The sequence below is a fragment of the Akebia trifoliata genome, chromosome 8 (genome assembly GCF_017979445.1).
Source record: "Akebia trifoliata isolate Shusen 1 chromosome 8, ASM1797944v1, whole genome shotgun sequence".
NCBI classification, from domain to species: Eukaryota; Viridiplantae; Streptophyta; class Magnoliopsida; order Ranunculales; family Lardizabalaceae; genus Akebia; species Akebia trifoliata.
Genome location: NC_141382.1, coordinates 39,475,279 through 39,547,367, shown reverse-complemented (window position 1 = coordinate 39,547,367; position 72,089 = coordinate 39,475,279). Strand labels below are relative to the sequence as shown.

At 33.3% G+C, this 72,089-nt stretch overlaps 5 protein-coding genes across 6 annotated transcripts in view; 3 read left to right on the top strand and 2 right to left on the bottom strand.

Moving 5' to 3' along the window:
• Nucleotides 1–20,132: 20,132 nt before the first annotated feature.
• Nucleotides 20,133–23,077, top strand: LOC147396785 (Tetratricopeptide repeat (TPR)-like superfamily protein). Of its 2 annotated transcripts, XM_086451946.1 has the most exons (2): nucleotides 20,444–20,739; nucleotides 20,816–23,077. In XM_086451946.1, the coding sequence occupies exons 1-2, from the start codon at nucleotides 20,587–20,589 to the stop codon at nucleotides 22,643–22,645; spliced, it is 1,983 nt and encodes a 660-aa protein (XP_086308072.1). In that variant the 5' UTR covers nucleotides 20,444–20,586; the 3' UTR covers nucleotides 22,646–23,077. The 2 variants fall into 2 exon arrangements, with proteins under 2 accessions (XP_086308071.1, XP_086308072.1); XM_086451945.1 differs by having other exon boundaries at nucleotides 20,133–23,077.
• Nucleotides 23,078–23,555: 478 nt separating this feature from the next.
• LOC147396784 (Tetratricopeptide repeat (TPR)-like superfamily protein) lies at nucleotides 23,556–25,883 on the bottom strand. Its single transcript, XM_086451944.1, has one exon. The coding sequence runs from the start codon at nucleotides 25,824–25,826 to the stop codon at nucleotides 23,556–23,558; it is 2,271 nt and encodes a 756-aa protein (XP_086308070.1). The 5' UTR covers nucleotides 25,827–25,883.
• A 6,542-nt stretch (nucleotides 25,884–32,425) lies between these two features.
• On the top strand, nucleotides 32,426–41,226 carry CKL10 (casein kinase I-like 10). Its single transcript, XM_086451943.1, has 14 exons — nucleotides 32,426–33,205; nucleotides 33,328–33,368; nucleotides 34,027–34,096; nucleotides 34,276–34,424; nucleotides 34,525–34,620; nucleotides 36,156–36,226; nucleotides 38,005–38,066; nucleotides 38,198–38,261; nucleotides 38,393–38,477; nucleotides 38,710–38,836; nucleotides 39,073–39,146; nucleotides 39,219–39,273; nucleotides 39,623–39,756; nucleotides 40,637–41,226. The coding sequence occupies exons 1-14, from the start codon at nucleotides 33,130–33,132 to the stop codon at nucleotides 40,922–40,924; spliced, it is 1,392 nt and encodes a 463-aa protein (XP_086308069.1). The 5' UTR covers nucleotides 32,426–33,129; the 3' UTR covers nucleotides 40,925–41,226.
• A 4,997-nt stretch (nucleotides 41,227–46,223) lies between these two features.
• On the bottom strand, nucleotides 46,224–51,183 carry VPS2.3 (vacuolar protein sorting-associated protein 2.3). The gene is made up of 11 exons (XM_086451942.1): nucleotides 50,961–51,183; nucleotides 50,605–50,649; nucleotides 49,112–49,146; nucleotides 48,955–49,005; nucleotides 48,729–48,833; nucleotides 48,549–48,620; nucleotides 48,365–48,436; nucleotides 48,153–48,233; nucleotides 47,640–47,675; nucleotides 47,470–47,525; nucleotides 46,224–46,621 (listed from the first exon to the last, which is right to left on the bottom strand). Exons 1-11 carry the CDS (start codon nucleotides 50,992–50,994, stop codon nucleotides 46,570–46,572), a joined length of 639 nt encoding a protein of 212 aa, XP_086308068.1. The 5' UTR covers nucleotides 50,995–51,183; the 3' UTR covers nucleotides 46,224–46,569.
• Nucleotides 51,184–71,754: 20,571 nt separating this feature from the next.
• The window catches only part of LOC147396781 (serine/threonine protein phosphatase 2A regulatory subunit B''beta-like), a 14,732-nt gene continuing 14,397 nt past the window's right edge, over nucleotides 71,755–72,089 (top strand). The window contains exon 1 of the mRNA XM_086451939.1: nucleotides 71,755–72,089. This exon is cut by the window's right edge and continues 359 nt beyond it. The gene's annotated coding sequence lies outside the window, so the exon portion shown is untranslated.

Sequence of the window (72,089 nt, the reverse complement as noted above, 5' to 3'; positions counted from 1 at the left end):
TCCTTCTCATTTTTTTTTTAATTTCAAAGCATGTAGTTGCCAAAGTGAGCGTAGGCCGACAAGTGAGGATCTTTTGGTTGTATTATAGATTTTGCATTGAGTGTTAGGATTATGTTAGTGTAATGGCATTTTTATAGATCTTGTATAATATTACTTCTTCCAAACTGTGATCTACCTTACGTTGTTAGATGTATATAGTCTTCCGTTGTTGTTCTATTTTTATTTATATATATTCAAGATTTTATATAATTGGTTTATCAACTATTTTAAGTGCCTCGGAATGCTAACATAAATAGAAAAAACCATGTCAAAGTCTTGAGGCACCACCCAATTTTTCTATTAGTATTCCTGGGCACCATTGCTTGGTAGTCATTTGAGGTAGGCTATGACAGTTGTGTCATCATCACATCTGTTGACTTGAAGAAATTCCATTTTGAACCATTGGGTGCACTTTCTGGTGGACTCTTCATTTTTCTTCTTTAGGTTGAGCAATGAACCGATATCATTTTGTTGATTTTTGCTCAAATATATTACATTGAGAAACTCATGTAATGGCTGGAGAAACTATTGATCGACTTCGGAGTGATTCGATGAAACCATGTGTATGATGTTCAATGGTAGCTTGAAGGGAATACTTGGTAGAGAAAAGCATGTCTTCTATTTTAGGGCTATAACTTGTTTGTAATGGTACATGTGCTCCATCGGATTAGTTGACTCATCACAAAGGTTTAACTTTGAAATGGAATATTTTATTGGCATGTCCTATGTTGTGATCATGGTAATGAAAGAAGAGTCTTTCAGATCTTTAATTGCCAGCTGAGCAAGCTATTCTGCTAACTTTCCTTTCCCAACCCCATCAAAATGTTAAGTTCTTCCTCTTACTTTTTTAGTAATAAGTCGAGTTCACCATGATAAATAAACTCTCCAATGTTTTTATTTGCTTCTGTCTGCTCTGAAATTGGATGATTTGTTATTTTTTATTATGATTCTACCTATCATTCTATATTTAGGACCAATTGGTTCAAGTTCCATTCTATGTTGTACTTCTTGATTGAGTGTGTTGTTAGCACCTGAAGGTACTCTACCTCCGGGCCATTGAGTTGAGTTTTCAACCTTGCATTTTATTGGTGTATATTCGACATCATTTCTTGTTGTTATTGCATTTGGTTTTGCACCTTGGAGTTGATCCTATAGAGCCTGAAGAATTTCCATTTGGTTTGTAACTAATTGGAAATACTGGCCATAAGGGAAGGTCATGATGATGAAAAAGATGAAGGGTTTTGTGAGTAGTATTTTCTACGTGTGAGATCTCCTAAGAAAGATGTTTTGTAAGTTTGACTTCAACTAAAAAGATAGCTACATCACCAGGGACTAAGAATCTTCTTAGTTGATAGTGTTGCTTGGGAAAGTAGTCTTCAGACTGATCGTATAGAGTATGTGCATTGTGTGTTGTAACTATCTTTAAAAAAAACATAGAAAATGTTTTCTCAATGAAGGCTTTTGATCAAGGGAAGGGGGTGATAGGGGTTTTTCTTGAGAAAAAGAGTGATGAAAAGGCTTGTGATGTAGGGTAATGAAGGTTTTTTTATTCGTAAGGTTAGTGGATTTTTTTCATTTCCCATGGCTGACATCAAAAGATGTAGAAGATTTGTTAGATTTTCCACTCCTCGAGATTTGTGTAGTATTTGTTTTCTTAATCCTTGAATTTTGTGTTTCAATAAGTGAATTCTTTGGTTTTCTTCTATGAAAAGTGTTCGTCGCGTACGATGTCTCTAAAAAGGAAAATATAAAATTAAAATTAAAAATCTATTTTAGGTTGGCAAGTAGGATCATTCCACTAATGATTGGAGAAAAACTAAATTTTATATAAAAATAATAATTAAATCAACTAAAAAATTTTGAATTGAAAAACATCTGTAGACATCCCATTTTTGCATTCGCCTGATTAATTAACTCGTCAACCCAATTGCAACGATTCCCAATGATGGAAGAATATTTCAATGCTCTATTTTATTATTAGATATGTTTTAGAAATTCAAATGCAGTATTTCAAGCTAACAAATTTTAGAAATCACGCTATGCTAGGAAAATATGACACCAAAAATATAGAAATCATCATTTCCAGACAAAAAAAAGCTTTACGATAAAAATCTCTAAAAATGATCAAATTATCGAAATACCCTTAACATCAAAACATCCCTAGAGCCTACAGTACGCTTAGGAAAATCCTTTCAAATACATAAAACAATAAATTGAAACCAAATAAATCATTTTGCCAATTTTCACCAAATTCGATAAAATTACAAAAATACCCCTCATAGGGTTCATAAATCATTCCATACAAAAAATTTCATAAGTGATACAAACAGATAATCCCATTGAATTTCTTACGAAAAATCGATTCTAAAACATCCTGGAACATCGAAAAACGACATGAAACGCAAAAGTTCTATTTAGGGGTAAAATAATAATTTTTCAATTTTAACAATTTAAAATCTGGAAATTAAAAAATAAAACATTAAAACGTAAAGTGAAACCTTAATAAAATTAATTTAAAAATCTAAACTAAGAAAATTAATCAATCAAGCCCTTAGGTAAAATTGTTGATGGTTGTCCACTTATTTAAGTGGAGCCCCCTTGATATTTATAAAAAGACCCTTCCATCTAGGGGTCCAAATAATTAAAAATATAATTAGGGGGTTCTCCACAAAACTTAAAAAAATATATTATTTCATTGTACGCAAGATTAAAAAACCTAATTTAAAAGATCAAGTCAATCTCATAAGACTTAAGTCAAAACCCTAATTGAAACCCTAATCTAAATAAACCTAGTCAATCTCATAAGACTTAAGTCAAAATCCTAATTCACCTTATCTAAAAAGAGACCTAGTCAAACCTTAATTCTTCCAAAAAAATCTATAAATAGGAGCCTCCACAACCCAATCTGGCAGGTCAAAATAAATCCTAGAAAAAGTGGGTCAAAAAGTCTCCCTAGCCTACCCCAAACCCTGATTTTAGAGTCCTAACTCCCTACTTATCATCTAAATCCTAGGTTTTGTTCCAAAAAATACTTAAAAATACATCAAAAAATTTAAAAAATACTCAGATCTAAGAATGAAGTATTTCATCTTGGAGATCCGAAGCAGATCAAGTAACGAAAACAAAGCGAAGAGTATTTTATAAAGAGTCATTCTACCAATTCTGAGAAAACAAATCGTTGTGATCATCGTATAGGTATATATATATATATTTTTAGGTCTTTTAGCAATGTAATCATTTTTTGAAAAATAGTAGAAATCGACGTTTATAGGGTAGGATTGGTGCCTAACACCTTTTAACTCCGTAACGTGATCCCCGGACCATAGTTTTTTATATTCATAGATTAGTTGTTTTTATCTGTTAGAATCAATGCTCGGTTCTTAGACCGTAATAATTAGGTGGTAACTCCCAAACCTCAAAAATCAAAAGTGGAACCACACACCCCACGGATCGAGGACGCTTTCAGTGGCGACTCCACTAGGGATTATTGAGGATCAGACTTGAAAAATCCAAAGTATGGGAAGCATTGCCAAAACCACCTAGTTTTTTATTTTTTTATTTTTTTACTTTTAGTTGTTTGTTTTTATGTTTATTTTTATTTTTTATCATTCTTCTTGGTTCAATTATTAATCACTTGTTTGGTTTTTGAATATTTTGTTTTGGCACATTTTTTTATGGTTCAATCTAAGGTCATTTTGGGATGACTCTAAAAAATAAAATATTCAAATTGACATATGAATTGATGATGGAATGATGGTGGTTGGGATGAGAGTTATGGTTTTTTTTTTAGAAAATTCTTACATGAATTTTTTTTTTTAGCACATTAATATGTATGGGTGATAAGTTGTGAAAATAAATTATTTGTAAGTGATGTGCTAAGAAATAAAAAAAAATATTTTTTTTAATATTGTTTGGGATGAAGATAGAATTTCAAGAAAAAAATCGTAAAAAATAAAAAAATAAAAAATATTTTTATGCGTGATGTACCGTTAGTAGAAAATGATTTTTTATTTTTCATCTTCTTCTCAAATAAATTATTTGTGAGTGATGCGCTAAGAAATAAAAAAGATTGCCTTTTTTAATGTTGTTTGTGATGAAGAGAGGATTCCAAGAAAAAAAAATTTAAATAAACAAAAAATATTTTTTTTGCGTGGGGTGCCAATAGTGAAAATGTTTTTTCCTATTTCTATCTTCTTCTCCAATGAGAAATAAAATGACGAAAACAACAAAAAATAGAAAGAAAACTAGTATTGTGGCGTTCATCGTTTAAATCATCAATCAAAAAACCCAAAAAATAAATCTCAAATCATCAAAAGAGAATCGAAATCCGAATTAATTACAGAATCGAGGTTCATAGAATCCAAATTCCTGATCGATTCCTTAAAAAATACTTTGTTTGATTCATCTTCGAAGAACAAGAATCAAGATCAGAGGAGAGAACGAAAGAGAGATCGAAAAGAGAAGTGAAAAAGAAAAACTAGAGAATAAAAGGAGACCGGATGTTGACAAATTTCATGTTACTGTTCTTAGAAGGTCGTTTGTTTGTGTGGAGATTTCTTATCTAGGATCTCTTTCTCTCTCCAAACAAATATAGAGAGAGATTGGCCAGTAGATTGATATCTCTCTATCATTTCTTCTACATGAAATGAAGATCTAAGTTTCTTCAATATCGTTATAGAACTCAAATTAGTTTATTTTTCTCTTTGAGATCCTTTACTTCGTTTTATGCCTTTTAGACTAATTTTGTTATTCGTTGGTGCTTCAAGAGTGGGTCCAAGACTCTGAATTTTCATGGAGAGAATTGGGTTTATGGGTTATTTTTGGTTTGTCTTTGATATTTTGTTGAATCCATGATGACTTTTTGAAGAGCTATGCTAGAGAGGATGTGGGTCTGAGAAATGGCAGCAACGTTGGTGGTGCTGCACATGCTGCAACCGAGCCCAAGAAGGAGAGAGAGATTAATGTGTGGATGTATGAGTTGAGTGCTGGCAAAAAATACGGTACAAGAGAAAATGCTTTATAAGGTCTTTGGTTTTGCAAATCATGACTGGGTTACCTTGTCTTCTTCTTTAAATATATATATATATATACACGTATGATGTGTGTGCTAGCTGAAATAAAACAAAAAAATTTTGTTTAAAATGATGTCATTCACAATTTTTTTGTCGTGAATGTCGCTGGCAGCAACATAATTTTTTTTTTAATTCTTTAAAACAAAAAAAATTGGACTTACTGTGTGTAATGGTGTAAAAGAGAGAATTTGTTTTTTCCATTTGTCACACCAATTTTTACCTATTGCACATCAGACTATGATATTGACTAATTATGTTTGTGATTACAAACTATAAATTGGTATGACAATAACAACTCACTTGTTGGGTGAATTTCTTTATTTTAGAATTTTATTTGTTTTAGTTTTTTTTGTTAGTAGTTTCTTTTTATTTTTTATTTTTTATTTTTTTTAAATCTTCACAATCATCATTTTATCATTAATTCAATGTTCTACCTCAATTCAATATTCTTTGAGAATCTCAATTTGTTTAAAGTCACCTAAAGTGATATTTGATTAGACCATAAAAATAAAAATAAAAGAATTGTTTTGGTTCATGCTATACCTGTTTCAATGTTGGATCTGATATGTTGTGATTGCCCATCTAATATGTTATAATCTCTATAGATATATTTTTGATATGTTTGTTTTGATTTTGATCTCGATGCTATGAATTGCGTATACTTTAATTAGTATTAATGTGAGATCCATATTGTGATGGTTTGATTTGGCCCACAGGCCCATTTATTTGAAAAAAAAAAAACGCCTCGGGCATACCCTACCCTATTTTTTAGATACCACTAGCATGTTTATATTGTTGCATTACACGCTTGCATATCCCTTATAGCTAACGTGAGATGCGACGTCATGCATGAAAATCACAACTCCAGTCACGTACCTTTATGGTATATAAAACTTGGGTATCAGTACCATTCGATCAGGTGACACTGAAAGGTATATCGATGCACCCAAACTGGAGTGACCTGAGCCTTTGTCCTATTGTAAGCCACAAAGTCACAAGTCTTGATCACCAACCCTATACTTGTACCTATACGATATATCAAATGTAATCTAAGTTCACCAATTGCACTTCTTGGTCAAAACTAGTGCCTAAGCGAGATCCTGGCCCGATGCACTACGATACTAAGAGGATAGACTACGTCTATTCTAAAAGAGAGGTGATTTAAAAGTGTCCTTTTTCAGCATCGTGTGCCACCTCTCAACTGGGAATTAAACTAGTTGCTTTTGACTTCAGAGATTTAATTTAGAGTCTTAAGTTATCACCTATACAGTATATCAAACCAAGTCACCACGTACCGTCTGATTGAGTATACTCAAGAGGTATATAGGTATACTTGGGCAAGGGTGGCTAAATAAATTGCATTGCACATAGTAAACCTAGAGTCTAGAAATCTCCCTATAGATCACGACTCAAACTTATCGTGGGTGTTCCCAGGTTGCTTTTCGGAAATGGACTTTACATATGTTGAGATCAGAAAGTTACAATTTTGTCCTCAAGAAACTAAACTTTTGTTTAATTTAACTCAAGGCTATCATATTGTTGGGTACACCAACCCAATAAAGAATCTATTTTCATAACGACCCAGTCCATCTCGGTCCAACAATCATGATGGGTCAGACCATTCAAATCAAAATGGTATTCAAACTTTTTACTTAATTTGGGTTTCAATCCATTTTTAAAAAATGCTCTCCAAAAGAAAAATATTTTTCAAATAAAAAATATTTTTCAAATTAAAAATATTTTCCAAAGAAAAAATATTTTTCAGAAAAAAATATTTTCCAAAAGAAAAGAAAATGAAGGAAAAATGACTTATAAAATTTATTTTTTCAAGGAAAAATAATTTACAAAAGATCTATTTTTGCATGGACCTTGAAAATTTTCTAAAATATTATTTTTCTAAACAAAAAATGATTTTTACAAAAAATCTATTTTTTGCATAAACCTTGAAAAATTACTAAAATATATTTTCCTAAAAAGAAAATGACTACAAAAAATAATCAGATTTGTGAAGATTTTTTATTCAATGAAAATATTATTTGTCAATAATTTTCAAGAGTACAACAAAATTATTTTCCTTTTGAATAATCATTACATGAATGAATTGTTTAATGGATTTGGTACACAGAATTCGATAAAACCTTAGGATTCATTAAAATGTTATCAAGGGGGTAACACTAAAATTGACCTTCGATTAGATTTCAAGGTTATCATTGTACTTAAGCTCAATCGTCCATTGTCTAGCTAGGGTTGTAAATCGGTCAATTAGAACAAATGTCAATACCAAGTCAATAATCATAAATGGCCTCAGAATTTCTCAACATTGTCCAGTTGTTCCCTAAAGATCACAATGCCTCAGTCATGCCGGTTGTAAGCAATATCTCGAGTTCGTAGTCTGTAATCAAGCCAGTTGTGGGTACTTGTATTGAGTTTTTATGAGTCATTTGGGTTAGCTCGAGTCCTTTTTTTCTTCAGCAAGGTCATGTCTTCTTTAGATCAAGTTTACTATTTTCCTGTTGAGTCGAGTTAGTTTGTCGAGTCTATAGAGGTGTCTATCACCCCATCTGAATTTGATTAGATAAAAAAAATTTGAATACCTCAAGCGCATTAACGGATTAACTAATAATCTGGCCTCAAGGATAGATTTCTCTCCTGAACAAGAAGATAAGGGTCGGACTTAACCTTTAGTCAAAACACAAAGGTCATTAACCTCGGAATAGAAAATAATTCCTTAAGATATTCAAATAGAAACCATCCTATCCCCTAGAGGAACACGAGGGGATAATGAATTTACTCAGAAATTTCAAAAAACTTGTTCACGTGGTCTGATGAGGATATTTTAGGTGCAAGCTTGGGTGTTGTCTGACATGGAATAGATACTCGTTTGACGAAATGAAAATACCAATGAGGTCAAAGAAGATCTTACAAAATATATTAATGTTGTCCTCACTGCATCTATCACAAGTCAATATGGGGTACATTCAGAACTGATCTCTAATAACAAGTCACACTTCAAAGCAGAGGTTATTACACTGTGTTCAAAGTTCAAAATCACGCATCATAAGTCATCTCCTTACCATCCTCAAACCAATGGAGCAGTTGGAGCAGTCAATAAGAATCTTAAGACAATCATCAGGAAAATGTGTCAATCACATCGGGATTGGCAGAAAAATTACCAGTTGCACTATGAGTATATCGTACTTCAGTACAGTCTTTCACTGGAACTACTTTTTATCGTCTAGTATATGATACAGAAACACTATTGCCAATTGAAAGGGAAATCCCGTATCTCAAGGTCTTGGTGGAGAGTCAATTGCTAAAAACAGACTAGGCCCGTTATTGGGTATGAACAACTGAACTTGGTTGGAGAAAAACAACTTAGAGTTTTGTACCACGTACAAACTTATCAAAGAAGAATCGCTCACAAATTTGACAAGAAGGTTAAAGTTCACCACTTACAAGGATTTAACCATCAGACTTCAAAGAAAATTAAACACTCCTCCTCGATTATAGAAAGAAATCTGAACCCAATTAGAGCGATTAAATTATTAAGGAAATATTACCTGGAAAAGCTGTCAGACTTCAAAACCATGATGGAATTGAACTACCAGAATCAACAAACCTTGACCAGATCAAGTAATACTATATTTAAGGAGGCCATCTTCCGCCGAATCAATTTCCTGTTACCCAGTTCAATATCTCATTTCTCAGTCCTTTGCAACTTTTTAAAAAAATAATTTGTTTTCTTTCTTAGCCCGATCACCCAACCTAGAGGAGGGAAAAAATTTGAATTACATTCTGGTCTGATCCCAAAATTCTAGGGTACGTAGGCAACCTGAGAAGTTACTTCAGGCCCGACCACATCAAAATAAAAATTAAAAAATTTCCTACAAAAATAAAATCTAGAAAGAATTCAAAAAAAATCCAAATAAAAATAAATATCTTCAAAAGGGGGAAGAAAATTCAAAGAAAAAGTTAAAGAATTGCCACACAAAGGGCATTTGGATTTTTGAGCCTCAAAAGTTCTTTTTTTATACCCAGTCCTAAACCTACCCATAAAAGTCCTCTTAAGTACCATGAGAAAATTCAAGGAAAATAGCAAAGCAAGAAGTTCAGAAGGGAAGAAAAGAAAAAAAAAAAAAGCCTGCTAGGTTGAAAACTCAAAAAGGGCGACTTAGGCAAAAATTAAGGCAAGCTCACAAGGTTGAAAATCTGAAAGGACGACTTTAGCAACAATCAGAGCAAAGAAAAAAAGAAAAAAAAAACTCGTTAGATAGAAAACCTGAAAAGGCAATCTAGGCAAAAGCTAGAGCATGCTCACTAGTTTGAAAATCTGAAAGAGCAATCTAAACAAAAGTTAAAACAATAAAGAAAAATAAAAGAAAATCTCCGTTGAGTTAAAAGGTTAAAAAAATGGTCAAAGCCGAAACATCAAAAGTCCGAATGACCAAGTTTCAATACCTAGCTTAAATCAGGCAAAGACTCAGAAGCTACGAGTATTGTCTACGATTGATCTAAAAATTTATACTTCTCCAAGTAAACCAAGAGGGAAAAGGGTGAATTTTATGATGAGTCTCAAAAGGAAATATTTTGTTCTCTTGAGCCTAACTCAAAATCTTCAATCAATATTAAAAATTGGATTTTTATTGCGCTTGTGGTAATTAAACATTTCAAACTTTCATACAAAGGGCACTTCTTTTCTTCTCTGATATGTAGTTTCCCCCTGATACTAGGGGTATTTTTTACAAAATATGTTCAATACAATATTTCCTGTCAAACTAGGTGCATTTTGTTCTCAAACTTGATCTATGTCAATCCTAAATGATAATGGGAACCCCAAATTTAAAGTTCCCCTCTTGATAGCAATTTTTTAAACTGAGGTACAAAAAAATTAAAAAATTCATAAATTTTTTGAAATACCTAAAAGTTCAAACAGAAGCGTTTCTGGTCTCATAATTGGTTTCGCCCAGAGATTAACTCATTACCCTTTCACCTAAAATAGGAGATAAGACCTTAATTCCTTTCCAGATTTATTTAATCTTTCTCAGATTCATCCATTCTTTTCCAGATTTATTCATTCTTTCTTAGATTCATCCATTATTTTCAGATTTATTCATTCTTTCTCAGATTCATCCATTCTTTCCCAGATTTATTCATTATTTCTCAGATTCATCCATTCTTACCCAGACTTATTCTTACTTAGTTGCCACCGAGGGTTATCTCAAATTTTGCTCAGTCATCGTCGAGGGTTATCTCTAATTTTGTTCAGTCACCACCGAGGGTTATCTCTAATTTTGCTCAGTTGCCACCGAAGATTATCTTGGAATTTGCTTAGTTACCGTCGAGGGTTATCTCTGATTTTGCTCAGATGCCGCCAAGGATTTTCTCAAATTTTGCTCAATTGTGGCCGAGGATTATCTCGAATTTTGCTTAGATGCCGCCGAGGGTTATCTCAGATTTTGCTCAGTTGATGCCGAGGGTTTTTCTCTGATTTTGCTCAGATGTCGTTGAGGGTTATCTCTGATTTTGCTCAATTTTGCTAAGATGTCACTAAGGGTTATTTCGGATTTTGCTCAGTTTATACTCAAATTATTTTCAATTTTTGCTTAGACCACATGAGATTTATCTCAAATTTCAAATACACATGTGCGCACATTTGTTCTATTAGTCAGGAAAATTTTTTTAAAATTCAAGGATCTAACGTCGTCAATGAGAGCTTACGCTCGAGGACTTGACATACCTTTAGTTCGAGAAGAGTTTTATTCTCAAGGATCCGAACGCCTCGACGAATTACTAAATCAGACTGTAAAATGAACTGTCACTAGCTTTGACATTCGGATATTGCACTATCTACCAGGTTCAACTCTCTGCCAAAGAAGGGCATCTGTAGACACCCTATTTTTACATTCGCCTGATTAATCAATTTTCAACCTGATTGCGACGATTCCCAATGATAGATGAATATTTCAATACTCTATTTTGTTACTAGATATATTTCAGAAATTCATATGAGGTATCTCAAGCTAATAAATTTTAGAAATCACACTACGCTAGAAAAATAAATCATCATTTTCAGATAAAAAGAAGTTTTATGATAAAAATCTCTTAAAAATGAGCAAATTATCAAAACACCCTTAACATCAAAACATTCATAGAGCCCACAGTATGCTTAGAAAAATCCTTTCGAACACATAAAATAATAAATTGGAACCAAATAAATCATTTCGCCAATTTTCACCAAATTCGATAAAATTATGAAAATGCCCTTCATAGGATTCATAAATCATTTCATACAAAAAATTTCATAAGTGCACAAACCGATAATCCCATTGAATTCCTTATGAAAATCGATTCCAAAACATTCCGGAACATCAAAAAACGACTTAAAACATAAAAGTTCTCTTCAGGGGTAAAATTGTAATTTTTCAATTTTAACAATTTAAAATTTTAAAATCAATAAATAAAATATTAATTAACGTAAAGTGAAATCTTAATAAAACTAATTTAAAAATCTGAACCAAGAAAATTAATTAATCAAGCCCTCAGGCAAAATTGTTGATGGTTGCCCACTTATTTAAAAAATCCTTCCATTTGGGGGTCCAAATAATTAAAGATATAATTAGGAGGTTCTCCACAAAATTTAAAAAATATATTCTTTTATTGTATGCAAGATTAAAAAACTTAATTTAAAAGACCAAGTCAATCTTATAAGACTTAAGTCAAAACCCTAATTGAAACCCTAATCTAAAGAAACCTAGTCAATCTCATAAGACTTAAGTCAAAACCCTAATTCACCTTATCTAAAAGGAGACCTAGTCAAACCCTAATTCTTCCAAAAAAATCTATAAATAGGAGCCTTCACAACCCAATCTGGCAGGTCAAAATAAATCCTAGAAAAAGTAGGTCAAAAAGTCTCCCTAGCCTGCCCCAAACCCTGATTTTGCAGCCCTAACTCCCTACTTATCATCCAAATCCTAAGTTTTGTAGAAAAACTTTCGAAAACTCTCTAATAAATACCTAGAAATCCATCAAAAAATTTAGAAATTACTCAGATCTAAGAAAGAGGCACTTCATCTTGGAGATCTGAAACAGATCGAGTGACGAAAACAAAACGATGAGTATTTTACGATGAGTCATTCTACCAATTTTGAGGAAATAAATCTTTGTGATCATCGTATAGGTATACTTTTTTATTCTATTTATTTTATTTATTTGTTTTAGGTCTTTTAGCAATGTAATCATTTTTTTGAAAATAGTAGAGACCGTCGTTTGCCGGGCATGATTGGTGCCTAACACCTTCCAATCCGATAACGTGATCTCTGGACCATAGTTTCTTTTTTATTCGTAGATTAGTTATTTTTGTCTGTTAGAGTCAATGCTCGGTTCCTAGTTCGTAATAACTAGGTGGTGACTCCCAAATCTTAAAAATAAAAAATGGATCCGCACACCTCGCGGATCGAGGGCGCTTTCAACATCTAAGGAAGCTAGATCCACCAAGAATTATTCATGTAAATCAAATTTTTTCAAGTTCTTTTTTGATAACTCAAATCAAGAAACTAGCAAAGGTTATTGATTCGGAAAGTTTAATAATAAAAAATCTTTATTTTTTATAAATCTAATAATTGGTTAAGATTTTCTTCCTTTCAAAAATTTGATCGTCTAATGATCCTACATCACAACGAGTATCTGATATAATAAGTTCTCTCCAATAGTAACAGATCACACCCAAGATTAGGGATAAGGAAAAATAATAATAGAATTTTAGAAACAAGATTTATTGAAGAGAAATCTTTTAAGAACTTTGACAAACATGCAAGAACTTCAAAATAAAAACTAAAATTAATTAAACATCTTGGCTTCATCAATCTCCCTAAATTGAAAGATTAGCCAAGACTCACTCTAGAAAATTAATAAACAAATAAATGAAAAATAATTTATCTTTTACTGATGTCTAAAACAATTCTGTAGATATACGACTTCAAAACCTTTGGGGGGGTTTTGAGTTCATCTACAAGGGTTTAGGAGTTGCTATCATTCGATAAAAATGTGAATGGATACTATAGGAAAATATTTTTTTTAAATCTGTTTTTTAGATTTCGAAAATACCAAAGGGAATTATTTACTTAAAGATATATGGTAAAGAGGTTTGGTTGGGGGACAAGTAAGGTGTTAGGCACCTTGTCCCACCCATCTTAAGATGGTTACCAATATACGACCATAGGTGAAGATTAGAAACTCTTTTTGGATTTTGAAAATACTAAGAAAACTATATAAAAAAAAAACTAGGGAAAATTAACTATAATTTTTTTTGAAAAATGAACAAATCAATGTGATGAGCAAGCCCCTACTAAAAGTAAGTGCTTACTGAAATTTTTTATGAGCTTAGGACTTTGAAGGAAACCCACATGGATCTCATCATTTGGAGTCTCAAAGCTTCAACACAAGTATACGTGTTCTTTAAGGAGACTTTATTTATTGATTTGATCTTTTGGTAAGGTTCAAGATTTGAACCACACTATGTAGGAATCAAAATTGCATGCATGAGATTTTGTCCATTTTTTTATTCTTTTTATTATCTCTAAAGGTTGAATATAGGTCCATGAAGACCTCGTAGCAATTTTAGAAGTGAATGTATGCAAAGTGTATGCATGTGATGGACTTATCAAGAGAAAATTACCTCTAAGGAAGGTTTACTATATAACTATATTGCTATCAAAGGAAGCAAGAGAAGACAATTATTTAATAATTGAAATTGTAAAGAATTGAAAGCATCTATACTATAGAAATTAAATTGCATAAGATTGAATGAAACTAAAACAATCCTAATCTAATGCTCTCAAAGAGCTTATTGAAAACTTATTTGGGAAGATTACCTCAAAGAGAGATTACTCTCTCTCCCAAGCCCCTAGACAAAAGATCTAGGATATTACATTAAAAAGCATAAAATTAACTTGCAAATAGGAAAAGTGCTTAAAATAAAGAAGGGGAGATTAGAAAGGGAGAATGGAGGGTTTAACCACCTTAGTCGTCTTCTTTTTTTGTTCTTAATTTATTATTTTTAGGACTTTTAGAGAGGTTTTGAGAGAATATGAAGCTTTAGAGAGGTTTGAGAAAGATTTAGAAAGAATTTTTAATCACCAAATGAGTTCCTCATTTTTGCCTTGAATAAGGGTCCTATTTATAAGAGTTTGGGGGACCCTTGGGGATAAATTTGTCCCAAATCATGAAGTTCTCAATATTTATAACAAAACCTCTATAAAAAATCCAAATGACCTCTACTCTCCTTGGACTTAAAGGTTTTTCACTCACCTAAGGTCACCAATCATGACAATCAAGAAGGTAGAATTGTAAAAGGTCTTAGTTTCTAGAAAATTCTTTGAGAAGGTAGAAAAGTCTTAAGTCTTTAACTTTGGGTCAAATCCTAGATAATTAAGTTAGGTGGAATGTAAATATGGATGAGGATTTTGGGCATTAATGTCATCTAACTCAACTAACTCTCTAACAACCTATGGTTAGTTTAGTCTTTGTTTACAAGCTCTAGAGAATTCTATGGATTGGGCAAAACTGTCAAAATTTCTATAATTTAGTTTAATTACATTGACTCTTATAAGATTGAGGATAGACTTAGGGGGCATAAGTATAAAGTACTTAAATTAGGTTCTAACAACTTGAGGTTATGGTAGTAATTACACTCATGTGAAGACCAAAATGACCAAAGGTCTTTGTTAAAAAAAATGTGAATTTACAAGAAGACCTTGATGGTAGGTTTATTAAGAAATTAAACTATGGGTACAAAGGTAAAATAAAGGCTTTGTTGAGAGAAAAATTAATTAAAATGAGGATCAAAGGGTATTTAACCCTTAACAAATTTGAGTGCACATGGGACTTATAACTGCCTAACAAAACTGGTCTTAAGTGACCAATAGCCAGTGCAAAATTTCATTATGGTCATTGGTCACCTCCATACTATGTAAAATTTCCTTCTAGCCATTGGCAACCTATGGTCTACTAAAAAATTAAGCCTGACCATTGGTTACCTCCATACTATGCAATTTCTTCTTTTGGCCATTGGTAACATATGACTAGGTTAAAAATTAAACTTGGCCACTAGTTACCTCCTTACCAGACCAAAATCACAAATGTAGTTTATCTATTTGCTCCACGTGGAGCTTGCGACCATTTGAATTGACTTGAGTCAAATCCTTTCTCGGAAGGTTTTTGATGTTCTCAAGCTCGATCTAGGCAAAAAATGGGGTGTCTACATACTCTTGAATAAATACTTGTCTTCCAATTTTTAGAAAATAATAACTAAAACCTAAAATAAAAAAGAGAAGAAAAATAGATTAGGAGAGGAGAGAGAAAGATATGAGAGTAAGTCAAGAGAGAACTTAAAAACTTAGAAAATTAATATATCGATAACCAAAACAATTAGAAAGTTACTGTCTTTTTATAGACAAAAATTATGATTGTTTTAACAATGCTTCTTTATTCTTTTTCGTCTGAATTGGATCTTCTATGTGAAGTAAAATTATTTTTCCCTTTCAATTAGAGTTTTAACCCCACTTACCTTGCCTCGTTTTGATAACCGAATCAAAATTACATCCAAAATGGTGAAACATTATAGATTTAGAGTTTTTCACTTGTTACGTGTTATTTACCAATTCAAAGTCCAAATTAACTTTGCTTCGTAGATACGAATATGTTCTCCTCTTAATTAATTTTCTAACCCACTGATCTCTTCTTATTTCGATAAATGAGACAAAAGTTATGGATAAAACGATATGACATGATAGATTTAAAACTTGATTTTGTCAATCCGAAATCATTGAATCTCTTAGATCGTATTTTGACTTTGACTTTTGACTTTACTATTTTCCTCACTCTTTAATTATTCAATTCTCATATATTTTTCTTATAAGAAATTGACATATAATTAAATTCTCGAAATTCATGAAAATACATGCAATTTAGACAGTAAAATATAATTTATGATAAATTAACTATTATGCATCATTTTATGAAGAAATGTAACTCTTGGGTTAAAAAATACGATTAAGTGCTTTATAACATAATGAGAAAATATATTCTTTTAGACACTTACCAATGAGTCTTTATTTTCTAGTCTTCTTTTCTATGTTAGTATTCACCTAATAAGATAATAGTATCAACCAAAAGGCCTCCGACGATTAAGTTAGGACTTGATAAAGTCGTAAAGCAAAAAAAGAAAACAATTAGAACAAGGGATTTTGTGTATTTTATGACTTCTTGTCTGAAAAGTCTCCTTATTTATAGAGTGAACTCTTTAATAGGCTAGTAAACTCAATTATAACAACTCTCCCATATTATCTAGCACTTATGACAATAAAAATCCCATGATGATTTAATGATCATGAAGACCAATTCCTCATGGTTCTTATAATCTAAATGGGGAGTGACCTTAAATGTGTAACTGCTCAAACTCGGTGATTGTTCAATTCTTGAGTTAACTAAGTCAAGTTATGTAGATGTAACCCTTTCGAGCACCATATATATTTTTTCTTGGTGGTGGAACTCTTCCTACTTGAATAATCTTGTGTAATATCTTTACCGTTTAGGTAGCTTTGTACACTATTATTGATTTTATAATCAAGTAAATTAGTTTATTGTAATTGGCTGTGATAGAGAAGAATTGGCTTAAAAGACTAAACCTTTTAAAATAATTAGATATTGAATTACTCAACGTACATAGAGAGGGGTTCTTCCAAAAGACCGAACCTATAGTGAAACCAATTGCCTTGACTAGTAACTTGGCTAATCCCTAAGAACGAAATATCTATGGTACTACAACATAGAAGTCATGGATTTAAAATTTAATCATTTTGAACAAAAATACCATAATAATTAGTATGCTTAAAATGTATCATGAGACCATTTTTAGAAGAAAATTTGGAAGTCAAACTACTCTTTGTTTAACCTTTTCTCATTATAATAAGGTGAATTTTGAACCCCTAAGTCATAGTACCATGTTGTTCTTATCATTGTTTTTGTCATTTCTGTTGTTGTTTATTATTTATTGAAAGTATGGAAAACTTATGGTGACATGAATGCTTGAACATACTGCATTACAAAAATGCAATAGGTGGTATGTGGGAACACATATGTATTATAAAAATTTGGGTTCATATATGAGTTAAACATTTTATTATTACCTTAAAAATTATTTTAAAATTTTAAAAATATGCAATCAAATTTTATATCATATTTTTATCATTTAGGATATCTTTGATTGCATGGAAAGTGACTTTCCATGGAATTTAAAATTCATGAAAAAATAATGGTGGAAAATGAGTAAGATTGCAAACCAAATTCCATTATTTGATTTCATATAACCATGAAAAAAAATCTGAGGAAGAAAAAGAGGAGTAGGAAAGAGAGACCGCTGGGGCTGATGGAGAAAGAGGAAAAAGGAGAATAGAGGGAGTGGGCTAGGGTGGTGGAAGGAGGATGAGAATGAGAAAGAAGAAGAAGAAGAAGAAGAGAGGCAAGGGAAAGGGAAAGGGTTGGGACGGTGGGAGGAGGGGAAAAAAGAAGAAGAGATAGAAAGAGGAGAGGACGATGAGGAAGAGAACAATGGTCAACGACGGAGATGGTGACTACAACAACGGTGACTGAAAGGGTAAATGTGATGGTGGCGGGGAAGAAGAATAAATGAAGTTAGGATTTTGATTTGGGGATGAAAAATAAGAGAGGATTTCATTTTTCTATGGGTATAGGTAGAAAAATGAAATCCAAGTTTTTTGGGACTTTTAGAGGAGGGTGGAAAATCATTTTCCATATAAAAATACTATCAAACACATGGAGAATGATTTTTCACCTTATTTTCCATTGCAATCAAACATGCCCTTAATATATTATAAGGTTTTTTGTGTAGTCCGTTTAACACAAATATTTTTGTAATTTTGGAAAGTTATAACTAATTTGGTTATTCCTAAGAGATCGTGGGATTGAAATTTTATTCCTTCGAAGGAAAATGACCTTAATAAAAATGAGGTTAAATGTAAAGTAAGGGCATTTTTGGTGTAAACAAACACCAATAGTAATGTCATTGATGGATGACGACCTATTGTCCAAATTTTCATAGTGAAAATTTGCAAATGGGAAGTAAGCTATTAAATGCCCCAAAAAAAAAACTTATTTTCTCTTTATTTTTGTTGGGCCTTCTCCATTCTCCTCTTACAACTCTCTTTTTTAGACATAGGTCTCTCAATTTGTTTTTTTTTTTTTTTTTTTTTTTTTTTTTTTTTTTTTTGTTGGTAAGCTGGAGTTGAAGCCACAACCTCAAAGTTATTTTGCAATGTGTCAAACCACTGAACTATGGGTCTAAGCTCATTCTTATTTGCAATGTCTTTCAGGATCCCTTTCTCTCAATATCCCATGCTGCACCCACTCTCTCTCTCTCTCTTTCATTTCTTTGAGAGCATTTTCTCTTGCTTTAATCTTTCGATGGTGTGAGAGCTTTCTCATATATTTTTTCCATTTTTGATCATCTTTTCTCCAACTTTGTTCAATGCTAAAAACTCATGGTGGTGACTTTTTTTTTATTGGTTTGAAGGAGAGATTTTTAATTTTTAAGTTAATTTTTATACGTTGGCAAGGTTTTAATTGTAAGAATGTCTTCTAAGGAAGCTTTCTTCATATTTTCTTTATTGGCTCCTTGTGGGGATGTGGGAAAATGTTTCGAGGGTGTGTTTGATTTCAACAACAGAGAGAGAGAGAGAGAGAGAGAGAGAGAGAGAGAGAGATGAGCTGGGGTGGGGTTGAGGGAGGATGAGGAGAGAAAAAAAAAACAAAGAATAAGATATAAAGAGAGGGGGGGGCAAAAACGGCATTGACGACAACGGTGACAACGTCGATGGTGGTGTGGTGAAAAGAAAGTGTTAGTGTTTTGATTTGAGGGTGAATTTCATTCTCTCATGTGTGATGGGAAATATTCATGGAAAAATGAAATCTAACCTTTGCTAAATTTTTAGATGAAGGTAGAAATTCATTTTCTACGGAAAAATTCAATCAAACTCACGAAAAATCTCATTTTCCAAGCCCAATCAAACACAATCTTTGTAACATAATCTTATTTTATGCAATGGGAATTCTTTATATAAAAAAAAATGTTAACTTCTATAAGTAAATTTTTCTTAATATTTTTGTCAATTTAAGAGGATGTTCTAACTTAATGATTTCAATTAAAGATTGTTCTTTTTTACAATCACATTGTATTCACTCCAAAACCTCATGCTATCAAGATAAAGAGAAAAAACCTTCTAGGGATTAGTATGATTTTTTCTATGGCACCATTTTTCTTAAAAAAATCCTTAGCATCTCAACCATCTATTTTGTGGAAAGGCTCAAATTTTCTTAACAATCCTAAAGGTAGACAAATTGAGAATATTTATATATATCTATATATATATATATATCTATATATATATATATATATATATATATATATATATATATAAAAATAGTTACATGTAAATTTCTAGCTTAAAATTGATTTTCATTTTGAAAAAAATAAATAAATAAATTTAATGGGTGGTTTAGACATACCCCTTATTTTTTCTGAATAGTAGAGATACCCCGTTGTGTTTTAAAACTGGTGACATGCATCCTTGGACCTTAGTCTTTTAAATAGATTAAGGGCAAAAGACTCAAATGCCCTCATTTTTAATCTCTAACAGAAAATCTATATTTTTCTTCTCCTAATTAATCATCTTCAACCTCTTTTTAATAAGTTTTTTAACCCTTGTCATCTATTTTAAAATTGTATCTACTTCAAGTCTTCAACATTCAAATCTTAAGGTATGATAAAAAAAATTTAAGAAGTATAAAATAATAAAATTTTGGATAGAAAAATCAATGATCTTTTACAAAAGAAGGCAAGATAGAAAATGATGGATGAAAATAAGGTTGAATAGATTAAAGTTATCTTGGAGGATGAAAAACTGGAAGATGATTGATTTTGGAGAAGAAAAATCTGGATTTTTGACTAGTGATTAAAGACGAGAGCATTTGAGTATTTTCCCATTGATCTATGTAGAAGAATGAGGGCAAGCGATGCTCTAATATTTAGAAAAATATAGGGGCACGCCAAATCATCGGAAAACTTATGACAAGAGACTGTCTCGATCGAAGGATTAAAATGCACTTTTTTGGGGGTAAGTTTTACTCCTAAAAAAGACGATCTTCATCTTCAATGAAAAATTTTAAAAATAATGAGTTCCAACCCAACGTTACTCAAATCTCTCCTGCAAAACCCATCCACCATCAAATCAAAATCCCAAGCAAAGCATCTCCATGCACAGATCCTCAAAACAGGATCTTCTCCCTCTCTCATGACTACCCTTATCTCCATTTATTCAAATTTAGGACTTCTACATGAATCCATCCTCATCTTCAACACCTTTTCTTCACCTTCAACTCTTGCTTGGAAATCAATCATCAGATGTTACACTTCTCTTGGGTTGTTCTCCAAATCTTTAATCTCTTTCATCCAAATGAGAGCTTCAGGAAAAAAACCAGATCACAATATCTTCCCTTCTGTTATCAAGTCTTGTACTTCCTTGATGGATTTCAAGCTTGGTGGATCGATTCACGGGTGCGTTATTCGTCTTGGTCTGGATTTTGATCTTTATACCGGCAATGCACTTATGAACATGTATTGCAAATTGCAGAGCATTGGTGATGGTGGTGGTGGTAGTGTGAGAGTTCGAACTTCGAGTGCAGACTCGATGTTCGAGAGAATTCCTGAAAGAAAGATGACAACAAGTCTTGATGATGGTTCTTATGGATTGATTGATGAATTCCAGAAATGGGTCGTGGGTATAGATCATAATGCCAATTCTGATCAAATAAATGACGTATCATCTCAAAAAATTATTTCAATCGACCATATCGATATGAGAAGAGCGGACAAAGAGGTTTCTTATATGGAGAATGTGAGAAAAGTGTTTGAGAGAATGCCCAAGAGGGATATTGTATCTTGGAATACTGTAATTGCAGGGAATGCACAGAATGGGATGTATAAAGAAGCTTTAATGATGGTTAGGGAGATGGGGAGTACTGATTTGAAGCCCGATTCCTTCACTTTGTCTAGTGTCCTTCCTATATTTGCTGAATACATTGATGTTTCTAAGGGAAAGGAGGTTCACGGTTACACCATAAGACATGGGTTCGATTCGGATGTTTTCATTGGAAGTAGTTTGATTGATATGTATGCAAAATGCACTAGAGTAGATGATTCGCGTCGAATTTTTTATCTTTTGCCTCAACGTGATGCGATCTCATGGAATTCTGTTATAGCTGGTTGTGTGCAGAATGGGTTGTTTGATGAAGGCTTGAAATTGTTTAGGCAAATGTTGACGGCAAAGATCAAGCCTATGCACGTCACATTTTCAAGTGTCATGCCCGCTTGTGCCCACTTGACAACCCTGCATCTAGGGAAGCAACTTCATGGGTACATAACTAGAATTGGGTTCGACGATAATGTGTTTATTGCTAGCTCGCTTGTGGACATGTATGCCAAATGTGGGAACATCCGCTTTGCTCGGTGTGTCTTTAATAAAATGGATTCACCTGATATGGTGTCATGGACTGCCATGATAATGGGTTATGCTTTGCATGGCCATGCCATTGATGCTCTCTCTTTGTTCCAACAAATGGAGAAAGGAAATGTGAAACCCAATTATGTGGCTTTTGTAGCCATTTTAACCGCTTGTAGTCACTCTGGAATGATATACGAAGCTCAGAAACTTTTTAATTGTATGATCCAAGATTACGGCATTGCTCCTGGTTTGGAGCACTACGCCGCAGTTGCAGACCTTCTTGGTCGAGCGGGAAAGTTGGAGGAAGCCTACAAGTTCATATCTAGCATGCATATCCCACCAACGGGGAGTGTTTGGTCGACATTGTTGGCTGCTTGTAGAGTCCACAAGAATATTGAATTGGCCGAGAAGGTGGCCGAGAAAATTTTTAAGATTGATCCCGAGAACATGGGGGCTTATGTCCTTATGACGAACATATATTCTAGTGCCGGCAAATGGAAAGATGCAGCAAACTTGAGAATAGCTATGAGGGGTAGAGGGATGAGAAAGAAACCAGCTTGTAGTTGGATAGAAGTTAAGAACAAATTACATTTTTTTATGGCGGGAGACAAGTCACACCCATATTACGATAGAATAAACGATGCTTTGAAAGTGTTGTTGGAGCAAATGGAGCGTGAAGGTTATGTTCCCAACACTGATGATGTGCTCCATGATGTTGAAGAAGAGCAAAAGAGATACATATTATGTAGCCATAGTGAGAGGTTGGCCATAGCATTCGGCATCATAAGTACTCCTTCTGGGACAACTATTAGAGTAACAAAGAATCTTCGGGTGTGTGTGGACTGCCATACGGCAACAAAATTTATATCAAAGATTGTTGGTAGGGAGATAGTTGTGAGGGATATTAGCCGATTTCACCATTTCAAGGATGGGAAATGTTCATGTGGGGATTATTGGTGAGTTTGCAAAGTGACATCGTAAGATGATGTTCGAACCCATAGAGTATTAAAGAATCTTTAGGGTTTCTGTGGACTTCCATACATCGACGCAACTTACATCAAAGATCCACATGAGGGATGTTAGCCGATTTCACCATTTCAAGGAAGAGAAATGTTCATTTGGTGACTATTGGTGAGTTAGCAAAGCGGGAAATGTTTCCACAGATGGAAAAGTAAGCATGAAGAGAAGAGAGCATTGTTTTTATGCTCCGATATCTTAGCTCAATTCAATCGGGAAGGATATTGGATCGGATCCCTTTGAAGTCTGACCAAGCTTGACAAGAAACTGAACTTATGAATGATCAGGGAAACCTTTCTCAAAAGCAATATTTTGCTATATCTGAGTGCAGGATATGCAGTTGTAAACCATCTAAGGTCTTGGCATGTTGAGAGAATATATTTTTATTTATTGGAAACAAAGCAAATCTGTAAAATTACAAGATTCAAGAAATTGCTGCTGTATTGCTTAGAAATCTCAGATCTTGACATGTTCTTTATTGGAAACCAAATCTGTAAGGATACAAGATTCAATAAAATTCTGCAGTAATATATTGTTTAACATTTGCAGCTTGCTGTTGGGTCCCCACTCCCCACTGAGAAAGAAATTAACTTCAATTCGGGACTCATTAACAAACATTGTAGTTCACCAAGTTGAATGATGAAATAGGATTCATTTTGCTAACACCAATATTTGGAATTGAAGGCATAAATCAAGACCTCTCCCTGCTCGTCGAGATGTGATTCACATGGTTAGTATAGAGATTATGTTGCCACACCAACTTTTGCTAACACCAACCCAATTCATATGTAAAATCACCAAAGAATTAGCACACATCTTGCGGTGACGTTAGCAAAACTTAACAGAAGTTCTCTTAGTCTTGGTCTGCTCCCATTTCCCAGCACGGCAATGGCTCATCCCTCTCCTCCTCCATGTGACCGATAACATTTGCTAGGCATTCATTTATCATCTCTGCCTTCGGGTGCGATTTATCTTCAACAAAGAATGGATGTATCCTCTTGTCAATCTCAATCCAGCTACAACCGGGGGTTTTCTTCAACCCTAGCTCTCTCATCTTTAATCTAACCTTTCTCACCTCATCCCATCGTCCAACAGAAGCGTACATGTTGGACAAAACCACATAAGAAGACACATCGCCGGGATCCTTCTCGATGAGCAATCTTGCAATTTCCTCTCCCAATTCTAAATCTCTATGCATGTTACATGCAGAAAATAATGTGCTTAACAACCCAACATCTTCTCTTATGGTCGGTACGTTCTGAAGGATACCATAAGCTTCACGCAATCGTCCAGCACGCCCGAGAAGATCTACTAAGCATGAGTAATGCTCCACTGAAGGTTTAATCCCATACTTAGCTCTCATTAGATTGAAATAGTAACACCCTTCGTCAACCAACCCTGCATGACTACAAGCAGATATTACGGCAAGGAAAGTAACCCCATCTGCTTTTGCTTTGGATTTCTCCATTTTATGAAAAATCTCCAAAGCTTCTAAGGCCTGACCATGTGACCCATAAGCTGTGATCATGGAAGTCCACGACACGAAGTCCCTTTCTGGTAACCGATTGAAGACTCGACGTGCTTCATCCACAACACCACATTTTGCATACATGTCTAGGAGAGCAGCCATGACAATCTCATTGGATTCAAGTTTATTCTCAATTATGCATTGATGTATCTCTCTTCCCTTCTCTAGAGCTGTTAATTGTGAACAAGCCGGTAAAACACTACTGAATGTAACCGCGTCTGGTCTCACATTGGTATCTCTCAAGTCATTGAAAATGCTAAGAGCCTCAAAATAACAACCTACCATTACATATCCTGAGATCATCACGTTCCAAGAGACTATGTTTGTCTTGGATATCATTTTGAAGACACGTTCGGCTGAGCCGATACTTCCACATTTGAAGTAAAGATCAATAAGTGAACTATGGATAAAGATATCAGCTTCTATTCGATTTCTAATTATATACCCATGGATGAATTTTCCTTCATGTAGTTTGGCTGATCTAGAAAAAGCTGTTAACAAGCTACTTATAGTGGTCGAAGTGGGTCTCACTCTTTCCTCAATCATCCTCCGAAAGAGCGCCAAACATGGATCACTATCGCCAATTAAACCATACCCGGCGATCATTGAATTCCAAGAGACCACACTTTTTCTTGGGATCTGCTCAAAAACAATTCTAGCCATATCCAAACACCCACATTTCCCATACATGTCCACAAGGGCAGAGCTAACAAACCCATCCAATTCAAACCCGCTCCTCATCAAATCCCCATGAATCTCTTTCCCTCTTTCCAAATCCAAAAGTCTTGCACATGCCGAGAAAACTGTCGTGAAGGTCACCGAATCAGGCTCGAAACCACAACTCCTCATCTCTTCAAACAATTCTAATGCTTTCTCACATTGCCCATCTTGATAGTAGCAAGATATCACAGTATTCCAAGAAGCCACATCTCTGTCAAGCATTTCGTCGAACAGTCGTATCGACAATTCAAATAAATTGCATTTTGCATACATACCCACTAGAGAACTTGTAACAACAACATCAAATCCAAAACCAGATTTCATAACATGGGTATGAATCTTCATTCCTTCTTGTACATTAACCAATCCACCACAAGCCTTTAAAACACTTGGGTAAGTGTAATTATCAGGCTTGAGATAAGGGAAGAGCTTCAACTTCTCATAGAGATGAAGAGCTTCAATGTACATTTGGTTCTTGGTGTAAGAAGCCATGAGGCCATTCCATAGGGAAATGTCTAATGGGTTATCTATGGTTTGGAAAACTAGTTGTGCAGATTCAAATAAATTGCAAGAGAAGTAGAGGTTGATGAGATGTTTGGAAAAGTAGATGTTGTTTTGTAGGCCAAGTGAGATTATCTTTTGGTGGATAAGTTTGCCTTGTTTCAATGACTTTGAAGTGATGCAGGTCTTTAAGAGAGAGAATAGTTTTTGGGTGTCCATCAAAGTATGTGACCTCACACCAAAAAATAACAAGCCCCACACAACTGCCCAAGTTGAAAGAGAGTATAAACTTATGCAATGAGGAATGATCAGGTGGTGCCCTATAGCAGCATATTCTGTTGCTTCAGATGATGTTGTACACAAGGTCAATTCCATGGTGAGAGATGTATACCATGCCGGGGTAAGCCCAATGGGCTCTAATCTTTCTATTTTTTTCATTGCATCTCCTTTGTCTCATGAATAATGTTGCAGTGACCTCAAGATTGGACCTCACATCCCACACTCTGACATGAAAGCTTAGGAATCCTAAATGATTTCCTTGAGATTCGAGTGAAAAAACACCTATGGTTCTTGTGAGGTCCAATCTTGAGTTCCTCCAGCACGACTCTTATTATATTTTCTCATTTGAACTGTTTCTAAATTTGTTTTTAGGATTGGTTATTCGTAGAGACCAATTTGAACCTTCTATTTTACTTTTATTTACCTTAGGAGAGGGAGGGGATGGGATAATTTAAGCAAGGAAAAAACTTCAGAAAAAAGGGACAAAAGTAGTAAAAATTTGATAACACAACAAAGTTGAAAAAATATCACAAAAACAATAAAAATTAGCATCTTTACCATTATTATTATTATTATTAGGTGCACATTGGATCGGACCCAAGTCAAACCATTTCAGATTGGGTTGTTTTGATTTTAACATGCTTCGTTTTAGTTTTGAATTGATTAAAAAAATCAATTGATTCAATTCAATTCTAAGTTCAAGGTTATCATAAAACCGAATCAATATATATAATATATGGAACGGCTCAGATTTGATTTTTAAGTTGCAATCGAACTTACAGCTATGGCCCACGTTTAATTGTTATGTATGTCCTTAATTATAAAGAGAGCTACTATTGCCACACCAATTCTTACATAAATCATTAAAAGATTACATCTAATTGAGGTGGTGTTAATAAAAATTGGTGTGGCAATAATATCTCTCATTACAAAAGCCTCACTCAAATGGTTTTGAAACTCGGTTTCACATCTCATCTCGTCTTGTCTAGGCGCATACCGAGTCGCCTCAGACGAGTTTTTCAATTTAAAAAATTAAAAAAAATTGAATGAGGGATATTAAATGTCCGTTAAAAAAGTGACTTGTGAGTTGGTCTCGTTCAGCCCCACACCGAATTAACTCGGATAAGACATCTCGGTCTCCGACAAGTTTTACAACTCTGATTCAATAAAGGTTTTTTTTTTTTTTTTAATGACTCCATCAAATCTCTCTCACATCTGTTCGGTCTTCTGTCTTTGAAAAACCCTAAAATTCGGATCGAAATTTGTCTTCTCTATATGTGAAAAATCCTAAATCGGATCGAACCAACCTAACGAAGCTCACTCTCGAAATCCTTGTGAGGAACAATCTCTCTCTCTCTCTCTCTCTCTCTCTCTCTCTCTCTCTCTCTTCCATTGAAGGCCTCTCGAACGAGCATGGTTAGAGTTCACTCTACCCCGGGTGCAATTTCAATCAAACTCGCTCAATATCTCGAGGTAACCCTTATCTCTCGGAGTCATCTCTCTCTCTTTCTCTCTCTAAAAGTCTAAACCCTGTCGTCGTTGATGCTTCTATAAACATCGTCTCGATTCTCTCTATCATTTGGGTTCTTTTTGTTTAGTTGGTTTGTTAGAAAAGAAAGGCAACGTCAAACCGAAGAGTACAACCTACCAAGGGACGAAGAAGAGGATCATCCACAGAACTAGAACCTTCTAAAATAATCATAAATAAATTAAAATCCAACCATAAAAGAAAAGAAAATAGAGCTGCTATTTCCAGATCAACTTTTACTAATGCCACACCAATCCTTATGCAAATTACCACACGGTTGGTGTGGCAATAGCAACTCTCTAGACAACCTATCAAACCTATGCCCTTTGATACACGTTGGGTATTGGTGGTAGTGTGTCGTTGGCAGGCGCAGCAGGTTTTGTGTTTTGTGGTTGTTGGAGATGGGCCCACCGTTAGAGAATTAATGTGGCCAATTGGTAATTGTTTCCTTTGGGTTTGTCTTCTCCATTTTTTGGACCACAACAGTTAGAGAATTACTATTCAGAGTTGTTTGAAAATGGTTGTTGTTCTGAATATGATTTTACGTTTGGGACATTGGTGCTGGAGTAGGAGAATCCAACCCAACTAAAGTCAGTTTGGGTTGATTCAGTTTTATGAGGGCAATTGATTTGATTTTGATCTTAAATTTATACAATTGATCGTGATCGATTCGATTTTAATTTTATCTCCAACTCGAACTAAATCGAATCATTTGCACCCCTAATTATCATTAAAAAAAAAAAAATGTTGGATAGATGTTTGTGGACACCAAGATTTAGAAAATCAGTTTTTTCTCTACATATACATTATTAAGGTCATTTTCATTAAAACAAATAATATTACAATCAATCGCACAACTTATGTGATTATATTAATTTTTTAAAATTATAAAAATATATTTTTAAGATGTAATCTTCAAAATTACCTTGCTTAATATTTTATATTATAGATAAAATTTTAGAATACGTTAAATGATAAAATATAATATAAAATTAGATTATTGATTTGAAACTTTTAAAATAATATTTTAAAATAATTACATAAAAAATTATTTTTGAATGCATGCACCCACGTTGCAAAATAAATTTAAGGTCGTCCATACAAATCCAGGTTACGAAAAAGCACAAAAGCTACTCCCTCGTTTTTTGCTAGGCTATTATGACTATTGTCTAGTCCCAATCAAGACTTGAAATTTACACAACTTAAGAGGAATGCCATCCATGTGTAAATAGATATAATAATGCAACACATCAATTGTTTCAAGTATTTAAGAATCATAAGAGGGTTTTACAAAATACGAACCTATCATACTCTTATTGATCATGAAAGTTCTTTTTTTTTACCTTCTTGATAAAAAGGGTATCTGGGCCAGCTTATGTGCATTAACCATGTTCTCCTCCTCAAATAAAACTTGCAAAATAGGATTTTAAGTCTGTAATCCGTGACCACTGATATCAGTAGTCGGTAGGAATTGATAATGAAACTTGAGATGCTTACGAGTGTTGTGATCAACTTTCTAACTCAAAAGTGGTCAAAGAAGATTATCGGTATATATAGTATGACCATTAATTTCTCAGGGGCCACCCATAATGGTACACCCTCATTTACTTGATGCATGTGATGTGCAAATGTTGCATGTGCTTCAGGACTAGTCTTTGGACAAGATCGTAGTCTATGAATTCAGCAAAGCTCATATATGGGCCCAAGCTTACCCAGTTATAACTATTTAAAAATAAAATAAAATAAAAGATGATCACCCAATGTGAGTTGTTTACATTTCTTTTGTTTTTCAATTTTATTATTATAAAAAAAATACTAAATCAGGGCCAAATCTGCATTAAATATAAATAATAATAAAAACAATCTAAATTTCTAAAATTAATTAAAAAGCTCATTGTCCGATGCTTTAGTAAGTCATTGAATAGTCGAGCCTTTTCTGTACTACTTTAAATACAAACACCAAAGATGTCATTCTACCTATTAGGGGCATTTTCATCATTCAAATTCATAAAATAGCATAAAACTTTGGATTGTTTTGCGAGTTACTAAAATGTTGAACAACCCAACGATTTAAAATCATTTTGTGTAACTTAAAAAAAAATGAATTTTTTATATATAATTAATTATAAATCTGACCCTATTTTCATAATTTTCCTATATTAGTATGTGCTCTTCTTTCATAACTTTTTTTTTGAAAACTTTTTTTTTGTAAAAACACAAATATTGGAATCACAACCTTTCTCGATTAATTGCAAATCATTTATAAATGCAAAAATAAATTCTAAATTACTATTGCAAGTGTTTGTTGTCGGGATGCAAATTATTTGCCTAGCAAAAACTTTCCATTAACAAATTTTGATAAATGATTTGCAATGCAAAAATTGTCAAAAACCATTTGCAAAAGCTTTTCAACTCAAGCCCTATTTATTATCCCATCTTTGTTTCCCAATAGTTTTATACGATCAAAGTTAATCAAATGATTACATTCATTGATGATGATGATAATAATAATAGCATCAGCAACTTTTCATATAAAAATTACAAGATCATCAGAACTCTTCAGGTAATTTAGGTATCCTTCTTGATCAAGATATTGTTATTATTATTTTAGTAGCGGAGTATCCCACCTTTTGGTGAGACTAATCTACTTGGGGCTGCACGCACTATCCCACTTTGTCACGTGTTACGACAGTTAAATAGTCATAATTTTGTGGAGGGACAAATAGAGATTTGAAATCACAACATGAGGAGCATACTCAATTGGTTCTTACCATCTCAACTAACCTTCGGTGGATTTGTTATTATTATTATTATTATTTTAAAATTAGCTGAAAGTAACCTAACCTGATTTTTAATCTCCTAACAAAATTCTTTGATAGAGAAATAATGAGTTCATCCACATATTTTTTTTATAAAAATAATAAAATCCAATAAAAATAGATTGCATACCATGCAAGCAATCCACTCCTACCTCTCGAAGGAATCCACCTAGAGAGAGAGAGAGAAGACGTTGGGTGGAATGGAATGGAATGGGTGACCCATGACCACCCACTACACAATTGGCAATTTAGGTCATTTCTTGTTACCAACCAAATTGCCTAAACAATTTAAAGTTATAGCCAATAGTGGCATCTTGTAAGATACAAGCAAAGCAACGTAAAAGGGGACAAAAGGTGTTAGATTTTTAAGCCATCATCAATGCCCTAAAAAATATATATATATTTAAGAGAAAAATTATTATAGTATGCTATAAACATTGGACAAAAAATTGTCTAACCACCAATAAATTTGTACCACATCATGCACCAAGAAAGTGTTTGAAAACCTAAGTAATCAACTTCAATTTTTAAAAAGTAAAATTGAATCCTATTTTCCTTAGATTCATAGATCAATGTGATGTTAATCATTTTGATGTCAAGAAAGCTTTCAAACAACCTTTTCTAATTGAAGAAGTGTACGGTCAACTATAGGATTTTATTCATTTTGAATTTCCAAATTATGATATATAGAGGGTCTCGTTCGGCACCCAACCATTTACCCAACAATTTGCCCAACAAGTTTTGTCCTACATGGCTTAGAAGTTTTGGAATAGGCTGATTTTTGGTGAGGATGATCTTTATGGTGAGGAGATCATCATCACCAAAACTCAGCCTATTCGTTGGGTTCTGAACATTTCCTACATACATATATATAATAAATTTAATTCTTTTCTTGGTATACATATCGTAGGGGTTGGCTCAACCAATGTTTTAAAAATCATACCAGATCAACCAAGTTGGACTAGATTCATTAGCTTATACGGGTCAAGTCAATCAAAAAAATATCCAATTTTATAAAAACTAATTGGGTTCCCTTGGTTCTATTGATTTAACCAATGACTTGACTAGGTTTGTGAAAAGATCGATCTAATTTTTAGACGACTTTTCACGTATATTATAATAATTTAGTAAATATTTGAGATGCCCCTTGTGTTTTGAAATTGTTGATATGCCCCTTAATGTAAGGCCTTCTCTTATACACTAATGGAAAATGATCAAATTTAAAAATATTTTAATTAATGGGCCATATTGGAAAAATAACATTAGAACCCTCTAAAATTCATGCTTAGACCAAATCTTTAAAAAAAAAAAAAATTATTTTGGACTTGATCCATGCTTGGAAAGTGGACAATCCTTAAATTGTTAGATTTCAAATTCAAATCTAAATCCAACATTGAAAAAGTAAATCATTTTTTATTTTTTCAAAGTTACTAATATATTGTATTCTACATCCTATGCCACTGGATTATGTTTTTGAAGTTGAAGTCACTTTACTTTGGATCTGATCGATTTGACCCACCTGTTGGACCACTTCGGACCAATCCGGTCAATCATATGAGTTAATGATCGGTCCAGAACTATAGATCATTTACCTTGGGATACACAAGGAAAAGATTTATGGTTATGCATATGCCAAGGTAAATGATCTATAATTTTGTGATGGGGGGTGTGGGGAGGCGTGTGTCAGAGAGGAGGCATAAAAAAAATCATTTCTCTATTTATATACCATAAAATAAAAACAAAGAATAATTCATGGGGTTGGGTTGCCAGATGGGCGAAACTCGCAAACCCGATCCTAAACATAAAATGGGCTTAGCCCGGCCCTGGTAACTTAATGGGCCTATCCATTGAGAGCCAGGCCAAGCCCGACCCATTAACAGCTTTACGTGGCATACAAAGGAAAGCAGAAAGCAGGATTACAACAGAATTCTTGGGGGGTACAGAATCTACACTCTTCCTTAAAATGGATTAGTCGGCAAACCAGATGAGAGAAGGTAGCGCTTCACCCTTCGTTCTAACTCAAGTGCTAAAGGCATTCTGGTCTGTCATAGCAGGCAAGACTCTCTGTTTCTGCAATTATTATACCATCCATTTCATTTCCACCTCTTCACAGTAATCCTATATTTTCTTCCACGTGTAGGTACTTTAAAGCTCAGCAGACAGAATTACACTAATTTTCCATGATTGGATTTATCTAATTCTTTTTTCTGAATATAGAAAAGGACAGATTAGCTGATCATATAAACTATCAAGTGCAAATGTCTCTGCCTTAGCAGGAACGAAAGCCTGTTCTACCACCCCAGACTATGCGTGAAAAACAATAAAATAATCGAAAAAAGAAAAATCGCCACCAGCTTTTGCTCTATCATGTCTCCCTCTCTTTCTGTCTCTCTTACTTTTAATATCCTTTTTTTCGTTAAAACCTCTGAAATTCTTCTAAAAATCCATCTCTCTTCATCATCAGATCCGCAGATAATCTTTGAATAAATCTCGATTTTTCTATTTTACTGCGAAGTTCTTCGCATCCGAATCGTTTTCTCTATAAAATTATAGATTTTTTCCTGAAGATTTTTTATTAAATATTCCCAATTTTTGTTTTTTGTTTTTTTGTTTTTTGTTTTTTGATTTTATAACTCGATTGACCTCCTTTTGAGCAATGCGGTTTGATATTCTACGGATTAGGGTTCCAGTTCTATGTCGGCTGGTGAAGATTTAGGTTTTTTTTTTGTTATCTATCGATGTAGATTTGAGGAATTGTTCCGTTGGTTGTAGATCGGGGTTTGGTTGATTCGGAGGAGATTTTTAAGGGTCGTGGTTTGACGGAAACATAGATTTACAAGATTGATTCATTTGTGGCGAGATTTGGTGATTCTGAAGATCTTTTAGCTATCTAAGGACTTGATAGAAGCGGTACAAAAGATGGATCGATGAGAAAAAATCGGTTATTTATTTTTGAAGCTGTATTTGGTTGGAATCTGAGAAGGGAATAGAGGTGAAGATATAGCTTTCTTCTCCACGCGATTCAGTTGGTGTTGTTTTACTTGATTAGATCATGGATCATGTTATTGGCGGAAAGTTCAAGCTTGGGCGGAAGATCGGGAGTGGATCTTTTGGTGAGCTTTATCTAGGTATGATGGTGTTTGTTGGTCCTCCATATTTTTACAGATTCTTTTTGTATTTTTTTCTGTGATTTTGTACATGTTTTGTTCTGAAAAGTTCTTATCTTTTGATGTTTTTGATTTTCATTCAGGTGTTAACATTCAAAGTGGAGAAGAGGTGGCCATCAAGCTGGTAATTTATATTTTCTCTTGGATAGATTAAATGTGTTGGAGATTTAGAACTTTAATTTCTTAGGCGCAGTATTTTTTTTTTTTTTTTTGGGTTGTGATTATGTCTATGAAGTCGATAATTTGTGCAAGTACCTGAAATAAGAACGGAAGAAAACTTGAAAATTTGCCTCCGTGTTTCATTGTTGTTCTTGCGTTCATCTGCCTCCATTGTTGTATTTGTATCTTTAGCTATCAATCTCTTCCATGACAGTAAATTCCTTCTATCCTATAATCTCACCTCATAATCCATGGTGGTGTTTTTATTTTGGTGCCATAAGATAGTCAAATACTGAATTTTTTGTTGCCACGCCCTTTTTTATTGTTTGCGATTGATTCCCTCCACGAGATATGTTTGATTTGGCTTCTTTTTTCAAGCAATGAGTCTCAACCTACCTGGTCTTTCCGTATTCATTCTGCAATAATATTTTTTTGTAAATGAGAGATCAAAAAATTACTTTAGTTCTTGAATGAGTTCCGTTTGAGCTTTAACAATGAGCCCATCATTGATTAAGCATTTTGATTTTTATGGTGTTGTGATTGGGGGAAAAAGAGCTATGTTTGCCATCATGATATTTATAATCAATATCTCTATTTTAATTTACTTGCTATTGATTTCTCAGGAAAATGTGAAGACCAAGCACCCTCAGCTTCATTATGAGTCAAAGCTGTATATGCTGCTTCAAGGAGGAAGTAAGTTTCTTTTTTCTACATTCTCTTGTTCTCTTCCTTTGATGATGGTAGATATATTCTAAAGGGAGTTGCACATGTAAAAAGTAATTGCTTTGGTATTTTAAACTTCAATTAAAGCATGATTTTATTTATTTATTTAATTAATCAAGGTGTAACTGATTTGTTCTTTTTATGTGAAGCGGGAATTCCCCACCTGAAGTGGTTTGGGGTTGAGGGCGAGTACAATGTCATGGTTATCGATCTGCTTGGACCAAGTTTGGAAGACTTGTTCAACTACTGCAATAGGAAGTTCACATTGAAAACGGTGCTAATGCTTGCAGATCAATTAGTAAGTATACATGTTTTTGTTGCTTTTATTCTGTTTCCTGAAAAGTTGATTAGTGCTACTTGTATTTTTCTGTAGTAATGTTCTTTCATTGTTTTTTCAGATTAACAGAGTTGAGTACATGCACTCAAGGGGTTTTCTTCACCGTGATATCAAGCCTGATAACTTCTTAATGGGTTTAGGTCGTCGAGCAAATCAGGTAATATGTTTTACATGGTAATCATACTTCCATACCATAAATTATTGTACATTCAGATTTTATGTCTGTGTCCAACTTAATTGGTTATCCTTGAATGGTAATTTTCCTTTTGTTAATCTCCTATAGATTTTGTAAAGGGAATTTGGACCACTTTGTGGTAAGATTAATCATCCATTGATTTTGTGATGAAAAATTTAAACTACTTTTATTCAAAGATTGAGTTTTGAATTCAAGCTATATTTTGGTCAACTGCAAATGTATATATATCTACTGATATGGAAATATTCTACTCTTGGAAATAATAAAATATTGTGGTAATTGGGAAGTTTTTATATACTTTTCATTGAAACTTTAGGAAATTATAAAAAGTAAGAAAGATACTCTTTAAGTTATCATATTGCAATAAGCAACCATGCAGAGTGCAAAAATCAAAATTAGTGTTTTGTTATTCACTAGAGTTGTAATGCATACATGAACGGACATGCATGAGGAGGAACTGAGCGTCGGTAGTTATTCTTGGTCTCTTCCCCTGTCAATTTATTTTATTTTAAGAATTGCTTTAAGGTGATATTGTTTGCATCTATTCGTGTGACCGTGGACATGCATACACAACAATGTTTCCAACTCTTTTCTTACAATGATTGCCTAAAGAGTACTCATCAAATTCAATATGCACTTCAATACTGAAATCTTAACTTTTTAATTGAAAGACTGCCCCCATATATTGGTTGGCGGTTGTGCTCTCCTACACAGATGGGCAGCAATTATCACCTCAACACGAGGTGAGCCACTTTAGAGGAGCCAAGCCGCTAGTAAGCAAACAAGGACTAGGTCAGCCGGCCGTCGATGCCGCATTGCCTATGACAGCATTGCTTATGAAAAAGATATTCTGACCTTCGACTTGTATGTCACTTTGCATTGTCTTTGGTTGAATGATTCTGGCATGGTAAATCGACATGCTTGCACAAGAAAAAGATGGCAGGCATGTTTTATTAAATATGTGATGGTTAAGATGCTAGACAGGCGTGGTAAAATATCAAGGCAACATCAGTCACCAGTGAAGCTTGGTTTCCTCGTTAATGAGTTGCTCATTCAGATTTCTTTACAAGATTAGTTTAGGTGATAACTATACGTATAACTTGAAATTGTCAACCAAAAGTTTCTAAGAGGACCTAATTTGTTGCAGTAATGTCTGATTATTATTGTTTAATGGTGTCAATAGTGAATAATTGTGTTTGCATTTGGCCCTTCCAAAGTCTATTCCTAATTTGACTATTTGTGAGATTGATTCCTATTGTGTTTGTGATTGTTCAAAATTAAAACTAGTATGTGTTTGAAGGTGCCACTTTGCTGAGGTGGTAAAGTCTGTGTGTGTTAATAACACAGACCCGTGGTCAAAACTCCACCTTCACACTAAAATCTATCCCAAAAAAAATGTGGCATTTAGATATTATGGTACATTCTGATCTGAAATGTGATAGAAGTTTCATCAGACATTTTTTACTTAGATTTCTTCTCTATGATTTTCTCCGCAGGTCTATATCATTGACTATGGCCTTGCGAAGAAGTATAGGGATCTTCAAACTCACAAGCACATACCATACAGGTATATCCTTATCTGTGTTCATGTGTACATTCAGAAATCAGTGATCATGGTTACCTGTTTTTCTCAGATCTTTTTCCTGTTATAAAGTCCACATGTGAATACTTTTTTTAATATTTCAGTTAGCCTCGTTTGTCTTTGGTCGAAATTTAACACATGCTAACTTGCAATAATTAATAAGTGCCCATGGGCACATCACTCATGTTTAGCAATATGATAGGTCCTGTGAGGAGATCTACCATACCAAATAATCATCAAATGGGGCAACTTAATCAACCTGATTCAAATGCCTAGATCTCACTATCCAAGGAGTGTTTGTGAGTAGGATCCTGGGAGGTAGTGAAGAAACCATAGCTTTTCATGATAAAAACCCCTTTCCTTATATGACTCAATGTTTGAATAAAAGAAGAATATATTTGAAAGGACTAACATCAGAGGGAGAAACATGATTGTTCTAAAATGAAGATTAAGTTTCTATCTTGGAATGTCAAAGGTTGGGAAAAAAAATCTAGAAGATTAGTTGTGAGAGCTCAGATTAGGTTGAGGAAACCAAACTTGGTGGTCAAGAGGAAACAGAGCTGGGGTCAATTAATGAAAGTATCATTTTTTAGATTTGGGACATTAAAGTCAATGGGACCTAGCTATCAACTTTATCGGAGGGCATCGTGGTGACCTGGGAAAAGTGTTTTAGTATGTCAGAGTGCTTTGTTGGGCCTTCTCTGTTTGGTTGTTTTGCGATTGTGTGGGGAGTGTTTCTTGTGCGCATATGGCCCTTGATTTGTAGAGATAATTTTTTGTATGGAAAGAAGTGAATTAGGTAACTGGATATTGGGATCTCCCTTGTTAAGTTGGGTGTCACTGAGAAGAAAGGGGTTTCTCAAGTGACTAAAAACATGAAAGAGTTGAGGTCTTGTGACCCGTCTTTCCTGCTGGATCTTTCCCTTGGGAGTATGTTCTGTCACACTGTCCAATCATCATGATTCCCTCTCTATAAGCAAGGTGATTCACTTATGTTTCTTGATAATCATTGAACAATGAATATGAAACACTCCTTCCACAGGTGGAGAACCAGAAGTGATCCACCTTTGCTCATCGAGCAAGAATCTTGATGATTGGACCATGTGAAAAAACATACTACAAGGGGAAGATCCAGCAGGAAATATGGTTCACGAAGACCCCAATCTCTTTCATGGTTTTAGTCACTCATTTTTTGACACCCAACACAACAAGGAAGATCTCAATATCCTGTTACATAATTCAATTCTTCCGAAAAATATGTGAATCATTTTCAGACAGTCATACTTATTGCCATTTCTCTATTCATATCCGGCTTTCTGCTATCACCGTTTCTGGACTTATATGCTTCTTCCTGCTATACCAGTCATTAATTTCTTTCTAGCATGCAAGGCTATGGGTGTTGAATTGACATTTTCATGCTCGAAAATTTTGCAAAAGATGTGTAGGAGGTTCTGTAATTGGTTAAACATTCGCAATAGTGATTAGCTAGAAATGGTGAATTCAATTACTGAAATCATATGATATTAAATAGCTGACAAATACCTACAAGTGGGTGATTTGTCTTACATTTTGATAGTTCAGTAGAATGTAATACTCATATATATTAGTTTAAGGGAACTTACTATAGTCGGTATATTTAATTGCACTTCTTTTCCTAAACTTGCTTAGGTTTATCTAACTGTAAATTTTGTTTTCTGATCTTGGTCACATATCATAGATTTTAGAGTACTTGGCTTGAAAACTCATCCGATGTTTTCTTACAGGGAAAACAAGAATCTGACTGGAACGGCGCGCTATGCAAGTGTTAATACCCACCTCGGAGTTGGTGAGTGAAGTGATATATTAGTTATTTGTTGCTAGTAAATAACTTTAATTGGTCTCTATTCTTGGTATCATGAATTCATACATCGTTTACATTATAATCACTCTAATTGGAGTTTTCTTACCAACACACAGAACAAAGCAGGAGAGATGATCTGGAGTCTCTGGGTTATGTGCTTATGTATTTTTTGAGGGGAAGGTTGACTAATTAACTCCATTCTTATTGTTTGTATTTGTGTTTTTTAAACTGATGCTGGATAATTCAGTTTATGGGGCTATTTCTTTTCATTTACATTATTAAATTCAACTTTTATGATTGCTGTGCATCAGCCTTCCATGGCAGGGATTGAAAGCCGGAACAAAAAAGCAGAAGTATGATAAAATCAGTGAAAAGAAGATGTTAACTCCCATAGAGGTATTATCACTCACTATGTGCACTTAGTACTTAGTAGACACATTGATGAACTATGATGATGATTTATTGTTTATAGAATACAATGGTCCAGTTCAGGTCGAGCTGCTCGATCTGGACTCTGGTGCCCAGACGTTGAGCTCATTACCTCTCACAAATTATGCACGTTGGCTTTTTAGTAGCACAATGTTGCAGATTTAATGAATTTATCAGTATTGCTAATATAATCCTGCAGGTGCTTTGCAAATCATATCCATCAGAGTTTATATCGTATTTCCACTATTGTCGATCTCTGCGATTTGATGACAAACCTGATTACTCATATCTGAAGAGGCTTTTCCGTGATCTATTTATTCGAGAAGGTAAAACCACAATACTAATTTATTGTTTCTTTTTAACATTTGATGGTGGGCACATTGGGATTGAACCTGGAAACTCTCTTTCTCATCTCTTATATACTAACCATCGATGATGTTCTTCACAGTGGGTATAATTTTAAATTGTTTGAATGTTATCCATGAGCGATGCTCTAAATTTTTAGTCGAGTCCTATTGAAATTTTATTGCCATACTGGATCTTGACATTATCACTGGTTCAGGTTATCAGTTCGACTATGTTTTCGATTGGACTATATTGAAGTACCCTCAGATTGGTGCCAATTCTAGAGCACGGGTATGTGCTTTTGCTTTATGGTGTTGACTTTTATCCTTTTATGCATGCTTCTTATTCCATGTCCATTTTCAGCTGCCTGGTGGAAAAATAGGTGCAAACCCAGGACCATCTGCAGAAAGGACTTCAGGTCTGTTTTCTTTCTTAATGGAAGTTACAGTTATAAAAGCAATATTTTGAAATTTGATTTGGTGCAAGTCTTAGTTGATTTGAAACCCATTAAATACTAATTTGCAAGTTCAATATCAGAAAACATGATGTTAAGTTTGGACATTCAGTTACACGGTCAAGTTTTCCTTGTATTGGATTGAGAGTTATAGAGACCTAGCTTTTTGGTTTATAAGAAATTTGTGATGTCCCCATAACCCAAATAAAGTCTTTAGTCAGTTGGATCTTAATTTGTAAAATAATGTTTAGATATGTTTGGTTTCCTTTTAATCTTTCAAAGTCTGACTTTGTAATTTACTCGTTTTGTCTAGTGGGACAAGAGATTCGTGATAGATTTTCAGGTGCAGTCGAAGCTTTTGCTAGGAGAAACAGTCCAAGTTCTGGTCTTCATGGTGATCACTCCAAGCACAAGAATTCAGAGGAAGCACCATCATCCAAGGAGGTGGTAAGTAGTTTCCATACAAAACTTGTTACATTTATTTGGTGTTAGCTGCATTCCTTTTATATACATCATGTTAGGAGATAAAGATCAAGTTTCTAAGGGAATGATATAAAAAAATATAAATAGTAATTTTATATGTAAAGAAAAACTATGTAATAATAGATGTTATTGTGAGGATTGCTGTCAGTCTTTCTAACAGTACTAATTTTAAATTAACTTACAGCTTGAAAGGTATGGTATCTTGAAAAATCCGAACTGAAGAAAACTACTCTATGAGAATGACACGTGGATAGTAACCGCTTGTTGCAATAAAGTGACTTGACATTTTCATAATTATAGGCAATTTAAATGGTTTGGGTAGTATCTTTACTACACAGTCCAAACGATATTCTAAACTGCCCTCCAGTAAATTATGAACAGTATTATTGATAGCACAAGGTTTTTCTTGGAAAAAGTGGCAAAAAGCTTCATGGACTCAAAGGTGCATGTGCTTTGTGTAGTATGGATTTGTACTTGTTAGTTCTGGAGTTATTAAAGCCTCAAGGATTTGGGGTCAACAAACTTAGTGTATTTTAGTACTAGCCCTTGTTGCATTTTAACAAAAGTCTTTTTTTTTTTAAATCTGCATAAACCGTACTCTTATATGATACGCTGTCTGTCCAATAAAATATCGTAAAATTTGACTGATGTGCTCTGGCTTGGTCAAGATAGTTTTGGAACAATTTCATCATTGTGCTTTTGTTAGTACATTTTATATTCAAGTCATATATCACGAAAACTGGAGAGAAGCGCATTTGCATGTTTTACTTTGAGCTTGAAATGCCCAATGGTTATGGTTTTACTTACTAGTCTGTTTATTAATATCATTTACTGTGTTTGTCAGCTACCTGACTCTGAAAGAGGCCGCACATCTTCCTCTAGGAATGGCAGCACTTCAAAGAGGGCTATTGCCTCAAGCACCCGACCAAGCTCCTCCTCTTGTGAACCCAGTGAAAGTCGATCAAGCCGACTAGCTTCAGGCACTGGTCGCCTTTCTACTACCCAAAGGATCCAACCTGGGTTTGATTCCAAATCATCATCTCTCACACGTACCACCGGTGCAAGAAGTGCTCGTGATGATCCTCTTCGGAGCTTTGAACTCCTCTCAATTGGTACAGAGAAGAGGAAATGATGGAGAGATCCAAGTGCTCAAGTCAATGGGAAATTCCCTCCTGATGTTTCTGTACTTCAAGCATTTATTATCTTTACCTTTGTATATGCAAACATCATTCCTCTGGTTTTCTTCACAGCTGAAGGTAGCTGATGTTCCTTTTTAGGAAATATTTCAGCCCTAATGTCCAGATGTTTCGGCCATTACAATGTGAGAGAGAAGTTCTCACTGTAGGGAATTGTTAATATGTCTGAGACATTGGTAGTTCATCTAATAACCAACTATTATTCACGTACTTATCATTGAAACCAATATGTTCTTCAGATTTCCCATGTATTTGATATTACATTATCTTCTGCAATCGTGTTGTGCACCTTTACTGAATTAATATAGGGTATCTATTACAGTATTGATGCACCCCAGACATTTGGGATAGAGCAGAGGTGATGTAGACAGAATGATAATCCATTATAGTATCAAGCATGTGTTGACAATGGGGGTTGTTGGTCGTTGTCCATACCTTGATAGCTTTTACGTGTTTGACTGATAATAACACCATTATTCCCCTTTTAATAGAAATTAGACCATTGTTTGAGTACTGTGTTTATTGTTATATGATGTACTTAGAGCTCGACTCTTGGTCACCCATACCTCACATTAGGTAGTTTCGACCACTTTGAACCGTCCTGCAATAAGCATAGGACTGAGCTGCTACTCTGTCGACAATCAAGCTAAAGATTTGGAGTCATGAAACAAATCTTGTTCCTCCGGTCTATTCTCTTTAGAGTCTTTTTTTAAGTGTTTTTATTATTGAAAGTGTGTAATTTATAGTCTTTTTTAAGTGTGCTCATATATGTTTTGCTGAATTCAATTCATGAGCTTTTTGGGCCCTTTCTGTTGATTCTTATAGAACCTTCAACGACTTGTATGATTGCATTCTTTGCTGATTTATATAGGAATTGATGTGGCATTAGTAAAAGTTGGTGCGGTAATAGTATCTCAAAAATATCCCTATTGTTCTTTTACAGCTTAGCTTCTCCGATCTTTGGTGCGTGTAAAGAAATGGTCTCATTGTTGTTAGATATCGGGCATGTTGGACGGATCATTTGTCAAAGTGAGGGTCTTAATACTTTTGCACAAACGTCGAGTCCTGTTATAGGTTCGTTCTATTATGCCTTCTAAGGTAGTTTGTTGCAAAATACGTATGGTCCAGATGCATGGATCCTATTTTGGCACTCTTATCAGATCTTGGACAGCTTAGTATTTGGTTTTCTTCTCATTTTTGTAGTACCGTTAACTTAAATTGGGATTGCAATCGGTAGTAGTCTTTGTTCCTTACAGAAACTATTTTTTGATAAGTATAATATATTAATGAAAAAAGGAAAGAGCAAAGCACAAGGAGGCTGAGGAGGCCTCTCAAGAGCACCAATACAACAAGCTAAAACATTAATGGTTACAAACAGAGTTCCATCTAAAAATAAGGTCGTCAAAAGTGATCCCTGCAAACTCTATGTTTAGTTTTGACCACAGGTACAAAAAACCCGTGATCTCCAAGAAACGGTCGTGAGAGCTTCTCATTTTACTTTTGAACACTGTTATTCCTCTCGTTCCACACCTCCCAAGCAATGGTCGAAGGAAGAATAGCCCAAAGGAATTTCTTCCTAGAATTGAAAGTATTATTGGCCCACTCTACCAACAACAAAGAGAACTTACAGAGAAAGACCCATTCAACCCGGAACAGACTAAGGAATTTTAATCAAATAATATGAACAATAGAGCAATGAATTAAAATATGGTTAACAGATTATCCATCATTCATGCAAAGGGGACAACAATTGGGTGAGATCCAACCCCGAATAATCAAGTTATCCATCGTAAGAATCCTTCCAAGGGAGGCCAACCAAATAAAAAATGAGACTTTAGAAGGACTATACTTTGACCAGATGATAGACCCCAAGAGGGATCGCTCAGCAAAAGGGGTTAGCCAATCAAATAAATATCTGACAGAGAATCTCAAGTCCTTGGCCCTCTTCCATTCTCGTCTATCCTGTTCACTACCGTTGAAATGAAACGAATGTAGAAGATCAAGGAAAGATGTCACCTCTGTTAGTTCCCAATCATTAAAGTTTCTCCTAAACCCCAAATCTCAAGTAAAACTGGACTCGCTAAAAATCAGACACTGCTGGATCGAACAATTTTTCTTTAAAGAACAGGCGTACAAAGACGAAAATTAGACCGCTAGAGACGATATGCCACATCAAATATCCTCCCAGAATCTAATCTTGTCTCCCTTCCCCACTTTGAATCTAATTCCTCTCTCGAACTCCTCGCTCACTTTAAGGATCCCCTTCCAAACACTACACCCATACGAGCCTTTAGCCTCACCGTTATGTCATCCTAGACTCTTTTCACCATACTTAGCTATAATAACCCTCCTTCACAGATTACCCTTTTTCTCTTCGAATCTCCACAGCCATTTCCCTAAAAGCGCTCTATTGGCTAGTCTCAGACCCCTAATCCCCAACCCCCATTCTTCTTAGACTTGCAAATAACCTTCCATCTGACTATGATACTTCCTCATACCATTTCTATCATTCCACAAAAAGTTTCTCATAAGCCTTTCCAATCTAATCTCAATGGATCTAGGAAGCGTGAACAAGGAGAGAAAGTAAATCGGGATGCTCGTCAAGATGCTTTTTATCAAGGTTACTTTCCCTCCTTTAGACAGATACTTGGTCTTCCACATGCTTAACTTTTTCTTTACTCTCTCAATCACTCCTTCCCAAATTTGAATGTTGTTGTAGGGTGCTCCCAACGGTAAACCCAAATAAGATGTGGGTAAGATATCGTGCCCACATCCCAAAGTTGCGGCCATCAAATGAATATCTTTCACATCTCCTACCCCAAACATCTTGCTCTTTTGCAAATTGATATGTAAACCCGAAATAGCCTCAAAGCAATTCAATAAAACTTGCAAAACCCTAACTTGATCCCTCGAATGCTCTAAAAAAATCAGTGTGTCATCTGCAAATTGTAAATGAGATATGAGAGGGCCATCATTCACCCTGAACCCCAAAAGCTTCCTTAAATCGATTGTTCTTCTAAACAGTTTACTCAGGGCTTCTGCAACTATAAAGAATAAAAATGGGGAAAGCAGATCCCCTTGCCTCAACCCTCTCGAACCCCTTAAAAAATCAGTCGGATTCCCATTAACTAGAATCGAATAAGACACTACGGTAACACATTTCATGATCCAGCTAATCCACTTCGCTCCAAAACCCATTCTCCCCATCATGTATTCTAAGAAGTCCTAGCTTACATGATCATAAGCCTTTTATAAATCTATTTTCCCGATCATCCCCTCTTTCTTTTCCTTAATTCTTGAATCAAGACATTCATTGGCCATCAAGACTCCATCAAGAATTTGTCTTCCCCTAATAAAGGCCCCTTGCTCGTCTCCAATAAGCTTAGGAAGAACTACTTTCAAACGCGAAGCTAGGACTTTGGCAATAACTTTGTACACTGAGCTCACTAGGCTAATGGGTCTAAAGTCACCTATCTTATCCGCCCCTACCTTCTTGGGGATCAAGGTCACAAAAGTATTATTAAGGCTATAATCCAGGCACTTCTTATCTTGCAATTCCTTGATGACTTTCATGAAGTCAATCGAGACAATTTCCCAACCATGTTTGAAGAATTCCATAATGAATTCGTCCGGCCCCAGCGCCTCATAAAAAAAATGACCGATCTAACCTCCTCGTCGATTTGTCTCTCCAACCACTCCCTATCCTCCTGGTTTAAAGAAATAAACTCTAGATTATCCGGTCGAGGTCCTAATGGTTCATTTTCCTTATACAAATCTTTGTAGTATTCTGCCACTCCTTCCCTAATCTCCTCCTCACTTATGACCATATTACCTTTGATGGAAAGTTTATCAAGCTAATTATTTCTTGTACGGAAATTGGCGATTTTATGAAAGAATTTTGTATTATTATCTCCTTCTTTCAACCATTTGACCCTCGATTTTTTGTTTCCAACTTATCTCCTCCATCAGCGCTGTTTTTTGGAATTCTAGTTTCAACTCCACTCTTTTACCTCTTTCTTCCCCATTCAAGACCCCTTCTACCTGTTTTTTGTCCAAGGTTTCAATTTGTAGGAAAATCTCTTTTTTCTTCACATCTATCCTCTCCAACACCTCTCTATTCAACACCTTCAACTTATCTTTCAAAAACCTGAGTTTATTCTTAAACACAAACCCCGGATTTCCTATCCCAAGGCATTTGTTCCACCAATTCCTGACTAGGTTTAAGAAGTTGGGTTGAACTAGCTACATATTTTCGAATCTGAATGGGAGGGGGTGTTTTCTTACAGGAACTATCTCAAAACAGTTATATGTTTATCAGTCCCACAAGTTGGGCCTATCATGCAAGGCAAGTACCATGCATCAAGAAAGTTGCCTGAAAATAAGGAATCATGTTATGCAAATAATTGTTTTGAGATAGTTCCTCTGTAAGCATAGTCATAAGACATTTATTTTTAATTTATTCAATGTTTCCAATATAACATGTTCTCAAACATAATTATACATGTTATGATGCCAAAAAAATAATACACCATTGAAAAAATGAAAAATCTTAACATTATGATATTATCATAAAATCTCATATTTCTATATTTATGAATCATCAAATTCTATCATGTATCAAATCCCACATTAAAAAAAAAAAAAAAAAAACAAAAGTGTTTGTTTAATTTAGTTTTTCTTTTTTACTATATAATTGTAAGGAATGAAGACCGATAGGTGTGAAAGTTAAAGGAACTACTGAATCGAGAAGAAAAACTACAATTGAAATAGTGAATGACAAATGATCTAAAATGAGGCATGACTATAAAGAAGTTAGATGGTAGAACACAATTAATTTAGCCAACCTAAATTTTTGGAATGTAACTTTGACTATGGTAACGATTTTTTTAGCAAGAACCACTTCAAATCTATGCCAATGATTTGTCTTTCCATTTCGAAATATGCTACAATAGGTTTAAAATCTCATCTCAAGGCAACATTTCAACAAGGAGGAAATACGGAGACCAAAAGATACCAAGACGTTCAAAAATATTCCCAGCACATTGCGTTTTGGGATCAATGTTTCCTGCAAGTTATATTTTCCTTTGAAAACAAGGGTAAGACTCACAAACTTGCGGATTTCGGTTCAAATAAAATTATATTACTTTTTGCCTTCATTCATCCCCCGAGTTTCCCTATCCTCTTTCCTGGTTATACCATTTCACTGAACAGGAATTCTGAAATAAGTACCGAATAGAAGATAAAAGCCAGAAAGTCTAATAATTATTATTAGGATCATACAGCGAGATTTACAAGTCATTGGCAAGACGACCACCCACCGATAGATAAATAGTTCTTTTTCTTTTTTTTTCTTTTTTTTTATATTGGGAACCATAGGAGAATAGTTCCCATCGATCACTGACAAATGAAAGGTCAGGACCGTTCTATAGGTGGGACATGTGTAGCAAATAGTATTTTTTCACTTAAAGAAAAAGTGCAAGCTCATATAAAGGAGCCAAACATATATACAGTACAACTTGGCAGAAATTCAAACAATGGATAGATGACAATTTGTCAAATTAACAATATGCCAATCTTCAGGTCATGGGTTTCTAAGTGCTGCCAACCTCTTCTCCAGCTCATCCACGCCCGAACTGCAGACCAAGTGGTGCAACATAAAGCACAATCAAACAAGTGAGAAACAAGCAAGGGAATAAATGATATTCGTAAGAAAGACTGCCAATTTTTCAGTCACAATCTAACTAAGAAAAATATAAGGAGTTCACTCCTACCATGGTCTGATACAGGCTTTTCACACACACACACACATATATATATTAAAACAAAAATTCTACTGTTTTGGCCTTCTGGGGTCTTCAAGAATTTTCAAGATAGTATAAATTTCTTTTTAAAGACATTTTTATGAAAAAATTTCTAAGCCCGCATAGACTAAAATTTAACAACACATTTTTCAGACTGATCTTCACTTGCAGCAGAAACACAACAATAGAGGAGATTAAAATTCCCAAATCCCAATGGAAGATAGCTATGGTAAATCATACATAATGCAAAGCTGTAGAAGAAGTTTGATTCCCTTGATCGCTGGTACCAGCCTAGCAGGCAGGCACAACATATAATTGGGGTTGTGATCCTAATGTCAAAAGTATTCCAACAGCGTTAGTCCCCTCATATGAACTTATCCTTGACCTTCATGGTCCTATCTTGTTACATTATTATTATAATCATCAAAACCCTTAGCCCAAATAATTGAGGTTGGTTAAACAAATTATGTTTCAATCCACATTCGTTCTAGTTTTCCTCTATTTTGGAACCTTCAACTCGCATGTTCCTTCTACCAAAATGGTTGTCATCAGTTTTCATTGCAAAAGGCAAACAATTCAATCTCATTGCTAGTCACTCATAATAAGCAACATAAACTACCATATAAGTACAATCTGGACTTGTAGAAAATGGGGGGGAGAGAGAGAGAGGTTCAACATACCTGCCAACATCCTCTGTCTTCTTCCCAGCAAGTCTTCCTTTGGGAGCTGTTGATAACTATTAAGAATTCCAGTAGAACCCACATATCAGCTTTAACTGGTACGAATATAATATGGACTCCCATAAAAGATATTCACAAAGCCAAGAAATCAAATTACTATAACTACAAACCTGTGAAGCAACATCAACCCCGATTTCATCTAGCACCTACAATAAATGTAAACGATGAATTTGAGATATGAAGTCTAGCATATGAGATCATATACAGAAAAATAATGCAAGAAGTTTCCTAAGCATGCACAATAAATATGTGTCATGAATGCGGAATTGTAGAGTCCTCAACAGGACCTACCTATCATCATCGAGTAGCCCACCAAATCATTGTCAGTTCATAAAACAGTTTACCCAGCATTGATTATTTGGGGGACTAAAATCCCACCCAAAGAGACTTTTGTCATTTGGACAGCTGCCCTGGATAAGACAGCTGTGTATATGAGGATTGGAATTGGGATCAGACCATGTTCATGGTATTGGATTTTTTTTTTACAACCATGTTCACGGTATTGGTTTTGTCACCCAATGAGGATTTATATGACTTTATGTCCAATTTATACAACACCACTTCTAACATTCAACTCCATGGAATAGTTAAGGGGTTCGATAAAGGTAATTGGAGAAACTTACCTGATTGGTCAGCTCTTCAGTTTCCTCTTCAGCCTCATCATCGTCCAATGCATCATCGATAGCGTCTGACATCATTTCTGTCTGCAGGAAGGAATACAAAGGCTAGTCGGTAACACAACTTTGCAAGGCAAACGGAAACTATAAACTACCCTCCAACATGTCAATTAAAACTACAGAAAGTACAGATCCTAAAAGAGCACACAAAATCTTACAGTCATATCCAGTTGCGCTGATTGCTTCTGAAATTCTCGCATCACCTTTGCCTGCTTCGCAGGTTCCATTTGCTGCAAACGAGATTTAAAGTTGCCAAAAGAAGAGGCATGAAAAATAATAAGCATAATTAAGTTTTATATATATATATATATATATATATATGAACTTATATTATTATCAGACCTTATTCATAGCCGCCATTGCCTTACTAGCTCCTTTCATGCCAGAAGCAACAGAAGTGTTGGCATGCAGTGCCTGCAAAGGAAGATAAGAAAAGCTAAGAGAACAAACATGCTCCAAAAGAAACAATTTCACCAAGAATAAAATGAGAATAAAAAAAATCAAGGGATTTTGTAGATGCACCTGCGTGTGAGTCGCTATACCTCGCATTTGAGCTCGACTACCTTGTAAATTAGCAATTTGTTGTCTTAGCCTAACAAGCTGACGTGCAAGAATTTTTGTTGCAGCCTGCAAATGAGAAAATGAAATAAAATTACAGCAGCTAAATATTCATCTAAAGGTTTATAAATAAAACCAAGCATCATAGAATTCAGAACATTCTTAGGGAATAAGTATTTGAAGAACCTACATCGTTCCCTGTTTTTGCAGTCTTCTTTATCTCCGCAACAAGCTTCTTTTCCTGTCATAGAGGTGGTCCAAGGTAAATTGAACACAAACTTTTAACCATTTAGAGGTACATATAGATGGACTAGAAATCAGATAAAATCTGAAAATTCTTAACATACTTCTAATTGCAATGCATTAATTTCCTTCTCAATGCCTGAAACAAGATAAAAGGTCAACAAGGACAACTGGTGTGAGTATAAATAGTAAATACTGTTGAGAGCTAATCCCTTAGACCTCCAAATTCTCAGTTCTTTGATGCATAACTAAAACAGCATAATTAAAAAATAATAGGAGTAACAACAGAAGTAGTAGAGAGTGTCAACCAATGTTTAGAATATCATATTGATTGAATGTTTCAGTTAATGAAAACACTGATACAGTATCAACCAATACATTCGATACAAACCGATACATACCTGAAACATTCAATGTTTTGGGGTCAATATTTAGTATCAGTCTTGGCCGATACCGATGTGTATTGACCAATACATTCAGATATTTTAAACCATGGTGTCAACCACAACCTATCCCACAAAAAATTAGCAGCTTTATAGATTTTTAAGTAAATGAATTATGGGAACCATGCTATTGTGATATAGATAGAAAAGGGAAAAAAAAAGTCCAAAAACCAAATCATACATAACCAAAAAAATTGAATTTAGAGCTTTTTCAAGCAATGTTATGGCTCAACCCAGTATGAAAAATAAAATGCATTATAATAAAATTAGTGATGAAATCTAAATGATACACCAAATATTATCAAATACTTGTAAAATAAAGATAGGCAAACGCCAACGAAAGGACAATATGATGCCAACTAAACATATAGTCTACAAAATCCTTCAATCAGTATAACTGCAGTTTGCTCCTTGAGAATCGGAACAAGATGAAGCTGTCTACTAAATCTAAATGACCCCATCCACCCAATAAGCTTTGTCCTTGCATATGATAAAATGGTTGATTTGCACACAAAAAACCTCCAAATAAAAAATAGCCCATAGGCCAACGGTAAACAAAATTCTTAAATCATAAAACCAAGCAAACTCCAGGATTAAGAAACCTCCACCACTGGGGGGGGGGGGGGGGGGGGGGGGGGCGTTGAATGATGCTAGGACTATTGGTTCTTTCCATAAGTTTATTTTATTTTAAAAAGGCTAGCAAAAGCTCTTCTCAATTCTCATAACCATTCCAAAATGCAACTCCCAGTGCAAAATCCCACAATTAGTGAAACAATATAAGGCAGTCAAACCCCTAAAATTGTCTTGCAAGTGAGGCCTCTCCAGGGTTTGCATAATCAATGACACAAACAACAATAATTGATAACCAGATTAGCCCGAAATAGCAATTTTGCCACAGACATAATATGAGGAGAAGTTTACTACATCACTTGGGTTTGTTTGAACAAACTTATACGATTGTTCCCACGAAAAATATTCTAAACAGCACATAATTCCATTCCAATTAATTCATAACTAATCCCAAATTCATTGGACACAAAAGAGACTCCAGTTATTCTCATTATTGAAATTGAGATCTAATAAAACGAACCAAAAACAAAATTTTCATTCCTCTAATTACCATTAGAGCTCAAATGAGAAGAAGAAAACAATACCTCTTGTGGCGTTCGTCATTTCTCTCTTACTCGATCTCAGCGCTTCTGCAGTAGAAAATAATCCAATTAACATAAATAGTCCAAAAAAATCCTCATTTTGCTTAAATTTTATCAAAATGTACCACATAGGATGAATTATACAATGAGAAAAACAAATTAACAAAAAAGATCGAACTTGATCAAACGGAACACCAAAAATCAAATTGAAAAATATAAATAAATATAAAAATGCTAAAATTAAACGAATATGAACATCAGATGAATCAAATTGAACCCAAAAAATAAACAAAAAAAATTAGAGAAATCAAGTTCAGCTGCCATGTTCTAGAAATTATAGAGAAATTAGGGCACAAAACCTTTGGCTGTAGGTTTTTTGGCGAAGATGTTCATGTTCGATTGCTCAAAAAATTGCGATTTTACGAGAGAAATTTAGCGTAAAAAAAAAAAAGACCAAAATCGGAAATTTTGAACTATTAGGAGTGACGATCGCAAGGAAATCAGAGAGAGGTTGGAGTTTTCATGAAAGTGGAAGGAAACTGCAGACTTCGGACTTCGGAGGACGCGATTTGTTATTTGGGCTGGGCTATTATGATCTCGGGATCATACGAGTATTCAATGGTCCCAAGAGAAATTTTTTATCAGTTTTTGTTTCTTCTTGATCTTAGCTCCAACAAAGGTGGGCCTGGGTCCATTATTGGGCGGGCCATTGGGAGATTCGGGTAATTGCACCAAGACAAATGATGAAGATCGAAGGGTGACAAGGTAGGGATGTCAATGGATCTGGTTGGCCCATCACCTTATCTGATCCACTGATCCGATTCGACATGGAGGAGATTAGATTGATTTGCAGACTCCACGTTTTGATGAATTTTTGAGTTACCCCTTCACCTTGGTCTACTCTCATAAAGGGAAAATTAGTTAAAGGACCTTGATTGATGGATTTATTTCTAAATAGTCCATAATTTTTTGCGCAATAGTTTTATAGGTCATTTAGTAAACTTTTTTATTTCTTAAGGGTCTCTCGTCATTGACGAACTCATTGCTTTTTTATTTATTGTCGAGTTCACCATTTTTTATTTATTGTCAAACTCGACATTTTTTTTATTTTGGCCCTACTTGGTAGCTTCGAAATTCGTTGTAAAATAGTGGAAATGCAAAGTTATGCAGCACTTTGCATTTTGTGCATGCTTGGATAGCCATTTTTATGTGGGTCCCACATTAAACATCGTTAAAAGGCAATAAAACTATCTCGTTTTACAGTAATCTTTTACATCAAAAAAATCACTGAAATACTTTGCATTTCAAATGATCGACCACTTCTCTCTTAGATAGTCAGATTTTCACGACAAAACATTTACTCTTGTATCAAACATTCCACTCTCCTCCTCTTTGTCTCTCTCGAAATTTTTATTAATGGCCATGAAATGAGTTTGTCTCGTTTGTATGTGGAGATAAACAGAGAGCTTATCTGGTCTATAAATGAGATAAACAGAGAAAGGGGTTTGTAGTCTCTCCTCTCTATCGATAGAAGTCGAGTCTCAAATTTCAAAATCTCCATTAACATCTGTGTTTTCTTGTTGGGTTCTAAAATGGACAATCTCTCCTCCCTCTAAATTGAATTCTACTGAGCTCATGTCATAGCTATTAATGGAAAGGAGTTTGTCGTCTCAGATTTGGTTTGACTAAGCTTGGTAGAGAGGGGTTTAGATACCCATGGCCGATCGCATTAAACCCATTTCCATAGAAACAATACTTTGTAAAACTTTGATTAAACAAAAATTGAAATAGGATTTGTGGTTTGATTTACACCTTTCTATGGCCGATCAACAACAACCCATTTCCATGTTCTCTCTTTGTTCTTCCATTATTGCTCAACAACACCCAAAGATTTTGCTAATTGTTCTCAAATTCTCTTATTTAAGGCTTGAATGAGATAAAAATAAATCAAAGACTCAAGAATTAGGTTTTTAGTCTGGGGAGGATTATGTTTCAACCCATCAAACCTCTTACATTTTTGTTATTCTCTCTGTTTTTATCAATTTTTCAAAAAAACCCACAAAATATTAATGGTAGAAAGGTATGATTTTTTCAACAAGAGTGCTAGGGAGGGAAATGAAAGTGGAAAATTTTGATGAACATGTTTGGAGTTGTTTTTGTTGACACACACCTGAACCATGAAATAAGGTTACTTTTGTCACGCCCTCGATTTTTTCAAATCTCGATGGTGGAGTGAAAATAAAGTATTTCAAAATCCTCAAATCTTAAATACAATGTGAATTTCTACCAAATTATTTCGACAGAGTTTCGTCTAAAAATTTAATTTATGAATTTTTTTTACTTATATAGATATACCTGTATAATCAAAATCGATATATCAAATTGCATTTCAGCCATCATATAGTATCGAATATATATATCATTTTCAAAAATCATAATTATAATTACAACTCAAAAGTGTTACATACATCAACTATACATCTCACATTAATCGATAGTAATTCACGTCATAAACACTAAACTTTTATTCTTTAGACATATACATACCAGAAGACACAACACATATAATACTAATTTATACAAGAAATTCCAAAAGTATACAAAACTAGTTTCATTAAACTCAAATCTCAACTCACATATAACATAAATAATATTCATCATGATCATGTGATTCTTTTATATAATGTTCCCCATCAGGAACAAACATCTTGGTAGATAAGACATCTGTAATATTTTGTTAGTAGGATGAGTGACAGAAAATTACTCAATAATAAACTCACATTCAAATTAATAATCATAATATGAATAGATAAATAAGTTAATCTATTACAAATAATGCATTTTTTAAATAAGTAAACAAAATGAATAAAATTGGAAACATGTTAATTATTAATAAAATAGTAACGAAATATCTCTCATCTCATATTAAAATAAAATAAACAAAAACATAGTTTACAAATATCAATCCCAGTGGTGTATTTGATAAGAATGATAAGGTAAACAACCGATATAAAAATATTGATCTGTATATGATGCTCTAGTACTTAACCAGTGCGAAACTCATTGTTAATTCCTGATTTTATGGTTGATCCAGTAATTTATTATACTTGGGTAATCGTATTTTTTGGCTCAAGTTGATCATTGATCCCTAATGGATATCAATCATTTGACTATTATAGACTGTAAATGATCATTTGACAAGTTGGTATTATTGTACCTCTGTGGTATGCATGTATCCACAATCAATCTAGTCATCTACAAACCACATTTACATTATAATTTATTATTTTTAATAAAAATAAAAAATAAATTTTTTGAATAATAGGTATAATGATATTCCTTTAATGGATAACAAAAATAATAATATATCTTTTCAAAATTTATTTGAAATAAATTAAAACAAATTTACAATTGTGATGATCTTCCCAAGTATTCTAGAATTATAAATATGCAACATTAAATCATAAAGTAGTAAATATGTAGATACACCGTCCCACGATTATCATCCTAATTGCATTTCACGCATTTATTACACAATACTCAAAAGTAGGGGTGTCAATGAGTCGGTTCCGGTTCGGTTCCTAAGTAACTTAGAACCGCGAATCATTTATTTTATCGGTTCCGATTTTTATCGATTTCGATTTCGATTTTAAATTATTTAGAATCGGAACTAATAAAACCCACGGCTACCTATCGATTCCGATTCTATCTACATGACTCTAATTGGAACAATACCATACAATGGACAAATCAAATACACACACACACACACACACACACACACACACACACACACACGCAAAATAAAAATCTTTTAATCTTTCTAATAATAAATTACATTTTTACTAAAGAAATTCATTAAGATTATGTAAAAATCAACCATGTTTCTAACCAATCAATAAGAAAATTACCTTTGAAAATTATCAAAAGTTCTCAAAATTAGCTCTTAAACTTCCAAAAATTTTAAAAAAAAATCAAATCCTAAGCAATCCTTATAATAAAGAAACCTTATAGTTCAACCACTCACAAGATCCAGATCCACAAAAAATAGATCCAACAGAATAGTACTTTATTTTGACACAAATTAAATAGAAATAAATTAAAACTTTAAGCAACAAATAAAACATCACCAAATAATTAACACCCATCTTGGTAACTAAGTAAAAAAAAATCTTAGTGACTACAAAATTAATGATCTTCCTCTCCCCTTCAATAATTAAATATGTAAACAAATATCAAAGGGTCAAAGAAAAATCAGAGTTCAAGAAAGGTTTTTGAGTTCATATAATTAAAAATTAAGCAAATTAATACTAAATAAAAATAAGTTTATAAATACTTATACTTACTTGATATTTTATATATCTAGTATTACAAATTCATTCTCATCATCAAAATCTCCTTGAACAATGGAACTACAATCTTCATTCAAATGGACTTTATTAATAGCCTTGACCACAGTTTCAAGTGCATAGTTGTCTTTCACAATTCCTTCATCTAACACAAAATAACATATAGAAAAAATTGTAATTTATAAGTAATTTAATAATGTAGTAAATTGATTCACAAATAAATTAAAATTTTACCTTCTATCTTTTTTCTAATCCAATATTATGCACATATCAATGCTTAAATAGTTTTTGGACGTATAGTAGATCGATATCGGTTAATTACTCTTTTACCAATACTAAATGTTGATTCTAAAGCAACGGTTGATGTAGGAATTGTTAAGATATCACATGCCATTTTTTCCATAATAGGAAATTTAAGTGCATTATACTTTCACCAACTTAAGACGTCAAATGTCTCATCATCCAAACATTTTTCTTTTTTTATTGGGTACATAGCTTCTTTCAAATAAGACTCCAAATCTGTCTTCACTTGAACATTTTTTGAACTCTCTTCAAGGCATGTTTCAAAATTTCTTAACTTTAATAATTGATGGTATTATATGAAGGCATACTACTAATTTCATTAGTATCACCCAATGATAAACTTCCACTAGTATTACTATCAACACCTCTATTCCATGGGAACGCCTGATTTGACATAGGTGAGTAAGCTACATATTCATTGTAAAGGTTTTTCAATGTTTCATGAATTTCTATTACTCTCTCACTGGATTTGTCTCCATACATTTGTGAAAAGTAAAACTCAATTGATTTCATCTTTTGTCGAAGATCCAATATAGAAGTTATGACGAAAACCAAATTAAGGATGTTCTAGTATTTGATAAATTTATTTTTCATTCTTATTGCTATCGACACAATGATAATGCTCACTTGTGCTCCACTCCATAAGCTGCAAATAAATACTACAAGTTAAATCGAAATATTGATTGATCGTCGCATATCTAGTTTTAGACCAAATTTGTGTAGCATCATAGAAAACCTTCAAGCATTTAACAATAAGTCTCATATTATTCCATTCCATTTCAAGAGGGACACAATTGAAATCAGAATCTACTTTGACAAAACAAAACAATGCATCTTTCAATTATAATGCTACCTCAAGCATTATATATGTAGAATTTCATCTTGTCGATACATCTTGAACAAATCTTTTAAGGGTGATCCTAACTTGAGCACATACATCTTCAAATCTACTTTGTTTTTGGGGTGAGTGTTTGATAAATTTAATTGTAGAACGAATTTTTTCAAGTTCTATTTCAACCTCTTTCAATCCATCTTAAACAATGAGATTAAAGATGTGTCTACAACAACGTACTTGAAGTAATTTTCCATCTAAAATAAGAGACCCCTTTGGTTGGAGCTTCTTAAAAAGTTCACGAACTAACACATCATTGTTTGAAATATTGTCCAATGTAATTATTGCTAACTTCCTATCTATATTCCACTCATACATCTTCCCCAATAATATATTAGCAATATTTTCTCCAGCATGTCGACTACTCACATTGGAAAAACATAAAACTCTCTTTTTGTAATTTTCATGCCTCATCGATATAATGGGTTATCAAAGTCATATAACTTTTGTTTTAACTTGAACTCCAAAAATTAGACTTAAGACACATGTGACACTGGATTTTCTCAAGATTCTTATACAAAATTAATTTTTCCTTTTCATAAATCTTCATGGAATCTGATCTAACTGTATTACGCGTGATTGCCTTAATTGTCGGTTGCATTGAACTTAATACTTCTTTAAATCCAAGATGATGAACCATTGAAAATTGATATTCATGCAAAATAATCATCTCAGCAATTATTTCACGAGTTACTTCTATATCAAACTTGAAGTTTTGAAAACCAACAGACCATTCTCCTTTCCTTTCATTTACTTTGCGCAACATCTGACTCATTAATTGTTGTTTTTTCTTGAAAACCAAACACGTTGAATTAAAATGCTTATGTAAATTGCTAGTCCAATTTTTTACTATTCGTCCCCAAAACCTTTTTGCAATCCTTACATTTAGCGGATGCAATCTTTTCATCTACTTCAATTTTTTTAAACTCATTCCAAACCTCCAAGGTTCTTTTTTGTTTTGTAAGCATATCAACAGTTGATTCTTCCATCGAAATTGGTAATTCTTCATTTTCTCTTTTTGACATTTTAGATCTATAAAAAATAAATCAAAGTATCTACAATGAAGTAAATACAATAACATTTTAGAAAATCCCATCCACATGAATTTCACATACAAAACAACACAAAAATCTGGATTTTTGTACCAATAAAATAGTTTTCAAAATTGATTTTTATACTATCCAAATAATCCCAAAAATCAAAGTTTATACCCCATCAAAACAATTATAAAGATCTATTTTTTATATTATTATTAGAATATGCTCAAAAAATAGTTTTTATGACACCAAATCCGTCCTAAAAATAATTTTTTAGCACCAAAAGTAGTTCAAAAAAAGTTATATCAAAAATCAATTTTTTACACCTTTAAATAACCCTATAAAACCAGTTTTTTACACCACTAAAACAGTCTCACAAAATCAAAATCAGTTTTTTACATCACTAAAATAGTCCCACAAAAATAGTCATCAAATCTTGAGTTTTAAATATCAATCATACCAAAATCCTAACTCAAAAAATTACAGTACTACTTGCATCCATTACTCTCTCACACAATTCATCAAATACATTGGATGCAACATAATTCATCAAATTAGTCCTTAAAAATAACTTTTTAACACCAAAAACAATTAAAAAAAAATAGTCTCAAAAATTAGTTTTTTATGCCTGTAAACAGTCCCACAAAACTAGTTTTTTATATTACTAAAACAGTCTCACAAAACCAATTTTTTACATTACTTAAACAATCCCACAAAATCAAAACCAATTTTTTACCTCACTAAAATAATCCCACAAAAACAATCCTCAAATCTTGAGTTTTAAACATCAAAATAATCACACCAAAATCCTAACTCAAAAAATTACAACACTACTTCCATTCATTATTCTCTCATACAATTCATCAAACACATTGGATGTAATATAATTCATCAAATCGATCCCTAAAAATAGCTTTCTCATATGTTTTTCATAACTCCCATACTAAGTAAAAAGATTCAAACCAATTACATAGACCAAACAACATCTCACAATAATTATCAAGAAAAAGATATTCAGTTTCTACATACCATACAACACAACCTTGCACATTTATATGCCTCTCTCAAACACCATTTAAATTCTTTACCCACATTTCAAGTACCATTAAAGATGTCAAGATATCAAAAATCAATAACAAACCCAAAATATAATTACCCAATTTACTGATTTCTATAAACACTTAAACTCTTGCGAAAGGGTAACAATTTCCCACTCACTCCTCATAATCCTATAACTAAGTAATCAAATTCAATTCAAACCAACAGATAAAAGGGTTCTAAGTATGAAACAAAAATTCAGTTTCTTGTCAAATAACATACATAGACCTTACCATATTTCTATGTCTCTCTTTTCTTTTGAAAAATAATTTTTTTATAAGAGATAAAAAGCAAGTCAAGTAGACCAACCAAAATAAGGGTGCCTCACCCTTCCCAAAACCAAAATCATATACAAAGTGTGTATTATAGACAAACCTTTAGAAAATGAGAGAGAGAGAGAGAGAGAGAGAGAGAGACATCGCACCTTAGTTTGGAGATGAGAAGTAGAGATCTTCAATTTGGAGATGAGACATAGAGATCTTCATTTTGGAGATGAGAAGTAGAAGAAAATGAAGAGAGGAGAAGAAAACCTTTATTTGGGAATAAAATTAAAGGGTATTCAATTCGAACCGAATAACTGCAGGTACCCGTTGGATTATATCCATCGGTTTCTATTCCTAACTATTTGGTTCTTAAAAGTCCCGATTCTAATCAGTTCCACCAAAATAGGATCCAGAACCTGTGTTTTCAATTTCGGTTCCAGTTCAATTTCGGATAAATTGGTACCTATTGACACCCCTACATAAAAACACTTTAAATTTGAAAATTTCTCAACACAAGTACATACAGCCAAGAATCTTATTCTCGATTCCAACCAATTGAGAATCTCATTCTCGATTCTAAACAATCGAGACTTTTGTCATCGATTTCAAATTTAAACCTAAACATTTCATTTTTTTTATAGATTATTACCCAATGAAAATACATTTTTCAAATAGAACGTCTTAACAATTTTTTTAAATGAACACTCCATGAAAATCAATTTGTTTCGAATTGATTTTCTTGTTAAATTCACTTAAATTCATTTTTTTATTTTATAATATTCAATGAATGAATTTTAAACTTAAATCATAATAAATTTAAATTTAAAATTCATTTAAATAAAAATTGAAATAAAACAGATTTCATTGAGAATTATAATACGAATTTGAAATTAAAAGTTTCCTATCATTGTAGTTGGATTTTACACATTCCTGTGATATTAAAATAATTTTTCTAGCTAATTTTCTCGGTGATTTGACAAAATATTCTAGTGAATAAGTAGATCTCGATGTCATTGGGATTTTATTATTTAGTATCGGGTCATAAATCGCATCTGAAATCTATTTAAATTAAATTCAAAAATTACATATATAAACTCACTCCCATTAAAAATTCAAAGTCGACTCTTTGTTTTCATTTTTCGTACAAATGAAGACACAAATCAAGTTCTTTTAACTTATAATATAATATAATATTAAATAAGTGTAATCTTTAAATTCTTAATAGAGACACATAACACATACGTTTATATTATATTATAATATAATAATCTTAATATTAATTATACAACATTTTTTAGCACTTCATTATTTGAAATCAGTCATTCTATTATAAATAATTACACTTAAACCCACTTTTATAAAAAAATTATTTTAATATTTTAATAATAAAAATAATATTTTTTTCATATATTTTTCTTCTCTTCATTATGTCTATTATATTGACCTTTGCTATACCAAATTTATCATATTATTTTAATTATGTATGTGGTGCCCCGCCGAACGCTAACACAAATCCTCATGTCAGATCTCGAGGTACTAAGTGGCACCTCGAAATTTCGGCATGGTCTCCTCTGTTTATGTTAGCATTCTAAGGCGTTCAACCTGCACCTGATAAACGACATACAATCCTGCATATATATACAAAATATAATACTAGCGGAAGCTTATACACGTCTAATAACGTACAAAAGATCAGAGTGCGGAAGAATAACCAGAATACAGGATTATGCAAAATTTCTCACTCTAACAGAATTCCTAACACTCAAGACAGAATCCATAAAACTACCTGGGGGAATTGACACCACTAGGGGGTATAGCCCTAGTACTTACCAGGTGACGAACTCTGGTTGTTTATCTGATCAACTAGATGATCCTCATTCGTACTCTATACTTGCCTCGCCAAGCTCTGAATCTGAAACTAAAAAATAGAGAAGGAAATGGTGAGTAACAATAGTTACCCAGTAGGGAAGCAAACAATTTATGCCAATAACCCCTCCTAGCATGAACGAATAAGCATACTGAATCATTTTAAAATAATCAAAGTTTTACATAATAAATTACGATTAACTGGTATATATAGCCAGGGATGAGCAACTAAACATTTTAAAACTGACATTACATCAATCAACAGTACTCACTATACCATTTTCTTTATGTACAAATCTAATTGATCAAATGGAAACATTAAACATGTATTTCATTTTATATATCAAAGTAAAGCAGCAGATACATAATACACAATGGTAGAGTATTGGAATTAGAGTGTTGGGATTCACGACTGGATCGCTCCCAGTCGGGACATGATGTTACAATTTCTCTCTGACTTTTAGTTCCTGATTTTGTGGCCGGTCGCTGCCCTTACCACGTTTGGTTGACCATTTATCCGGACCAGGCTGGCCATTTGACGTGACCGTAATCAATGGGTCTCTTTTCGATGTGTTAGAACGTTCGACTACTATAGATTGTTAGTGATCACTGACCAATCATCTTTGTCTATACCTATCAGGCGTACATGTGATTCCCAAATATACAAACCATTCGTATACGACCACCTTTACATTACAAGTTCACTGGTAAAGATAGAGAGGAATAAACCCGGATTCCAGTTGTGACTCCACTCTCATACGCGTCTCATACCACGTATGAGTTTGGTGGTCCCTACCGTACATCCCAGGATAGTACACCACTCCGGATGATATGACGCACTATCCCTTCAGGCATTCACAAACTATTTAACAGCTCACAAAATAGTTACATATATATATATATATATATATATATATATTATTTTCATTTGAAAACAAAAGAGAAATTAACAATACAAGGTTGAGAATAGATATCCAGTTTCCTACCATGCAAGTGTGGCCACCCGGCCTAAAATAAATAACATAACGGAGTGCCTCGCGCTAACAGAAATTTAAATAAACATGCAACCAACAATATTATCCCTGGATATCTGTTCACCAACCTGCACACAACACAACAATATAAAATGCAGACATCACCCCTCAGGTGTGACTCTGACATTTTACCGTTTCATGCCCTTTTTCCCTTTTTTCGATTTTTACAATTTTCAATTTCTTCAATAAAACATCCATTTTCTGATATTCATCAACTCAATATGAGTTCATTGAATATTAAATCACATTTTCCAACTAAAGAATTTATTTTTATCAATAATATTGAAAAAGAAAATAAATTTTATATCAAAACGGGGTTCGAACAGTGCACAAGACCCAATTTATGAAAATAACCCGTTATAATACTCTACCCACGTATAATTTGTTAAAAATACAATTAAACATATCAACATGCAATTTCTGGCGTGAATTTTGAAATAAACAAAGAATTCTATATTTCGGAAATACATCCAAATTTTTCCAATAAAATCCTAAATGCAATTTTCACAATCTATGATTACTAATAAAAATTGAGAGTTCCTTACAATCACTAGGCGACGGAATTGAAGCACGTGCGCGGAAATCGAGGCGAACGACGCGGAAATCGAGACGGACCAAACTTCGAAGCGGCTGATTTTTGAAACCGGCCCGGTGGTTTTGAAGATCTCGATGTGCTCGTCTCTTCTCCCTTCTACGATGAAAGACGATTTGACCCCGAAATTGATGAAAATCGAGGTTGAAGTTACGAAACCTCTGTATAAAAATACGGCTGATTGTTGACTATACGGGGTGAAAAAGACGAGAAAACGAAAGGAATTTGGTTGGGTTATGTAGAGAATGAGACTGCGGACGTTTCTCCCTTCTGCGTCGGAAGACGGTTTGACCCTGAAAAGGACGAAATCCGAGGTCAAAGTTTCGAAATTTCCGTATCCAAATACGGCTGATTTTTGACGATATCGGGTGAAATAGAAAGTGAAACGAAGAAAGGTTGGGTGGATTTTGTAGATGTCGAAGCTGCGGACATTTCTCCCTTCTGCGTCGGTCGTCGACGGTGAGCCGTTTGTGAGAGATCTGAGATTGAAGATCGAAGAGAAAAAAAAAATTCATTTTTTTTATATGTCTCGGCCGTATGGACGCGTTGGGGAAGATGACATATAAAAAAAAATTAAAATTATTATGTAAATAAAATGTGGAACGAATTCGGTATTTTGTCAATTGTTTCGATCGATAATAATTTGATTATCCGGACTCCAAAACTGACAAATGAATACTCTATTTCACCTAATTTTTCGTTCCGGATCTAATGATATAGTCAATTTCTACAAATTATGTCTTCATAAAAAATTTACATTTTTAGCCTGACGTGACCCCTAAACTTGATGTCGTTTTCGTTTTTTGTGATAATTCGACTTCCTGATCTCCAAAAATGACAAATAAATAGTTCATGTTGAATAATTTTTCGTTATGAATCCAATGGTATAATCTAATTTTAAAAATTATTGCTCTAATAAAAAGTCACTATTTTAGCCTAGTCCGACCCGGTAATCGAGGATTTTGCAACTTTTATATTTGGACTCGCATTTGAACGTGCTTATAGGCTAAACTATGTTTTTCGATCATTTTGAATCTAATGGTGAGGTCAGATTCCATTAAAAATGATCAGAAACATCCTAAAGTTTTACCCCTAAATCTCACTTTCAAGATTTTCTTAAAATTCTACTATTTATTTTTTCTCGAGATACGAATTAAAAATTCGGGGTTTTACAATGTATGTCAATTCATGCACAATTCAACAACTTTTGACTATCAATTGGTCAAACGGATACTTCAATATGTGTAAGGGATTATTAACCATGGTAATCGACTCCTATCAAATACTACATTGGTCTTATATGCATTCTTAGATGCCGATTGGATTGAGTGCCCACTCAAGGTCCACCATAGAATTTTATACATCTCTTGGTGGCAATTGTCTTTTTTGGAGTGCAAAGATGCAACCTATGGTTGCTCGATTTAGTATCGAGCCTTTGCCTCTGCTATAGCCGAACTTACATGGGCTTCCTTTATATTACGATATATTGGACTCTATCTTAATAAACCACTCACCTTACTATGTGATAATATGTCGATCTTTTATACGATCATCAATCCAGTATTTCATACCAGAATAAAATATATTGAAATCAATTATCACTTCGTAAGAGAAAAAGCAACTCTTAGATCTCTTATAACTCATTTTATCTCTTCTAAAAATTAAGTTGCTAACATATCAACGAAACCTCTTCTCCAATATTCTTTTGAAATGTTACGCATCAAATTGGGCTTTTGGATTGCTTACTAACCCAATTTGAAAAGGAGTATAGAGAATTCTCAATCAAAATATGTCTCTTTCAAGCGAGAGAATTATTCAACAGGGCCCACCAATCATGGGTAGCATCCAACTATAGAGATATCAACATGGAAAGTTCTCTTTTCTAATTCTACAGTTAAAAAACACCAATGACAATTGACAACTGAATAATTCTATACAAAGAAACTTCTTTTTGTAAATCTCACCGTTGAGCAAATCAAGAATATTTTGTACAACTCTAAGTAAAAAATATAGAAAGATATGTATCTTGTATCTTTTTATCTTTTATTATTTCTTGGTAAGTTTTCAAAATAGATTAGGCAACCTACAAGTATGTATATATATTGTAAACAACTTTGAAATAGAGAAAACATCTTTTTCTCTAATCAATATTGGAGAAAGATCTTGTACAACTTCCTGTGTTTAAAAAGTCTTTACCCATGTATTGGTTATCTTATTAAAAAGTAAAATACCACACCCACAAAAAATAATTACCATTTGAAATATGAAAATATGTCTGTGCATATTTACAAATGGATAAGAGAGAATTTTCATGTTACCCATAATATTTTTGAATATTTTGTAGAAGCACGGTTCACGTTTAGTTAAAATGTTAATGCATAAGTTTCTCATAGAATTAGGAACATCAAAATATCCAAAAAAAATGCAGAAAATGGACATTTGAGTTCTTTAGTACATTATATGAATTTTTTTATTTTTTATTATTGTGTCAATCATAGATACACACTATTTTGAATTAAATTTTTTTATTTAATGTTTATTTGAAATATAGGATATGAAAAATCGTATAGGCATTCAAGGGTTATCATCGAAAGATAATAGAAAATAAAAAAAATTAGGTGAGGTAAAAGAGAGTCCACTAAAGGAAGGAATGGGTAGAGATGATATAAAATCGAAGATCAAAATAAAGTTCAATTCATTGAAAGATGCTTATGTTTTTTATAATATCTATACTCAAAAATAGGATTTGGTACTAAAATTAAAATCACTTAGCGTGAAGAAAAGGAAGTAACAAAATGTCTCTTCACATGTGTTGAGGATTGTAGAGTTAATGTAAAACGAGATGCAGATGGTCATCGGGATTTGGTTGTAAATTCAACAAAGATGTTATTGAAAGCTAAATGTAAAACTATAGTTAATTAAGAAGAGATAATTATATGGTATTTAACAAAGGTGAATCTCAAACATAATTATATGGTTAGTCCAGCAAAGTCAAGATTTTATAAGAGTAATAAAAGATTGAATGAGCAGGTGAAAAAACAACTTGAATTGAACGATAGTATCATGATACCCGTATGTAAATCATTTATTTCATTTGCTGCCTGAGCAAGGGGGATTAAAAATTTGTCATTTGGTGAAAAAGAAGCTGAAAATTATGTTGAAAGTGTAAGATGTTTGAGGTTTGGTGAATGTGATGCTAAAGTGATACGCCAATATTTTATGCGCATGTAAAAACATAATTCAAACTTTTACCATTTGATGGACATTGATGGTGAAGGACATTTAAAGCATGTATTCTGTGTCGATGCAAAATCTATGGCATCTTATCAATATTTTGGTGATGTCATTTTATTTGACACAACGTATTTAACGAATAAAAATGACATGCCGTTTGCATTTTTTTGTCGGAATCAGTTATCATGGACAATTCATATTATTAGGGTGTGGCTTGCTTTCAAGTGAATCCATAGAGAGCTATGTATGATTTTTTAAAACTTGGTTATCATGCATGTCAGACCAACCACTTAATGCAATTATCACTGACTAATAAAAATCTATTTAAGGAACCGTGTTTGAAGTATTCCATAGGGCTCAATATCGTTTGTGCTTATGGCACATAATGAAGAAGGTTCTTGAGAAATTTGGTAATTTCAAATAACACGGAGCAATTGATCGAAAGTTGAAAATGACAGTGCATGATTCTTTAAAAGTGGAAGAGTTTGAACAGGTATGAGGGGGAAATGATTGAAGATTTTGCATTGCAAGATAATGATTGGCTTCAGTCTTTATACGAAATTAGGCATAAATAGGCCCCGATGTTTGTGAAAGATCACTTTTAGGCAAAAATATTCACGACTTAACGGAATTAGAGTATGAATATTGAAAGCAAGCAATTCTAACAAAAATCTAATTGAAAATCCTGACAAAAATCTAATTGGAAGTGTTGAAGAAACAAATACTATCAAGATTATTGATGCATTCAAATTAGGCGTAAAGGTCGGCCATGTGAACTAAGGTTGAAATCAATGGTTGAGAAAGTGGTAAATGCAAAAAAGAAAAAAGGTTAGTACTTTTATATATTAAAAGAATTGAGTTTTTTTTTCTTAATGTTTTAAGCTTATGATTTTAAAATTCTATCACGGACACGAAACAATCCAAACAACATGTCGTAAATTTTGTCCATGAAACTAACAACAACCAACAAATTAGTAATTGTTGTATTTCCTAGATGTAAGTTTTATTTTATTATAAATTATTTACTAACAATGATTTTATATAAATATTTTCTGGATAGCTACTATGGAAGAAGTGAATAACATCAATCAACATTTTATATCTTTTACGTAACTAAGCATCTAGATTGAGCATCAAGTTAACCCATTCATTGAAACACAAGAAAACATAAATATAACAATAAGTTAAATGATAGTAAGTACGTACAGATATTGAATATTTATTGTTGGGGTCTAATTTATGTTAATGTTTAAAAATTTGTAGGAACAATTTGAGTCGATTGGTAGTCAGGTTGGGGTGCAATCATCTATTAGTAATCCTTCACCTTCTTTTATACCAATGGGCCACCAATTTTTGTTCCAAGATTTGTTGCGAAGATTTTGCAATATCTATTAGTGTTAAGCATTTTAAGCAAATATTTAGTTGAATTATATTAGCATCTTTTGGCTAACAAATTATCTTAATTCAAGAAATTACTAGTCATGAAACGAATAAATTGTCAAGAAAGTTGCACATTTTGCTAATTTACAAAATTTTGGGGACTTATAGTTAACAAGTTTCAATTTGTTTTGAAGTATGAATTTATTTTTTGTATTACAGATAATTTTCTCACTCATAAGTAGATAGTATATGTCATTTGTTCCAAAACTTTTGTGTTGTTTTTAATTATTTGAAGTAAATTGGTTCACTTGGATATGTTCTTTAGCTTTATATGGAGAGTTAATTACATAGCTTATGTTTGTGTAGGACGAGCGCCACGTAGTGTCGACGTACAAACCCAAGATGAAAATATATTCCTTAGGCTTCTAACAACATGTGGTTGTTGGAAGCCTTAAGAACATTGTATTATGGGATTAGAGAAAATGGACATGTGTTTTCAATTAAAATATCCGGTTATACAAATTTGAATTCTTTGTGAATATTGGGTTTGATATAATAGATATCTTTTTTGTATGTTTTGGAGTGATTAGGTAATTGTCTTGATATCTGGAAAGATGGTTGGTTACTTTTCATTTGTATTAGAGAAAATTGAATTAAAAAGTTATCTTAATTATCTCTAAACTAGTTAAAATGTAACTTTTATGATTAAGACATGATTTTTGATATAGAAGATTGACATTACAATGTGAAATTTATGTTCCTTAGGATTTTATTTTTCTCCTCTCTCAATTGTATCTTTTGATAAGCAATATATATTGCTTCTTATATACATTCCTTTGGGTCATGCATAAGATGATTCTTGAATATACAAATGCAAATAGAGACATTGTAATGGGTGATACATATTGACTTTTGTACCAAATACTCAAATTATAAATTCATTTACTTTTGTTCATATACTCAAACTATAAATTCAACAACTGGAACAAAAAAATGGACTTGAAATCAAAGAAATTGAAAGAAAAATGAGTACTCTCCAAGTATAAATTGAAGGCCAATCCATATGCATATAATAAAATCAAATCCTCTTTTACAATAATAGAACCGACCCACTTGAAACTACTAAAACCTACAAAAAGATAAAGGAAGTGAAGATATGGGAGGTAACCCATCTCCATTTAGGCCAATTGGAGAATCAACAACTAGGGTAATACTGTTGATACATTTACGAAGGATGATTAGTTAATTAACATTAAAGAAGGTCACTGCTTGTGAAAATGGGTTAGTTGACAAGATGAGAGGTAGAGACTAGAGCCACTGCTTGTGTCCACAACTTCAGCCGAGCCTTCACATCTCTTGGATCATCACTTGCGTCAATTAATTAACAAATTCATTAGTTTTGAAACTTCTTTTGGTCAAAATAAGATAACTTATGACCTTTACATACAACAACAATAAAAACAAGACATAATTACCTAAATAGATAAACAAAAGAATAAGGAATTAAACAATTTAATCAAGAAATTAGAAGTATGGATCTTTTTCTACCAATATTTTTTTAAAACACCAACATAATTATCTCAACAAGCAAATATAACCCATTTCTTAGATCAGTTATTATATTCTCATTGTACAATCTTTAACTATCATTACAAATGTTTTGTTGAATTCTGTTTTTACTCAAAACATCTCTAAATAGAGAAACAAAAGAATCCAAGCTATTGCACAATCTAATCCCACTATAATAATTATTCAAGCAATTACAACTATGGATCGTATTCTACAATTTTTTTTATATACAAAAAACACCATCATAATTATCTCAACAACTAAATATAACTCATTTCTTAAATCAACTAATTCAACAATCCAAACTATCATTGCATATGAATTTTTGAACTTTGTTTTCACTCAGTATCTCTCCAAATAAAGAAACAAAAGAATCCAAGGAATTGAGCTATCTAGTCCCCGAATCATAATTATTCAAGAAACTAAGATTATGGATCTTATTCTACCATATTTTTTTTAATGCCAAGATAATTATCTCAACAAGCAGATATAACCTGTTTTAGGGCTTAGAACCATAACTCTTATAATACAAGATACATCATATATTATAGCTCACCAAAATCCAAACTGAATCGAGCTAACCTTATTGAATTTTACAAAAGAAAACAAAGGTGATGACGATCTAGCAGAGAGAAGCCATTGATGGAGATGAGATCGAGTGATTTTGAAGAAGAAAAAGAAGAAGAGAAGTGATGATGATCTAGGGCACAATTTAGCATAAACGCCATTGATGGAGATGGGATCGAGTGATTTTGAAGAAGAATGAATGAATCCCTTTTGTTCCTTCTAGGGTTTGTTCAATCCAATAAAGTTGCACCTTGGTAAAGAAGAAGAATGAATCCCTTTTGTTCTTTCTAGAGTTCAGTCAATACAATAGAGTTGCACCTTACTAAAAAAGAAGATGAATTCAGGTTCACCTGGTTTGATTAAACTTCAATCCAAGAAATGAGGAGAGAAGAGGAGTAGATAGGAGATGACTTCGTCCAAGCTATTTATCTTGAGGTTCTGCAAATGAAAAAGAGATATAGAGAAGAGGAGAAGACTTCTTTTAACTTTAACCGAAGTTTTAGTGGGTGATGTGGATACTAAGCCACACCAGAATTGTGAGAATCACAGTAGAAGGCTTGTGTCACCCCCATCATTAATCTATTTCTAATTAGTCTTTGAACCTCATCTTACGCTATAATATTTTTGAAATACCCAAACTATCATTTTCTCGCCTTTTTCACATAGTTAGGTTTTTATTTTATTTTATGGTGAATGACGAATGATAAACTCTTAATTTTGGACATTTAGATGTATTTTTTAGATTTACTAAGAAAATAAAGAACAAATTTTCGATTCTAATTTTTTATTTATGATTATGTTGTAACTTTTGATTTGAGTGTTTATTCGCAACTGTCATATATGCATTCTGGGTTTCTCAAGAAGATTTACCCAATATCGAAGTCGAAAAAAATTGGGTTACATTTACAATGTTGAGTTCATCATTTTTATTGTCGAGCTCACAACTTTTTATTGTTGAGTTCGACAATATTTTTATGAAATATTGTTGAAATCGATAGTAATTAAACATAACTTAAAAGTGTTGAGTTCATCGATAATATAACTGTGATGCCCCAAAATCTAGGTCCACAATTTGACCCATAACTCATGAGTCAAGACGTAGATCCAAATTGAGGGTCAAAAAATTATGATTTTTTTTTTCTTCAAAAAGGAACGAAAACTAACCCAACTTAGTGATAACAAAATGAACTAATTTCTTATAAGAGTTTATAAGTGGAAGAAATTAGAATAATCATACTTATAGTGACCGAATTCTTGAGTTAAGTAGGTAATTGTATAAATGGGTGAGTCAAGGTGCCTAAAACCTTCCCAGAGTCACAATTGAACCTTTGAACCTGAATCTTTGACTCATAGATCTTTTTAGGAGTCAACTCATTAGAAAAAAATTAGTTTTTTTAATAATAATAATAATAATAAATCAAACCGGGCCATTCACACCCAATTAACTCAATGAATGGTGGCGACTCCAAATCACGTGACCAATCAATTCCATCTCAAGAATCCGATCGACTTTTTTCTCTATCTCTCAGGACCTCGAACTTTGCAATTGTGCAATTTAGAGGGTGTTTACAATATTTATAAACTTTTAAATATAATATACATGGTTTTGAGAAAAGAATTTCATGGCTTGTACTTGGATTTTTTTTTTAAAAACAAATAATGTTTTGTAACGAACACCAACAATTAGATTATCCCATTGTGGACATATCAGACACGTTTTAAAGAAAATGTCGTTGCGGTCTGTACACTCAATTTTTTCATAAACGATCAATTGGGTTGGAAAATTAAAACATGTCATATAAGTTGGAATTTTTTTCTATGTTTTGCAAAGTGATTTTTTTTTATCATTTAATAAAGTTAAAGTAGAAAAATAGTTACTACAATAATTTTTTCCATTCTTGTATAAAATATTTTAATTTCGAAAATAATAGATTGACTTTTATTTTTTAAAGAAAAATGAACAATGAGCTGAAATTGAAATTTCAAATTTTTTTTTTAACTTTATGAAATTTGTCCCTAAAAAAAAATATAGTTGGTTCAGTAATTTATCCTGTAATTCATCCTAAAAAATTGGGTAGTTATTATTTTTATTTCGCAAATCATAAAAATAAGAGAAACATTTTCCTTACTAACTTCATAAAGATTTCAGGCTTACCGTTTTACTCAAATGGATTACGACATTAGCTATGCAACTCCATAGGAATTAGGATTTTATCAATGTTGGGGCAACTTAGAGTGAAAAAAATATTTTGTGAGGGCAATTAAGAATATAATTTTTTTTTTGTAGGGGTAATAGTGGTGGATTTTTTTATCTGTCGCAAACTTTGAAAATTCTTGTGAGGGGCCACTATAAATTCGCCCATGCATAGCCTGCTAAATTGCATCGAAATCTCATATCCAAATATATATATATATATATATATATATATATATATATATATATATATAATTTGGGTTTGATCCACTACCGAACTTTCACAAAACTCTCAAGCATAAAATATAAAATCAATTGTGAAAAATAAGTTTTTTTTCGATTTTTTTTTTATTCATAGAATTTTGTCTTTTACAATCATGAATCATATTTTTGGATGCCATAAGATGAACCCAATAAAAAATAAAATAAGAGAAACATACTTGGCAAAGATTTTAAGTCGTAAAAAGGATCGTCTTGCTCAAATGAATTACCAGATCATCAATCCAACAGACCAACACCATAGCACTCTAACTTTCATAAAAAGGTTTAAATTAAAAAAAATTTCTTTTACTTTTATCTTGACCCAATGATGTGAAAAATAATTGGTTTTTTGAATTTCTTTTTAGGGTTTTTTTTTTTTTTTCAAAGTCTATGGACAAAGACCCTTAGTAAGGCTAGTTAGGACTCATTGAATAACGAGGCTTTGGGGGGTGTGTGTGGCTAAAATGCGCTGGACGGTTTACTTGCCCGTGACAGTCTTAATGTTCGCCTACCGCGTGTATACACGTACACGTAGGTGTGTTTTTAGGCAATTTGTTTTTTCAGTCTCTCTCTCCAGGGTTTCGAGGTTCGAATCTCTACTAAAGTGGAAAAAAAAACCTGTGAAATCGCATCTGATCTCTGAATAAATCGCAGTCGATACATCTCTCTCTGTCTGTCTTAATCTGTGTTCGACTTCGAGCCGAGAATTGAGAGCTCGATTTTGAAGCGGCTTCGGAGGAGAAGAAAAGGATGATATTTCTGTGATCATTTAGGTTTTTTTTTTCCTAGTCCAGATTGGGAAATTTTGTGTTTCTGTGATTTTTTTTAATTTATTTATTTATCATTTTC

Excerpts from the sequence above, each read along its gene's own strand:
- LOC147396785 (XM_086451945.1), top strand. The coding sequence starts at position 20,357 with ATGAGTTCCAACCCAACGTTACTCAAATCTCTCCTGCAAAACCCATCC.
- LOC147396784 (XM_086451944.1), bottom strand. The coding sequence starts at position 25,826 with ATGGAATTGACCTTGTGTACAACATCATCTGAAGCAACAGAATATGCT.
- CKL10 (XM_086451943.1), top strand. The coding sequence starts at position 33,130 with ATGGATCATGTTATTGGCGGAAAGTTCAAGCTTGGGCGGAAGATCGGG. Across the intron at positions 39,147-39,218 it reads GTGCCAATTCTAGAGCACGG|CTGCCTGGTGGAAAAATAGG; the intron begins GTATGTGCTTTT and ends GTCCATTTTCAG. Across the intron at positions 39,757-40,636 it reads CACCATCATCCAAGGAGGTG|CTACCTGACTCTGAAAGAGG; the intron begins GTAAGTAGTTTC and ends TGTGTTTGTCAG.
- VPS2.3 (XM_086451942.1), bottom strand. The coding sequence starts at position 50,994 with ATGAACATCTTCGCCAAAAAACCTACAGCCAAAG. Across the intron at positions 49,147-50,604 it reads AATGACGAACGCCACAAGAG|GCATTGAGAAGGAAATTAAT; the intron begins GTATTGTTTTCT and ends ATCTTGTTTCAG. Across the intron at positions 46,622-47,469 it reads AAGACAGAGGATGTTGGCAG|TTCGGGCGTGGATGAGCTGG; the intron begins GTATGTTGAACC and ends CTTGGTCTGCAG.